Source organism: Aulostomus chinensis, chromosome 16 (genome assembly GCF_037954235.1).
Source record: "Aulostomus chinensis isolate RoL2024-O1b breed Wild chromosome 16, RoL_Achi_v1.0, whole genome shotgun sequence".
NCBI lineage: Eukaryota > Metazoa > Chordata > Actinopteri > Syngnathiformes > Aulostomidae > Aulostomus > Aulostomus chinensis.
In genome coordinates, this window is record NC_141335.1 from 14,087,457 (window position 1) to 14,148,404 (window position 60,948).

General features: G+C 40.6%; 2 protein-coding genes across 7 annotated transcripts in view; both read left to right on the forward strand.

Annotated features, from left to right (window-relative positions):
• Positions 1–22,291, forward strand: part of LOC147247624 (cytosolic phospholipase A2 beta-like) — a 27,616-nt gene extending 5,325 nt beyond the window's left edge. For 4 of the 6 annotated variants that reach the window (XM_086180613.1, XM_086180617.1, XM_086180614.1 and 1 more), the window contains 24 exons: positions 461–533; positions 965–1,101; positions 2,856–2,987; positions 4,084–4,118; positions 4,216–4,255; positions 6,031–6,103; positions 6,201–6,337; positions 6,555–6,686; positions 6,868–6,908; positions 7,003–7,045; positions 7,839–7,893; positions 8,487–8,611; positions 8,826–8,924; positions 9,440–9,474; positions 9,891–10,029; positions 11,271–11,407; positions 12,319–12,541; positions 12,673–12,790; positions 13,562–13,699; positions 13,794–13,901; positions 14,996–15,175; positions 17,885–18,054; positions 18,144–18,330; positions 20,805–22,291. In XM_086180613.1, the coding sequence (XP_086036739.1) occupies positions 461–533; positions 965–1,101; positions 2,856–2,987; positions 4,084–4,118; positions 4,216–4,255; positions 6,031–6,103; positions 6,201–6,337; positions 6,555–6,686; positions 6,868–6,908; positions 7,003–7,045; positions 7,839–7,893; positions 8,487–8,611; positions 8,826–8,924; positions 9,440–9,474; positions 9,891–10,029; positions 11,271–11,407; positions 12,319–12,541; positions 12,673–12,790; positions 13,562–13,699; positions 13,794–13,901; positions 14,996–15,175; positions 17,885–18,054; positions 18,144–18,330; positions 20,805–21,019 (2,772 nt within the window). In that variant the 3' untranslated portion in view covers positions 21,020–22,291. The remainder of the gene's footprint in view (positions 1–460; positions 534–964; positions 1,102–2,855; positions 2,988–4,083; positions 4,119–4,215; positions 4,256–6,030; positions 6,104–6,200; positions 6,338–6,554; positions 6,687–6,867; positions 6,909–7,002; positions 7,046–7,838; positions 7,894–8,486; positions 8,612–8,825; positions 8,925–9,439; positions 9,475–9,890; positions 10,030–11,270; positions 11,408–12,318; positions 12,542–12,672; positions 12,791–13,561; positions 13,700–13,793; positions 13,902–14,995; positions 15,176–17,884; positions 18,055–18,143; positions 18,331–20,804) is intronic. The other 2 variants (XM_086180615.1, XM_086180619.1) reach the window with 2 other exon arrangements.
• A 9,895-nt stretch (positions 22,292–32,186) lies between these two features.
• Positions 32,187–59,763, forward strand: kcnk18 (potassium channel, subfamily K, member 18). The gene is made up of 3 exons (XM_086180340.1): positions 32,187–32,566; positions 36,091–36,237; positions 56,873–59,763. Exons 1-3 carry the CDS (start codon positions 32,338–32,340, stop codon positions 57,709–57,711), a joined length of 1,215 nt encoding a protein of 404 aa, XP_086036466.1. The 5' UTR covers positions 32,187–32,337; the 3' UTR covers positions 57,712–59,763.
• Positions 59,764–60,948: the final 1,185 nt, after the last annotated feature.

The following is a 60,948-nucleotide window of genomic DNA, read 5'->3' on the forward strand; positions in this document are numbered from 1 at the left end:
GGGTTGGGTGGGGTCGGGTCGGTTGGGCCCTGTTTCCACTGGCCCCAACACAGTACTAACCATTACCGTTTTGGTCCCTGCTCCGCCGGGGTTCCAAGTAAGCCGAGCGGGAACTAAAATGTGACGTAAACACACAGCGGGCCGCTTGAAGCCTTGCCTGTCTGTCTTCCCTCACTTTTAGTTTAAGCAAAAACCACAGACCGAGCAACAGGCATAACGCTGCCTCCGTGTCGTCCAATGTTGTTGTGTTGCACACAAATTATGCCCGGGAACTCTCAGCCGTTGACTCCACCCACGCTGATGTGGTACCCAGTGCTAGTGGAAATGAACCTGCACTGAGCCTTTCAACCTGAGCTGTAGTGAGCTAGCGGATATTTGCCCTAAGCATCTTACCACCTTACTTGTTTTGTGTTGTGAAATGATTCCTTGACTCACAATATCTTGTTTTATGTGACAACAGAGGGTACCTGTCTCATCTTGGACTCTGAATGTCACCATACTGAGGGCAGAAAACATCCTCTCACCAGATTATTGTATGTAAAGTTGTTATTTTCATCTTAATTGATATAGCAAATATTTTTTCCTGCGATATTCTTGCTTTTAATGTTGTTAATAATAATACTTTAACTTCAGAGTTTCATTCAGAATATCTCTCATTTGAAGTTGATGTCTGAAACGATCTCCTTGTTCGGTATTAAAAAGTCAGCATCGACCCAGACGCACGAGAGGCCAGGGGGACCTACATGTAATGCTAAATTATCTCAGCAATGAAATATCACAACAGCTATTGGCTTGAACTGAATGGAATTGTTTAGCACTGTCTTTAGGTTGGCATTTTTGGTTCAGAGCTAATTAAATGCTATACTTAATGATGACTTAAGTTTCTGAAAATCAGGGGAGCTCGCCAGCTTTGTTTTATAAATCCTGTCTTAATTTTTTTTTTTTTTCCATTTGTGATCTGCAGGGACTGAAGCTGATTGCTATGTCACTGTGTGTCTGCCGTCCACATCTGGAAGAATTTTCAGGACAAATGTTGTCGCAAACAACAAAAACCCGGAGTGGAACCAATTGTTTACTTTCAAGGTCAATGGCAAACTTAAGGTGACCACTTTATTCTTAAATCGCTCAGTAACGTATTACTTCATGGCAAGGACATCAAAGGTACAGGGGAATGTGTTGTGGAATTGACACTACAGGGTAATACATCACCAGGAAATGACCTTTTATATCACACATTTGAAATGTTGTATTTAACTATGCATTTTTCATATGATCATAATCGACGAAATCTGGTCATTGAAAGACGCCAGGCTAAAACTTTTCAAAGATGTAGCTACTGTAGCAACTTCAGATGTGCTGTGCTAAAGGCCCCATGTTGCGCTGGGTGCCTCATGTTATGTACAAATGCACAAACAAAATGCGGCACATTTATACGCATATGCTTGGATGCTACTTTGTTTCCTTTCAGGTTTCTGCTACTTTTTTTGAACATACATCTGTTTTTGAAATTGTTTGTGAATTGATTGCTTATAAGCAGTCAATTTACATACTACTACTATTACTCATTATTTATATATATATAATAATTTACATTTGTATTTTTTGATTTATTTATGTATTCTTTTGGGGTTGATGTTACTTTTGGTGAAAGACACAAAAGTCTGTTAGCTAGGTTTTTTTTTAGATTACCTTTTACAGGAAAACACATTTTGTTGATAAATTTGATTAACTATATCCTTTTTGACTGAAGTTTACCTGTTTGATATTCCTTCAATATTCACCTGTTTGCCATTAGTTTGGTGACAGAAACAAACCAGGTATTCTGAAGAGAACAGGTTCCCAATGGATTGAGGGGGGGGGGAACCTTAGCATTTTCCAGAAAGAAAATCTCACCACCTGAGAAAACTATATCTCTTAAAATGTCCATGTCCTCAGAGTTGCTGAAAGGGTAATTTGGAAATTAATTGGAGATTATGCTGAGTTCCAACCTGAAAACAATGCAATATAGGGTGATGCATAGAGCTCTGAAGTCAGTCTTCTCCACTGGTTCATCTCCTGTTCCACTCGCCTTTCTCTCACCAGCAGCTCTGTCCCTCCATTGCGGGGCAGTGGGCCCCTCCCGCATCACTTTTTTTTGTCACCTGACTGCAGCTGGATCTCTTTCCTCTCTGTGTCATCCTCTCTGACGGAGAACTGTTTCTGCCAAAGATTATGTCTTGTGTCAGGTTTTTATACAAGCTAATGGACGTTAGCATTAGAGCTACATCACGTTACAAGGTTGGCAAATGTTGGTGCTATTTCTTACCTTGTTTGACTTTGACTTTGGGCCTACTAGTGACTGCTTCACCGTCATCACCTTTTTAAAATTATTTTTCAGAAAGTCTCTTAATCCTCTTTTTTCTTCTTCCCTTCTTCACAACATCAAATTTTGATCAGTGGCCTGGTCCAAACCATTTTGTGTTGGGGGTAGGGGGATTCTTAACCTCTAGTTCAAGGACAATTAGGAAGAAAACAAATAAAAAGCTTTCACGAAAGTCAAATATTACTTACTGTTCCACAAATAGTCTTATTTTTAAAAAAATATTTCACAACCTAATGAGGGCCCAGTTCTCACCCCCCTGGGCCTGGGAAAAAATACCCGTTTGCGCCCCCCCCCCCCCCCCCATTGGCAGGCATGAATGACTGATATCACGTTGTGTCTATTTTGAAATATTTTTTGGTGAAAGAACCTATCTGCAGTTTACATCCGGTCAGTTTCATTGATGGTGTTATTCATCATACATTGTAAGGACATAAATAGCAAACTGTTCCTGGTAAAGCAGCAACCCACTATAAACATTGTTCTATATTTCCAGAAAACTCTCCAGATACATCTGTATGATGAGGACCCCCTGAAGTACGACAACCTGATTTATACACTAATGTTTGATATCAGCACTCTGACTGTCGGAAAAAAGGAAATCAAGGAATTCGTCATAGACCCTCAGGTAAAATTAGCTGGGGACTGCTAATCAGTCATTGTGCTGCACCTCCACATTTGCATGGTATGTTTATAGTACAGTATAATAAAGTATATGTGGTCCGGTAGACGGGCTGCACGGTGGTGCAGAAGGTTCCAGGTTCGAGTCCCAGCTTGGGCGTCGGATCTTTCTGTGTGGAGTTTGCATGTTCTCCCCGTGCCTGCGTGGGTTCTCTCCTGGTACTCTGGCTTCCTCCCACCGTCCAAAGACATGCAATTTGGGGACTAGGCTGATTGGATTCTCTAAATTGACAGTAGGTGTGACTGTGAGTGTGAATGGTTGTTCGTCTCTGTATGTTGGCCCTGCGATGGACTGGCGACCTGTCCAGGGTGAACCCTGCCTCTCGCCTGTAGATGCTGGGATAGGCTCCAGCCCCCCGCGACCCTTACTAGTAAGGAATAAGCGGAAGACGACGATGGGTCTGGTAGACGGCATTAAAGCAACTTGAATTATAAATACTGCATTGCGATTGTATGCCTCCACAATGTGTCTGTCACAGTGATCTTGACTTGTAAGCATTTTTGTCAGGTCGTCTTTGAGTCCCTGTGGATATTTTTACTCTATTTGGGGAAATGTCCTCAAGACATTCCTAACATATAGATTCATGTGAGGTGACAGTGGCCTTTAGACCACCAAAATCTTTTCAGTTCATTCTCAAGACCCAGGGGAAGCATGAGCTACACCTAGCTGAGATACAGCTTTTTCAAGAATGGCATCAATTTCACACATGACCGTGCCCTCTTACTACCAACATTTTTACAGTTGATCCTTGAGACTCAGTAGACTGTGGCAAATTTGGAAAAAAAAAAAATCCTTTATGGTGTTACTGAGAATTCATGTTAACAAATAAATGAGACTGACAAGCTGAAAGCATAGTGCTTCAGGTGCAGAGGCTCAAACACCTGACTGTACTTGGTGGGCTTATCTGAAATGAGTGTCTTGTATCTGCGAATTGATCATGAAAGGGAATTATGGAGCTAGAAAGCATTTACTTGCTGCTGTGCATCAATATTTCATTGACATGCTCACATGTATTTTCCTGCCTTCATTTCTTTTTTCAAAGGGTAAACTCCAGATTGCTTTTGAGCTGCATGAAAGGTAACAGGTTTCTTTGCTTTTATTTAATGTAGTATTCCAACTTAAAATGTATATGCCTCTAAAAAGTCGAATGTCTCTATTTCATTTGTGTGTTTAGTGTGCAGAAAATCCGTCACCTCAAAGATGCCAAGTTATCGGTAAAGTGTACACATACATAAACACGCGCACAGACACATTGTTCCAGTTGTGAGTAGATGAGGATGTTTTCTTTTCCAGTGCATCACTAATATAGTCGCTGGCATGGAAAAAAATTAACAGTTTTGCCAAAACAGCAGCGAGTGTAGTATCTTGAGCTTCCGTAGCCTTTCGTAAAAATAGCACAGATGACAGTGACGGTATTTTTGTTGTATGAGAATGTCTGTGATGAGGTTTTAGGAAGGGAGTGCCATTTAATTGAGATCCTGAATTGATGTTGCAACATGCTCTTACCGTGCATATACACACCTGTGCCCTTGGGCTTTTCCCCTATACAGTCATTTATATAGTTTGTGTTTCATCTGTTCAGTTCTGCTGAAGTGCTTCAACTCACATGTATGTAATGCATAGAATGCACAAAGCAGGTTCTGTTAGACTTTGTGGTTGGCCATTTGCCAGCTCCTGCCTCACCTTTCTCATTCTCAACCAATCACAAGCATAGTTAACTCTTAGATCTGACTGCTTCTCTGTTGCTCACTGCTTGCTGCGTGTGTTCATGCTGTTCTGCTGTTGCAGCTGCTGCCCAACGAACACGATTGCTACTCACCCTAGTTTCACATCATCCATCCATCTTCATCTTCCGCTTATTCCTACACATTAAGGGTCGCGGGGGGGCTGGAGCCTATCCCAGCATCAACGGGCGAGAGGCGGGGTTCACCCTGGACAGATCGCCAGTCCATCGCAGGGCCAACATAGAGAGACTAACAACCATTCACACTCACATTCATACCTACGGTCAATTTAGAGTATCAATCAGCCTAGTCCCCAATTGCATGTTTTTGGACTGTGGGAGGAAGCCGGAGTACCCGGAGAGAACCCACGCAGACACGGGGAGAACATGCAAACTCCACACAGAAAGATCCCGTGCCCGAGCCGGGACTTGAACCCGGAACCTTCTTGCTGTGAGGCCACAGTGCTAACCACTGCACCACCGTGCTGCCCCAGTTTCACATCAGCGCTTTGTAAATAAGTACATCCAGTAAAGTTATTTTTCTAAATTCTTTACCTTAATCCATCCATCCATCCATTTTCTTCCGCTTGTTCCTATTAAGAGTTGCGCGGGGGGGGGGGGGGGGGGGCTGGAGCCTATCCCAGCGGCTACGGACAAGAGGCAGGGTTCACCCTGGACAGGTCACCAGTCCATCTCAGGACCAACACATAGAGACAGACAACCATTCACACTCACAGTCACACCTACAGTCAATTTAGAGAATCAATCAGTCTCGTCCTCTCTTGATGTCTTTGGACTGTGGGAGGAAGCCGGAGCGCCCAGAGAGAACCCACACAGGAACAGGGAGAACATGGAGACTCCACACAGAAAGATCCTGTCCCCTAGCCAGGGCTCGAACCTGGAACCTTCTTGCTGTGAGGCCACAGTGCTAACCACTGCACTACCGTGCTGCCGCTTTACCTTAATGGATATTTTATAATTTGCATTTAATTTCAAATTAATTTGATTTGTAAATTAGCTGATAGCTGCCAAATTGGCACTTTTTGAAGAAAGACAGGGCTGCACACATAGTAAACACACGTTGGCATTTGATGGTAAAACATTTAATTAAAGGAACATGCTAACTTTTCTGGACATATTCTTATTGTTGTCAATATTTCTATATGGGGAATATTACTTCAAAACATTGTGAGCCAAAATAGTGGACCATGTATTGTGTGTGGCCTTTGTCATTTGTATTTGCTTCTTCTTTGACTCATCCAACAGAAGGAAGCCGTGTCTTACCAGATGTTGAATGTCACCGTTGTAGGAGCCAAAATCTCTCACTCCAGAGACTCATGTAAGTACCTCTTTTATTTAATTTAAGTGAAATGTTTGTGTTTTGCAGATTTTGGAGGGACATCTGATCACGAAACCATTTTCTGTCCCTGTGTTAGTCTCAGAATCCGACTTCTATGTCATTCTCTCTCTTCCTACGGCGACGGCAAGAATGTACCGCACATCAACTGTGTCCAATGATAATAGTCCACAGTGGAATGAAACTTTCAAATTCAGGGTCCCTGTGCATGTGAAAGTAAGTCCACCGAATTCTAACTGCTTTGATGAAAAGTCTGACTGCCACCAGCTGTAAGGAGGCATACTGGCACCTATCGTGGTGCACATGGACTCCTCCCTGTTCATACGTACCAGGATAAAAAGTCCAATTAAATGATTTAATCAAACGGTAACCATAGCTTGACTTCATAATGCATGTAAAGGTTCTGAATGAGAACATCTTGCTTTCTTTTTAGAATATTCTAGAGGTCAAGATGTATGATGAGGACCCCCTGGCACCTGATGACCTGATTTCAACTATTCTGTTTGACCTCAGCAACCTCACAGTAGGGAAGAAAGAGTCCAAGATCTTCACTTTGAACTCTAAGGTAAAAATCAACTTCGTTTTGTCACATTTTGTAACAGGAATGAGCGATGACCACTTTAAATTGGTAAGAAAGCTTGTTTCCAAGAGTGTTTTCTGGGTTATTTCTGTAGTGTAAGCAAGCACTGTTGATGTACTGTACATGTAAATTACATTTTAATCCTTTTGTTTTTAATATTTCGAAGAAAAAGGATGAACTCACAATAGAGTTTGAGCTGCTCCAAAGGTAATATACTGTCCTGTTTTCACTTTGGATCATTACAATATTGACAGTTGCTCTTTAAAATTGCCATGTCTTGATTTTGTCTTCTTTTCTGTAGTGAAGATCCCCCCTCTGACTATCTAACAAATGGTATTCTCTTGGTAAGTTTGTTGTGACATCAGGTTTGCAGTAGAAATGCACTCAAAAGAGCCAGTGGGACGGAAGGTCTGATAGTACTGGCAGCCCAAATTTGAGGACATGAGACTCGCGTCAAACAAAAGACTTGAATTTATTTGTACTGTATTCCTCATGGGGACCGTCTATAGCTTAATATGGTGCTATGCTTCTTTGACATAAAACATTTTAGTTTTCTAGTTTTCCAGTTTTAACTGGTTTAAGATGTTGGTCCTTCAAATTAAGAGAAAAATAATTCATCTTGTGCAGCTTTGAATATTATGTCATTGTAATACTTTATGGTCATCAGCCCAGACTTTTGGACATTGGCCCAATCTCTAACTGACGTACGTCTTTGACCCTCAGTACCATTTTTGGGTGTCACCTCAATTACGTGGTCTTCAAGTTAAAGTCACTTTGCCATTTATTTAGTCGTTAAAGTCCACATCTACTTAATGTAGGATTCAAATCAGAGTCACAGAGAGGAAGTCCAGTATTAGTGTATTGTGGGATCCCTGTCTAGCAACATCTCTGTCAAGAAAAGATCATTAAGATGTTGGAAACGACACAAGGAATCAAGAGGAAACCATGCATGTAAGGCCACACAGTAAATGTCACTCTAAATACTAAGCAGTCAAGGAAAGGAAAGCTGCCATACAAGCCAAAGAGGGTCTGTTACTTGTGTCAACCATAATAATTTATTGTGAATGTCGTTTTAGTTTCTGATAACGATTCTGGATAATTGTTATTAATATTGCTATCTCCCCCCCCCCCCCCCAGGCCGCCCCATTCTCAGCTATGGATGTCAACATTGAAAAGCTACTAAGCAACTCAAGTATGTCATTTTTTGTTGTCTCCATTCAGTAAATGGGGTGAAATGTATTTTAACTCCTGTTGTCAGCTCCACTGTCTTTCCCCAAACAATATAAGAGTTATCCGAGAAACATAGCCTAGGTAGAATAGATTAGCTACAGGATCAAACTGTCACGGGGGTAAGTGGGGAAACAGGACCCAAACGCAGACGGCAGGCAATGGAGTGAAAAAAACGAGTGAAAAAAACAAGACTGAAAACAAAACTTAGAAGAAACATTGACGAGCTGGGAATGTGACGTGGTAGCCTGGCAAGGAGGGAAACATGGAGCATCAAGGATAAAGACAAAACCAGTGACTAACTCAAGTACCAACAATGATCCGACAAAGGACATTGGGAAACCCAGAGGTTGAATACACAGGGGGAACGAGACACAGGTACTGCAATAATCATTAGTGAGACACAAAGTAACCACAGCAGGGAACACAGGAAGACGGGACACTAACTACAAAATAAAACAGGAACATGAGACAAGGATCATGACACAAAACTAGAGGGCACTTGCCAATATAATAGTATTCAAAGATTTTGATACGACATTCTTCTCTCTGATGAAGGTCTCTTTGGGAAGGTGCTGAAACTAAGGGGAGCCTTTCAGGAGAACCATATTCTGCATGCAAAGGAAGACTCCAGACTGCGTTTCCATATCAACAGAGACCTAGAAACAGAGATGGGGGTGGCAGTGAGTGTTAACTGCTGCGGATTAGATTATATGTTTGACAGACCATTCAGCTACGGATAATAATAATAACAAACTAATAAATAGGTGCTCTACTGTTTTGCTATTATTATGTATAGTGTGGGATCCTCTCCCTTCATATTGAACGAGGCAAAGAAAAAAGGAAGGAAGGATTGTACTTTTCTCATGGTTTGATCTACTGTCATTTTTATGACAGACCTCTGATAATGACACCTCTTCTCCAATGACGAATTCTGCAAAGCTGCAGGCACTACCACCCAAACATGCAGGCAAAGTCTCCCTTGTTATTGACCAGGTAAGAACTCAGTTTTTGTGAATATAGACTCTCTCTCTGTTTGTTTTCAGTTTAACATAGGAACAAGAGTCAGGACCAGTGGGGCATCAATGTAGGAATATAAGTAGTAGGGACTGATACATGACCTGTTAAGGGTAACGGGGTGGGGGGCTGGAGCCTATCCCAGCAGCCTTTGGGTGAGAGGCGGGGTTCACCCTGGACAGGTCACCAGTCCATAGCAGGGCCAACATACAGAGACGAACAACCATTCACACTCACAGTCACACCTACGGTCAATTTAGAGTATCAATCAGCCTCGTCCCCTCTTGATGTCTTTGGACTGTGGGAGAAAGCTGGAGTACCAGAGAGAACCCACACAGGAACAGGAGAACATGGAGACTCCACACAGAAAGACCCTGGACTCGAACCAGGGCTCAAACTCAGAAATTTCTTGTTGCGAGGTGACAGTGCTAACAACTGCACCACTGTGCCGCCCAGGTCATTTTCAGTCGATAAATGATTGTTTTCCGTTCCAGGACACGGTGGATTTAGATGTAGAGATACATGAAGGGTAAGATTCTTTTTACTTGCCTCCTCTATACAGTTTATACGATTCCAAATATTACTCTATAGAAGGCATGCCTGGAAGTTACTTTCCCTCCAATAGCCAGTCCACATTACAGAATATTTTGATTGAGTTGGAAAACAAACGAGACTAAATCCAACAATCAGCGCAGTTTTTACACGACAGTTACTCTGCAACTGGGTGTTAACACTGTGGAAGTAAGTCATATACAAAGCAAAGAATGTTACCTTACAAGGTTTCTGCACAGATGGCTCATGCTAAAAACATGTGTACTATTGCCACCTGACTAAAATGAACAAGGATGCTGCTGTTTGTGCTCAGTGATTCAATAAACCAGGAAATTCCAACCAAAAGACGTTTTTAACCTAAATTGCACTTGCTTTTCCAATTAAAAACTGCAGTGATGAGGAACTTCTTGCAGTTCGCCTGGACTTTGACATTCCACAAGAGGAGAAAGCATATCTGGAGAAGAGGAAACCTATAGTTGGACAGACTTTGCAAAAACTTTTGGGCCTAAAATCTCCACTAACACCTGAACAGGTACAGAGCAACTATGTCATGCTGAGCTCAGTTATATGAAGTATATTTATGAGTGTTAAGGTGTAACGTTATGCTAATATGCTGAAATGTGCTTGATGGCATAACCATGTAATAGATCCCTGAATATATTCGGTAGGGCGGACCACCCTTGAAATTCTGGGCACCTTTTTTTTTTCTTTTCAAAATTTAAATATGAGTCATTACTGTGCCAAATTTACTCCCGATAGTTTCAAGAGGTTAAAAGGATATTTGTTTTCAGTGAACATAATGCAGAACAGCCTAAGTGTGTGTGATTTGGTTAAAGATTGCACTGTTAAGGAAGAAAATGGGTTAAGGAAATTGTCAATTTTCCGAGAGTCGGAAACTAGTCAATTTATCCGGACGGACTAATTTTCTTGATTACTGAGTGTAATCACTGCTGGGGTTGAGGAGTTACAAGAGTATGATATAAAATTAATATTACACTTTTTAGGGATAAAATAACATGTTTCTAATGAAATTTTGACATTATTATTACAGTCACTACATCCAGTAATTAGTGACCGCCTGAAATTAACCCCTTATGTTCTCCGTTTTGGCTTTATATTGTCATTAAATTGCTGTTTGTTTGTTTTTTGTGGGTTTAAATCACTTCTGCTCATTCATTGTTGGTTACTGATTAATATGTTTTCACTAGCAGAAATTCTTTTGATCCATTAAATGTTACCATAGCATGTACATACAAATACAAAATATGCAAATATATAGAAAGTATATACAGTACATTGTAAAAGGAAAGATAATTCATACAAGTGATGTGAATATGGAAATAATGATTTAAAACCTGTTTGTTGACCTATTAAAGTCAGTTGTGTTTACCATCATCGTCTAGCATGATCATATCCTCTGCAGTTATTTTGAGGAAAGTAACACAAAAGTAGTGTAATCAGTAACTTAATACTCTCCACATCTCTACATCCAACACCCAGATGAATGCAGATAGGCGCCATGCTTTCACACAGTGTATGTAGTGACACGAGCCATTCCCCTGACTTCCATGCATGTTTCTCAGGCTTGTTATTATATAGGTAATGTATCTAGAGACAGACCATATGTTACTGGCGGATGGAAAGGAGGCTAAATGTCATCATGATGTTCCGTTTTTTTAGGCATTCCAATGTTTAACAAATGGTGCTGCCTCAGCAGTATCAGTTCTTCATATCAAGTGGGCTCTCCTTTACTCCTCTGTACTCTTCATCCAGGTGCCAACTGTAGCTGTGGTGGCTTCGGGGGGAGGGTCCAGAGCAATGACAGGCATGCTTGGAAGCATGAAGGCTCTGAAGGATATTGGGGTCACGGACTCTCTTAGTTACATCACTGGAGTTTCTGGATCCACATGGTAAATTGAACAGTTCAGCCGTCAATGTCCTGAGAACAACCTTTTCATCCAGCTGACTAAAGCTGAACTTCTGAAATACATGTAAACATGTTAGTTGGACTGAAATTGTACTAAAACAAGATTACTGCACAGGGAAGTCTAGAGCTGATCACAGGAGAAGGACTCACATGTATGGCGCACATGAAACATGACTTGCTGTCCTCACCCGCGACTTTATCTGCCTGTAATTTATCATCATAAACTGACTTGAGTGGGAAAATACCTTCTGAATTTGAATACACAAAATTGCTGTGACAAGATCCTGGGGCCAGTTGTTGTGCCACTCATCCTTTGCCATCATCTCATGTTGCAGCATTGATAGTACCTGGCCCATCGTTGCAACACAATTCTCAGGAGCTGAAAAGATCTCGGTTGTTGTTGTTCAGCCTGTATGCTCACCAGCTGTGTCACCATTGCAGGTAATCTAGATTCCCTGCAATGGTGTAACAGCTAACAGCTAACAGACCTTGCAGGACTAGCATATGTGGTGCAACTGGTTTTTCAGTTTTTTAGATTGCAGTGAGAAGTGTAGTGTAACAAGTCTTCAGTGTAGCAGATAAAGCACATAAGCCATTTTTATGGACTAAAAAAAAAAAAAGGATAAGTTCGGCGAGTAATAGACACCTCCTTATCCAGGAAATCACAACCTGTCAAAATAAAAGCATTTCTGTCACTTTATGTGAAAGGACCATAGTTAAGTGCCTAATAAAGGTGTGTTATCAAGATGATTCACATTGTAACAGTCCAACACCGGCCTGTGCAATAATCCTGCCTTTTAAGCAGCAAGACATTTCTCCCACACAAGAACTATGAGTTGTTTTTAGATCACTGTCACCCGTTTTAAACCTTTCTTTTGTTTACATTGTTAACAGGGCCATGTCACTTCTGTATCAAAACCCTAACTGGTCACAGCAGGACTTTGACCCAATCATGTCTGAGGCAAAGGAAAAAATGACTAAGAGTGTCCTTGGTGTCTTCTCCTCTGAGAACCTGCAATATTACAGAGAAGAAATGGCAAAGAAAAGGGATGATGGTTTCATTGTCTCACTTATTGATATGCTGGGCCTTGTGATTGAGCAAATTATCTTTGGCAAGGTGAGTAGCTCAGCACTTTAAACCCTTTTTTAAAGCTTTCACACTCATATTTTATTTATTATGACAACAGTGACCTTGTCTTCAAACAAAGTCGTTTTAAAATAATTGTTATTACGTGTTTGGAATTATAGAAAATGACCAGTACCTTGTCAGAGCAGCAGAGCACAGTGAATGAGGGCCAAAACCCTTTACCCATCTACACTGCTGTGAATATGAAGGAAGGAATACAGGGTTGTGAAAGTGAAGCTGGTAAATATCCCAGAAGATGTTTCTATCTACATTGTACAGGCCCCTCATGCCTACATGTGCTGTAGTCACCACCTCTAACACAACCTTAACTGTCACACACATCTTCTATACTGTATCACGCCTCTGTCTTCAAAATTTGAATAACAGGTGGTGTTGACTGATGATAATACAAAAGCAGATTCACTGTCATCCCTTCTTTGGTTACAGACCCCCAGGCTGTTTGGTAATAATTATGACAAAGGGCAATAAGCGTTAAGATGAAGATTAGTCCTTCTGCCCGAACATGCCATCGTTCCTCCCTACTTTTTAAACTGTATGAAGAAAAACATACCGCCTAATCCTTTGCTCCTCAACAACTGCTGGACAATAAGCCTTGATATGTATTCCACATACCTTTCAGGGTGTGTTTTCTCTCCTGCTCCCCTTTGTGAGATTTACAGGGGTTTCCAATTTATGATCCCTCCCCCTCTTGACGCTGATATCTCATCACTGATATTTTCATGACCTTGTTGATATTTGCCATAGCATGCAAGATTCCTGACTCTCTTCCACAACACTTTGTGAAACTGTAATTCACTAAGCACTGCAAGTTCCCAGTACTCCATTCCTTAGTACATTTATGTTGAAATCAGCCTGGTAGTTTTGGTTTCCCTGTTAGCAGGCTCATACAAAACTATCTTAAATAACCCACTGGTGCAGTTAACTTGAAACTGAATCTTGAAATTGCGAGTAAATGAGTGATTTTGTCTCATGATTAATTTGAACTTTCAGAGTGGTGTGAGTTTACACCCTACGAAGTAGGCATCCAAAAGTATGGGGCATACGTGCAAGCTGAGGACTTTGGGAGTCAGTTCTTCCTCGGGCATCTCATCAAGAAACTCCCAGAAGTCCGCATCTCTTATTTACTAGGTAAGAATGTGACCACTTATTCTGCTGCAATGCAAATAAGGACAATACCAATTTAAATGATAAAATATCTAATGTAATTTTCCAACCACATTAGGTATATGGAGCAGTATCTTTTCCATAAACCTGACGCAGATGTGGCAGCTTGTTACAGGGAACCTCCCCTCATGGACTCCCTGGCTAGGACCAGATGTCAGCAACATAGGTTGAACCGCTTTATTTTGCTCTGCAGCGCACTATAACATACAAATAGACTTGATAAAGGAACATGAACACCATCTTTAAATCATGAGAGGAGGGAATTTTGCAGAAAGTAGTCTTGACTATAATTACTGACACTCATATTTATCTTGAATTGACAAACCAGCCACAGAGATAATTTTGATATCAACCTAATTTCATACATGCTTTTCAATAAACACACCATGCTTATTCATAACACTACGTAAATGATATTAAATAAATGTGTTTAGGTGGGGCTGCACGGTGGTGCAGTGGTTAGCACTGTGACCTCACGGCAAGAAGGTTCCGGGTTCGAGTCCCAGCTCGGGCGCGGGATCCTTCTGTGTGGAGTTTACCTGTGTGGGTTGTCTCTGGTACTCCAGCTTCCTCCCACCGTCCAAAGACATGCAATGTGGGGACTAGGCTGATTGGACACTCTAAATTGGCCGTAGGTATGAATGTGAGTGTGAATGGTTGTTCGTCTCTGTATGTTGGCCCTGTGATGAACTAGCAACCTGTCCAGGGTGTACCCCGCCTCTCGCCCATAGATGCTGGGATAGGCTCCAGCCCCCCGCGACCCTTACTAGTAAGGAATAAGCGGAAGATGACGATGGATGGATGGACGATGGATGGTATTTAGGTGGATCGCTGTCAATCCCTGTTTCAATTTCCTCTCATTGACAGAATAAAACTTTCTAAATTCTTAGCATTTTAATACTATATATATGTGTGTGTGTGTGTGTGTGTGTGTGTGTGTGTGTGTGTGTGTGTGTGTGTGTGTGTGTGTGTGTGTGTTATTGGAATAGTCCTCTTGAATACACGCAAATACAATTCTGTAATAAGTACTTCTCAGGCAGCAGCAGATGTTTATAACTCAAATAAGCTACATCAGACTGGATGAAGCCATCTATTTTTGTGTAGGTTGCTATAAGATTGTTAACACTGAGAAAACAAAGAAGACTTGTTTCCAGTCTGTTCATATGAAATGCTTCATCATTAGGGCCTGAGCCTGAAGGTACTTCACTTAAGAACATGCATCCTAAATGACTTGTATGTATTGTTGTTTTCTTTTGACAGAGGTTGACACTGAGCCATCAACTCTGGACACATACCTTATAAATCCAATCTCAGGTGTCACCAGCATCTTGAGCAATTTCTTCAAGGGCCGTCCAGTGATAGCTAAGATCTACAACTTCATGCATGGGCTCTATCTACACTGGAACTACAACAAAAATAGCAACTTTAAAGCCTGGAAAGGTAGACACTCCGATGTGTGTGCTTTATGTGACTGCAGATTTATCGGTCGTTCCTTTTCCAACTGGTCAGGTCTTGTAGAGGGCTGTTCGTCTTAAACCTCTGCAGCTCCCCCCAAATGATGGCAGCTTGGTTGGTTCAAAACACATCGGTGAGGTGTTTAGACAGATGCTCAGTTAGTCACAAAATGGCACAAGATTACTCAGTACTACCGCCCCCTTCCAAAAAACAAAACACTTTTATTGCTTCCATTTTATGTGACAATACATGTATCTGTTACATTAACCCTAACTATGGACCCACTTGACACAAACCTATCAACCTTTGAGACCTTGTACCTCATCCACTTCAATCATTGTCTTTTGTATTGTCTGTCCTAGTTTTTTAGTTGCTGTATTATTCTCTCAAGTAACTTGATTATAAAAATCTGCAATGCAAATTCTCTGGCCTGGGCCTTCATCACAAACCACATGATTGCTCAGTGGTGATTGTGTTACATTTGGATGGCTGAAGGGAGTGTGCTCTGCTGAGATTGCACCATGGAGAAAGACAGAAGAGACAGTAAAGCTGAGAGATGCATTTTAGTGTCACACAAATAGAGGACTCATTTAAAAAAACTATGTGTGTGTGTGTGTGTGTGTGTGTGTGTGTATGTGTATTGTTACATTTCTCAGTATTATGATGGTAGTGTCACTGCTTTTGAACAGAATTTTTTTTTAGTATTAAAGCAAACCAAACGTGCTGTAATCTACATTTCCATACATACGTATATATTTTCATTATACTGTGTATGTGTGTATTTGTGTGTGTGTATATATATAAATGTGTGTGTATGTATGTATGCACGTGCGCGTGCACACACACACACACACACAGACGCACACACACACACACACACACACACACACACACAAACACTTTCCTATAAATCTGCATCCTATCATGGCATAATTCCAAAACCTCAACATCACCAGAAGAGGGAGCCAATGGAAAACAAATGAAAACAATCTCTTACAGTTTGATGATGAATGCAGAAAGTAAAAGAAAATATGAAACCAGTTCATAAAAAAAATCAATAAAGTAACATGTACCATGTGGAAAGACAAAGCAGACTTTTAAATTAGTGTAAAGGGGAACAGAAAAAGAAATTTGGTCAGTATAAATGATTTAAAATGTGCCAAGAAAAATCAAGATAATAAAGAGGATTAACCTTTTAGTGAAGGATCCTCCCATCCTGGCCGTAGAACTTAACATTGCTTTGAAAAAAACTGTTGTCAAGATGTAGGTGTTTATCTCAAATGAAGGTGTATTTTACCATTTTGACTATTTTTAAATTTGAAGAAATTGCAGAATCAGAAGTGGCCACAATAATTGCATCAGATAATTCCAAAGCGAAGCAGGACTATGGATTTGACTTGACACTAATTTTACTTTACTGAATTTTCATAAAGGCTGCATTATAAATTCCATATATTTTCTTCTTGTGAAGAAAATACTCTGTTGTGTCGAGTAATGAAGTTTTTTCATTTGCTCACAAAAAAACTAACAGACCTTACAGTACTAACATACCACATGTGGTGCAACTGGTTTTTCAGTTCATTAGATTACAGTGAGAAATGTACCGTATTTTCCGCACTATAAGGCGCATCAGATTATAAGGTGCACCTTCAATGAATGGCCCTTTTTAAAACTGTTTTCATATATAGGGCGCATCGCATTATAAGGCGCATAGAATAGATATTACTGTAGTTGCTGGGGTTGCGTTATGCATCCACTAGATGGAGCTGCGCTAAAAGGAATGTCAACAAAACAGTCAGATAAGTCAGTCGGTCAAACTTTATTAATAGAATACAAACCAACGCTCTGACAACTCCGTTCACTCCCAAAACAAGTTAGTGCATCCACAAAACCGTACGTACCGGTAGCTTCGTGACTGATAGCCTTGAGCTTGAACTCTGCGTCGTAAGCGTGTCTCTTGAAAGGTGCCATTTTGGGGTCTTTATACACACACAAGTGGTGTGGGACTGGAATTCCCCTTTACCGTTTCTACCGCTGTTACTTCGGCGATGCCCCCTGACTACGGTTGCCATAATTAACCAATATTGATCCATATGTAAGGATATGTAAGGATTATAAGGCGCACTGTCGGTTTTTGAGAGAATTAAAGGCTTTTAGGTGCGCCTTATAGTGCGGAAAATGTAGTCCTCGGGGTAGCAGATAAAGCATATACTGTAAGCCAGTTTTATGGACTAAAAAAAGGATATGTTCGGTGAGTAATAGTCACCTCCTTATTCAGGAAATCAGCGCTGTATAGACAGCTCTTTGCAGGCAGCTTGTTATTTCAGGTAAAGGAATAGCACTTAAATAGGTTTCACTTTGACCTAATATTAATTTAAGCAATGTGGGGTTTTTTTTCCCCCAAAAAGCAAACATCTTATCATTGTGGTCACCAAACTTTTTCCAACTCAAAACCGCCTATGATAGACTAGAACTAACCAATTCATAGAGGAACATTAAATAAGACACAACAATGTTTGTAATTCTCTCTAGCCAGCGCAGCAAAATCTGGTTGGGCCTGGCCTGCACACATCTACACCCTCTTTTGTGTCTGTCTCAAAGCCAAATTTTATTTTTAATGCCAAAATGTACCTTTTAGTTTTGTTTGTTTTGCATCTGATTTGTGTTATGATCCCCATGTGTTTTCCCCCCCAGGCACACACCCTGATGCCTTCCCAAACACGATGACACCCAGGGACTCAACTTTGTACCTTGTGGATTCTGGTCATCACATCAACATTGGCTGTGTGCCAATCCTGCGGCCAGAGAGAGACGTGGACCTGATCATATCCCTGAGTTATTCGTGGGATCCCAACGTCCTCAGTGTAAACAGGAGGAAGAGGAGGATGAGCTCATCTGATAGGAGAACAAACAGAATCACTATTAACATTACCCTGTGTTATCCTCTATGTAGGTCCTCGAGAAGACGGCTGCTTACTGTGAGGACCATGAGATCCCGTTCCCCAGGGTCGACTTTACAAGTCTGGCCAAGGAGCCTCAGAAGGAGTTCTACATATTTCAGGATAAAGAGAATCCCAAGGCCCCGATAGTGGTTCATCTCCCACTCCTCAATGATACATACAAACACTTCAAACAGCCCGGTAAGAGTTGAAGGAATTTGAGGATTTCACAGCAATAGTTTTTCATTTTAATTATAATTATTGTTCTGTCTTTTCATTGACATTGCACATGCATTAAGTTTTGGAATGTAGCTTCATGGAACATTGGTAGGGATCATTTACTCAACCTTTCCCCTGTTGTTATTTGAAGATGTTTGAAATAACAAATGACAGCAGTAATGGTATAAAGTCAGAATGAGTAGCAGAATCATTGCAGAGCTTTTTCAAAAAATCTCAGTCGTGAATTATTGAGCTGAAAACTTGCTATGTAAATCAAGTTTAAAAAAAAACAACAACAACTTCCCCGCTGCTTCAAACAAGCATTCTGTAATGCACCATGTTTGGGACATTTGAAAAGTACAGAGGAGTAGTTTCCCTTGAAACATGTCATAGTCTGCTCTTCCCCTAAACTGCTGCCCTGATGCTTTTTCCAATGCATTACACACATTTTTTGGGGGGGAAAAGGGCTCCAGTTTACTGACACTAGTTGTCTTCTAGGGAGAACGAGCAGTATTTGACTCCTCCATTGACTTCCGCGCTAAGGCCCATTTAAGCAGTAGAAATTAGGGTGCTCCTTGTGATGCTTCTGCACCAGCCTAGTGGGCTACGTTGAAGATGAGTTTGTTTCCTATGTCGCTCCATTTTTCCCTTGATGGTGTCATTGTTCTTGCGCCCAACATCGACCTCTGCAGTTGGGTCGCACCAGTTTATCCCCTGAAGGAACAGAACAACATCACAAAGTTCTGTACTGTGGTCGTCCTGGTCAGTCCATCTATCAGTGCCCAGCAAAAGGGCAGGCTCACCAGTATGTGAGGAGTTACTGGTGAGCCTCACTTCTTTTGTATCCTCCTCAGTTTTTGACCACCACTTGTTTGTTGCCAAACTTCTGTCATCTGTCAACAATCAGGTCATCATTGGGGGGTTGGTCAGCTGCCTTTGTCTTGCCCAGTTCCTGTTCAGCCTCTTGACAGTCATCTGCTTGGGACGGTGTCTCATCAAACTGAGTTGTATTAATAGCCGCTAACATTAATTGAACCATTCAGGTTCATTATCTGTCATCACCTTGTGTTGCCCTAACTGTGTTACCTGTGGCTGCATCACCACAATCCTCTCATCCATTGGTCAGCTCGGGTTATCCGTGGTCCTAACACTAAACATTTGTTTTGCATCAGAGAAGGGTATGAGTGGAAAATGGCTTTTAAAAACCCTGCTGGACATTACGAGTACTTGGTCATGCCCTTTGGTTCAACTAATGCCCCTGCAGTATTCTAGGCCCTGGTTAATGACGTTCTGCTTGACATGCTCAACCACTTTGTGTTATTTACCTTGATGATGTCCTGATCTGGTCTTAATATAAATGCTAGCATGTTCACTGTGTCTGGTCATTCCTGCAATGACTACTAGGGATTTCCCTGTGTGTTAAAGTGGAGAAAATTCCATTTCATCCCCCCTTCATTTCCTTCCTGGGGTATATTGTGGCTCAAGGGAAATTTTGGATCTTGCCAAGGTTTCTGGTGTCATGTGAAACCCATCCCCGGAAATCCTAAGCAGCTACAGTGCTTCCTAGGATTTGCCAATTTTTACCACATCTTTCTTCTGGGTTATAGCAACCTGGAAGCACCACTCACAGCTCTAACCTTGTCTAAGGTTCCATTCTCCTCGGCTCCTGCAGCCAATTAAGTGTTTGTATCCCTCAAGATATGTTTTACCTCTGCCCCTATCCTGTACGTCCCTGACCTAGAAAGACAGTTTATGGTCGAGGTAGACACCTCCATTGTAAGGGTAGGGGCTTTTCTGTCTAAAGGTTCAGCTTTCTATCAAAAAGTAAACCCCTATGCCGTATGTTCTTGGTGTCTTTCCCCTGCCAAGAAAAAATATGACATGGCGAACCATGAGTTGTTGGCAGGAAACCTAAACCTTGGAGAATGGCGACATGAGCTCGAGGGCACTAAGACTTGATTCGTTGTCTGAACAGGCCGTGAGAACCTTGAATATATTCACACAGCTGAAAGACTCAACTCCTGTCATTCCTGCTGGTCCCTCTTTTTCATTGGCTTCAACTTTACCCTATCATATCCATTAATGACCTTCACTTCCTGTCAAACCCCCAGTAAAGCCACTGCATTCTATTCCTTGTGCATAAGCTCTGTCATTCTTGCTTTTGTCTACTCAGAGGGAAGATGTCATTTTGCTCTGCTGTTTAATGGTGCCATACAATAAAAGTCATTACCAAGTCTTCATCTGTTGACATTGTGTTGCATTTTGGTTGCATCCTTTTCAGTAAAATGATCTTATTCTGAGACTAAAATAGCACTGTGCAACTTGTGCATTTAGTTATTGAACTATTTCAGTAATTAAATGCACAAGTTGAATATTTTCAAAGTACCATGGTTATTATTATACATTAGGAAAATAATGGTTTAAACAATCCAATAACATTAATCACGATTTTACAGGTGTGAAACGTGAGACTGAGGAAGAAGTCAAGGCTGGGATGGTGGATGTGAGCAGCAGGCAGTCTCCATACACCACAAGCAACATAACCTACTCACCAGACAACTTTGATAATCTTGTGCATCTCACATCGTACAATGTCCTCAACAACAAGGATAACATCTTTGACGCCTTGGGCCGGGCCCTGGTGAAGAAGGCATCCAAGATTAAGAAATAAAAGAAGCCGTTGGATAAAAAAAAACGGATAATCACAAAGCCTGTTTCTTTGTGCCACATTGAAAATCACAAAAAAAGGTAAATGGTAGATCTTGAGGCTGCATCATATGCGCATTTATGGGCACGTCACCAAACGTGTATGTGTGTATTACCATTTGGATGAAACCTTTTAATACACTAATGATGAGGCAAGTTAAATTCCTTCAGCTTGGTGAAAAATCTGGTATTTTTTCATGCTGCATTATATATTTTGCAGAAAGTTGCTGTGTCGTTTATTCCCAACATTGTGCAACCCACGCAAATATCTTGATGATCAGCTGTGAGTCCCTGCAGCGCAGCACATATTAATTCTGTGCTTTCGTGGTAGCCCAAACATATTGGTGGTTTATTGATTATGCTCTCATTTACCATTGTATATCTTTACTTTTACATGCATACATTGTGTTTTTATTCTTTAAAACATAGCTACCAGATTCTGCTGCAGGATGTAGGTGAAATCACCGTATTCACAATTCTTCTTTACTTTTTCCTGTAGCTATTTGCAGTATTTTTATAGGTGTTATTTGGGGATTCTGGGATATTCTTAGGGTAGTAGTAGCTCACTCTGATGATTGGTATAGGGTTTATGGTACTTTGAGCTTAAAGTTGTAATTTTTTTTAGAGTAAAGTTATAGTATTATGCATGTTACAGGGTTTCTTGTTGTTGTAGTTGTTATTACTTGGTTTGCTCAACAAAGTTTAATGTCCTGATGTGTTGATTCACACAAAAACTGTTGGTGTGACTCACGTCACAAAGAGATAAAGTGAGTAGCTGTCATAATACTCCTGTAGTTCTCTACTGAGGTTGTAGTCTACCTAGGTAGTATATAACGTTTAAATTTGGATGAATTGGAATTAATTGCCTTGAGCACATTGTATTTAGGTAATCGCCTTTGCTATTGATTGATATTGGGTATTTTTGACATAATATAAATATTAGTCAGATCATATATCTTATCATTCAAAAATAATTTTATTTTAGATGTTTTTGTTATTGTTAAATGATACTGCATATACTGTATGTAGTGAAACTCATGTCCAGGTATCAGTGGTTCTGGTGATGCTCGTGTTATCGCACATATAAAGTATTTACACTGTTTGCTTTATCCACAGCATGCAATAATAATAACTGCAATAGATTTATGTAATTTACGGTTGTTAGCTCTTCAAAGGGTGTGGTGTAATTTCTATCCTAAATATATCAATAAAATCATTGGAAAAAATGTCTGTAAACTGCATTTTCATATGTATTAACCCCAAAACACAGTACTTTTATTTCTGCCCATGCTAATGAAATACAACATAGTTTATTGTACATGTTTAACATTCACTTTTGTCACATCTATTGATAGTGTTTCTTTCCACTTGTGGATCAAAAATGGTGGAAATACACTGATTTGAGTTCTGTACATTTTTTTATGTACTTAGGTCAGTAATAACTGCATGCAATGTCATTTTATAGAAGCCAGTTTCCTCATTGGATTTACATTATTGTGAGCTCTGGGGTTGCAGGAAGCTCTGCTCCTGCTCCACACTGAAGTGATTTCAAAAATGGCTACTTCCATCACTCATTTAAAAAAAATCATAAAAAGTTAGGAAAATTGGGTAAAAGTAAAAGTACTACAGTGCCTGCTTTTAAAACAAAACAAAACATATCACTGTAAATTAACAGTAATTTACTGGTAGCAGCTTTGCCAGCAAACTACCATATTTTTTACAGTATCGGACTGTATTTTAGATTTACAGTATACAAGGGGAAATAAATCTAATGTTCATTGCTGTAAATTTACATCATGATACTGATATTTTTTCAGTAAATTACTGTGCATTTACTGTATTTGAACAGTATTTGGATCTACAGTATGTATACTGTATTTAATGATCATTAAGGAATGTTACTGTACTGTAACACTACTAGAACTACTACAAAAAAATAATACCATAATAATGATAATGATACTTCTACTACTACTACTACTAGTAATAATAATAATAAAGAAATGTCAGCAGGACAATCTTCATTATGTAGTTCCTTTGCAAATATTTATTAAAATATCAGTACACAAGTAAAACTAGACATGAATAAACCTTTACTCCCTGTCTATTTTCTCTGTTTTGTTTTTTTGAAAGATTAGCAATTTTTATTTTAAATTTCAGTGCATGGTATTTGGTAACTCACCGTAACAATTTTTTTTTGTGAGAAAGGAACATTAAACTGTTTTAATTAACCTCCTGCATAACAGCAGAAGTATAGTTTGCATAAGTGTAGCATAGGGAAGTAAACAGTTCCAGAACAGTTATGCAAAAGTTTTTTCTGAGGAATTCCATCAGTTTGAATAAGTCTGAACGCAGTGTTTAATGAGTGGATGGGTGTGATAGGGGGTTTTGTGTGTGAGAGAGTGTGTGTGAGTGTGTGTGTGTGTGTGTGTGTGTGTGTGTGTGTGTGTGTGTGTGTGTGCGTGCGTGCGCGCACGTGCCATGAATTGATGTTAACTTACTCAGTGGAGGATGTCAGGCAGCTGCGGACATCTGTGACAGAAGGCTGAGAAAGTTGTCCAGTGACTGTACCCTAGCGGTGACAGAAACTGGCTGGCAAACGTGCACCAAAATTGAAATCAACAAAAATAAAATGCAAGCTGCAAAAACAAACTTTTGCCAGATAATAAGGTCTTCCTATGTTAGTTAATTTTCAAACTTTACATTCCCATTCCCATGATGTTTACAGTAAAGTTTATAAACTAATCCTGTTTAAAACAAAAGAGCTGCAATTTACTACAATCACATTTTTCTCCCAGACTGCATTGCGGTTTACAGTATGATGCTGTATAACAATAATACAGGAAAATCCTGTTCAGATTTCACTATCAAGGCAAGGCAAGGCAGTTTTATTTGTATCGTCCATTTTCACAAACAGTTTGTCTCAAAGGGCTTCACATGGCATCATAACAACATCCTCTGCCCTTAGACCCTCACATCGACTGAGGAAAAACTCCATAGAAAACCCTTTTAACAGGGAAAAATCTGAGAAACCTCAGGGTGAGCAACAGAGGAGGGATCCCTCACCCAGGACGGACAGACATGCAGTAGATGTTGTTACAGACAAGAAAACAGTTTATAACACAGAATGTGGGAAACATGGAAATGTTAATAACAGTTGAAGAAGGAAGCTTCTGGTAGGGGAGGCAGGGAGAGCAAGCCAGCTTGATGGGGGACTGGATGGCAGACTGGTTCATGGAAGGGGAGCGGTGTAATAGTAGGGGATAAAAGGGGGGGTAGGGGGAGTGCGATGCAGGCGGCAGTTGGAGCTCTGGTGGATCTGTGGAAACACAATCAAAGTTTAAGTAGGCAAAAGTAATTTTGCTTTCTGAATCCATTGCTAATGTTGATATTGCGATAATTTAATGCAACGTAATGTTTTGTTTTGCCTTAGCTCTGACTGTAACTAATGACTTTCTTAGAATGGCTGTTCATGATGCCCATAGGCCCTGGGCCAGACATAGGCTTTGAGTGGTGAAGGAGGTAGAACATTGTGACTGGAAAATATTTGTCTTACTGAAGAGCAAGCACTGCTTTCAGACATGGAATTAGATTGTGTTAATGGCCTTGAAAGTTTGATATAAAATTTCATTGTAATTTAATTTGTCTTTCTGAATTGTGCTTCTGGAGACTTACATCATTCACCAACTCATCATGGTGGTCAACAAGTTTTTTTGGGAAGCTGATGATGAAATAAACATGCAACATATACATTCTCGCCAGTTTAACAGCAGCATTTTTTGAAAGTAAGCGTGAAGATTTTTCTGCAGTTAAAAAAAAAAACCTCCACAAAGAGCAGAAAAAAAACAGAAAAAAAAACATGTTTTTATTCTCAAATATATTACGGAGGCTAAAAGTTGACCAGAGTTTTTCTGGAGACTTTAAAACTAGTTTTTAGTTCTGCTGTTCAAGTAGAATTGGCTGCTGCAAATGTGACATTATACATGCATGAAACCATTAATAAGGACTTGGACAGCCTGTCTGATCTTTATCTGACATCACCACATAAACAGCAGACATAAACGGAACACACGGTAAATGAATCAGCTGCTAAGGAGGACAGCTTCATTCTGGAGTGTCAGAGGTTTAAAGCGTCAATGAAGTCTCACCCATAAATGTTCAAATGTGCATTGAGGAGATGCTCTGATTGATTTTGCTAGAAGGGATCGCTGCTGGTATGTAATGAAAATATGAATCATATATTTGTTTATCTCTTCTAAACTGCTAAACTGCTACTATATTTTAGCTTTCAGCATGTTCAAGTCAGGCGGCTTGAACAGGAGCACTGTTGCCTCACAGCAAGAAGGTTCTGGGTTCAAGTCCTGGCTCCATCACAGGATCTTTCTGTGTGGAGTCTCTATGTTCTCCCTGTTCCTGTGTGGGTTCTCTCTGGTACTCCAGCTTCCTCCCTCAGTCCAAAGACATCAAGAGGGGACGAGGCTGATTGATAATCTAAATTGACCGTAGGTGTGAATGTGAGTGTGAATGGTTGTCTGTCTCTATGTGTTGGCCCTGTGATGGACTGGCGACCTGTCCAGGGTAAACCCCGCCTCTCACTTGTAGACGCTGGGATAGGCTCCACCCCCCCACGACCCTTAACAAGAATAAGCGGAAGACAATGGATGGATGGATGGATGATTCTTGGGTGAACTGTGATCGTTACACTGCTGCTGTAAAATGATAAAAGACATGTTACCCCGGCAACAAGATGATGTTGAAAATTAAAATGCTTATATGATGTTACAGTAAGACTAAGTAATTAAGACTAACACACCTGTCAATCAATAATATATCAATCATTTCTGACAATGAGAGGGATTTTTGGAATAAATATGATGGATAGGAGGATGAGTGTGTGCAAACATTCACAATTTGACCATCAGTTTGTTTTACCTTTGTGATCAACAGCTTTTATGGCCACTCTTCATCCTTAGCCATGCTGTTGCCACTATAATCATTAGCAAATCATCAAATCAAGAGCAACTCTATCCTCTAGCCTCTGTGGTGCTGCTAAGCACTGAAGCTGCAGCGCACGGATTTGCGTGTTGATGGCGTCTTAGATGAACTCTGATTAGCTCTTTATCATTCATAAAACTGTTAGATGATGTGGTGATCTAATGAGATACTAATGAGATAACAAGTTGCAGGTTGGAGAACACAGGGGAGGGAAGGAGCTGACTGGATAAGAGACAGAAGGAACAGGGCTGCGACTGACAAGGACAAACTGTCAAAAAAGGTTGTTACAGGAAGTGTAAAGTCAACAAAGATACAGGAGGGAAGTAATTACAAAATAAAACAGGAAATGACCAGAGCAAATTTAAACAGGAGAAGAAACACATGAACACTATTAAAATGAAATCTACAAAACTCGAGTCCACCACAGACTAGATGTCTGAAAATAAATCTCAATAAAAAAGACTCTGAAATGATCCCCACAATGTTATTATAATTTTACCGTGACATATTCATCTATTTAACATTTTTTAAAATCATATATTTATTGTCAGACTTATAGTTTTTTTGGTGGTTTTACAACAAAGAACCTTTTATGCTCATTGCTGTGGGAGGTTGAGTATTTATTGGAACATTCAGGTGAAACATATTTCTTCAAGCCTACACATTCTAAAACGTGCATCTGTTAGGGGTCAGTAGGAGTCCCTGCACTCTTATTAGGTCAGGATCACATGACCTCAGTATGACCTCGTGTAATGCTGAAGCTGCCTTTTGGCATGTTTTTAAGAAATAGTATAAACACATTGAAGCAGAACTAAATAAGGTATGCTTCAAGCTCATTCCCCAATAAATCATATTAACACAACCAAAGCTGCCTCTCATCTGGTGCATACTTTGTTTTGTTTTTTTTTTTTTTTGTCAGGCAAGTTGCTTGAGTACAGTGTTGCAATCAAATAATGTAATGAGTGGAACCCAGACCACAGTGACTTTCCAATGGATGTTTATGTTAACCAGAATCCAGGCCAAAATGTTTATCAAACTAACACTGAGCAGACAGAACAGCATCCTTTTAGGAAGTGAAGCAAGCAGTCCAAGGACCTCCCTTGTGTTGTAGTTTTCCTATTCTATGCCAAATATGGTCATTACCTTGGAAAGTCAAGAGGTGCCCTGCTGGAGTGCATGGAACCATTAATCATTAACCTAAAATATCTCAACAGCCATTTGAAAAATGGATACATAATAGTAAACAATGGCATTCACTGAATCAGATGTTAATAAATTGTAAGACAACATTGGAGTTTGAAGTATTAGGTTGTGAACATATTATTTACTAAAAGCGACACACTCAAGTAGCATTATAGCACACAATATTTACTCCCAATGATGAGTCAATAGGTTTATTCATTGAACTTGTTTATTCACTTACTATTTTTGTCCAGAAATGTTTACTGAAGCATTAATCAGCTTTTTTTGGCCAGTAAAGCTTTCTAATTATTCATGCTCACATCAACATATTTTGCATGTACTCAAACCCCTTTGTCATCCTTTCAGAGTTCTCAGGTCAAGACAATTCTCTGCCTATGATACATAATTCCCCAGCCCCACGTGGGATATAATGTGAGATGAAAGTTGCAAACATCAAAGTATATATATATATTTTTAAAGCTATTTATGACTCTAATCCCTTTCAACTTGCACAGGTCACAGAGATGGATCCAGTCCTTGCTGACACTAAGGCGTGGGTATCCCAGGAACACAGGATTGACACATGGAGATCAAGCAGTTTAAACACACTATGTGCCATTTTTTTGGTCCAATGGAGGAAGTGACCCCAAAAGAAACACAAACAATGAGATGGAAAGAGACTTTTTATTTTTTAACCATAATTATTCTGAACATACTGCAGGACTCATATTTAACCAACTTGTAATTCCAAGTATTCCAAGCTTTCAATCTTATGAAGACTGGGTTTGTTGGTTCTTTGTAAAAGGTCGTGTTTACATTTCTTCTTCTTATTTATTTATTCATTGATTGATTTTTACAAAGTATGAAGATGACATTTTCTTTTGATTTAAATGTTTTTATTATTAAGTACTCCACTTGGCCTGGTTGTACTTCAGCCATTGTACTTTCTCCACTGTCAACACTGACCGAGTTTGGTCAATGTCATGATGATGACGATGACAGAATGCAGCAACAAAAAGAGGTCAACAAAACAACTCTCTTCAAAGGGAGATTTGCAAAATAACCTCTCATATTTGTAGAAAGTCTACTGTGAACTCTTCGTTTGGATAAGTAACAGGAGAAGAAACCTATGTGTGCTGTTGTCTAATTTAAGTGCTGTGTTGTTACATTTATCTTTATTAAGATATATCTTACCTGATACCTACTGTAACACCGAACCTGTCTTGCCTAACAAACCAATATTATAGATATGATTTTTACCCCTTTTTTCCCTTTTAGTTCTCAGATCACGATCAAAAAATGTTCAGTTTATCGACAGCAGAGAATTCATGGCAGCTGAAGTACTGCTAGGCTAAGTTGAGTCCTTCATAAGTAAACTTGAACACTTAAATGAAAAGGTAACAGAAAAGACCTACATGCAGACAAATAGACCAAAGAGGCCTGAGGCAACGCTCTTTAAGAGGAACCATACAACTGTGTGACTGGTAACTGTGCACACATCTTGAATAGTCTCACTGAAATGACTTGTGAACTTTCCATCACCATACAATGAACCTGAGAAGACAGATATTAGACCACTGTACATCAATGGCTGTTACTTCATGTTAATTTTCCATCTTCCCTGGGTAACCTGTGTCCACCCAGCAGCAGTGATGGAGATTCTGGTAACTCATCTGAAACTTACAGCTACTGATACAATTCTTGGGTTTGCAGCTAGGATGTTGATGGTGGAGGTTAATAGGAAGGCATTGTAGCAACAGGTTGAGAGCAAACAGATTTTTGCCATTCAGTTTCATGGTATTCAGGTTACAACAAGGCTTTTCAGATCAAACGTTTTGAAAAATGAAATGGGTGTCCTGGTACTAAATGACTGAAGGAGTTGGTCTGTAGAAAGAACATTTTCAAATCAATTTCAGACCAACTCCTTTTTTAAGCATACGCTTGTTCTTTTTCTCCTTCATACTCAATCACTATCATCATGTTTTATTATTTTTCATAGTATATGAGATATATTCTAGGATAATATACTACAACTACTAATGCAACACTTGATTGTGTTTCGATTATGAAGTACGCCAAGTTAATTTGATGGAAAAAAGATGACCTGAATATTAGCTGAATAAACATTACCAAAGGATTGGCAAAACACAAGACTTTTACTAAGCTAATTAGACAAAAAAAAAATCCTCAAAATTCTATTGGTTGATATTTCCCTGGATGAGATCAGTGATGGTGAATGAGATTTCTTGTGTTTAAATGTTTGTACAAGACACACGTGTAAGGCCCATCGCACTTGCACTCTCATAAAATAGGACCATCAGATGAAGTCTTGATTACAAATGAACTAAAACTAATACTCATGTGATTCACCAGATGGGTGCAACTCCATGTTTGCAGTCAGACGTTAAAATTAGCAGTGTTCCAAATATAATGCTTAATTGTCCGGAGGTATTTACAGAAAATAGTCCCAGTGGTTCTCTGACTGATCCCCCCCTAATAATAGATCTCCAGCATTGCCTGTTGCCCCTGGAGATCCACAGAGGGCACAAACATGTGTTTTTAGAGATTAAAGAGCGACATGCCACATTTGGACTCAGCAAAGTGGATAAAACTGATTGAAGTCCATCCCACATCATAGTATCGGATTTCTCCTCTTAGAAAATGTAATTTATAACTTTATCATATTCATAAGTTTTCTATTATCTCAGACTCAACGTGTAAATGTCATAGCAATCACAGCTAAGGTTTCACACAGAAGTCGTTCCTCTGCAGGTGTTTTTGGAGTTAAGTCAATTGACATCGTGGGACAGAAGAAAGTTGTATGCATTTGATAGCTTGATGAAGTCGTTCAGTGGTGACATCACTCCTTAAATCAAAGAAGTACTGTGCACTTCACGCTGAAAACTAAACTGACATGGTTGTACTGTGTTAAAAACACAATGCAGCTGTTAATATTAACATTAATTTCCCATTTCATGGAATTTATTATTTGATAGGACGATAATGTCCAACATGCTATCTCCACCGAGTCTTTGAATGCTAACAATTGTTTTAGACTTCTCTATTACATAATAACCACAGACAAAAGGAAATGAATGTAGGTTTATTGGCTCTAATAAGCAATCCAGCTGCCACGCCGTCTACAGTGCGCTCATTTTCAGATTTATTCTGATTGAGACACAGCATCCTTGAATAATGTGCCTCATTAAGAGTTTTCTGTAACTAAACAGACAAATGTAATGCTATTGTGCTGGGGAAAAAAACTTAATCTAATGAGACAGCTACCAGTTGGCATTTTCTTGATTTTTCCTTGACCGTCAACACCCTGGATATTATCTTTGATCAGGATCTGTCCTTCAACTCCCACATAAAACAGATCTCCAGGACTGCCTTCTTTCATCAATGTAACATCATTAAAATCTGGCACATCCTGTCTCAAAAGGATGCAGAAAACTAATTCAAGCATTTGTCACTTTCACACTAGATTCTCCCAAGACTCTCGATCTGGTCCAACACACGGCTGCCCGCATACGGACAAAAGCTAGTAGAAGACACCATATTTCTGAGACGTTTTCAATCCAGTCTGGAACGGATGTCTCCCTCTCAGAAGCTGTTGGAACTTCAGGGACTTTGCAGGTTCTTTGCACAATAAATCCATAAAGATACTGAATATCTTTTGTGAGTTGTAATCAAGTTTAATTCCATACAGCTCTTCTCATTGTTAACACCGCCATACTGTATCATGAGCTCAATCAGAGCAGTAACAGAAAGCAGCCTAGTGCACAGAGGGTCATAGAAGATGGAGTTTTGTTACTAATTTGTATGTTGTCACAATCAGAAATACTGTATTGATCCCTTGAATTTTACAACAACATTTCTTTTTTTTTTTTTTTCTTTTTTTTAAACCTGTCCTGTTCAGCAGCTGGGGCAAGCAGCATCGATGTTCCTGGTGCCTTGTTGTACTGAAGCAGTTTTACTCCGCAAAGGAGGAATCTGATAAACTCCTCCTATCGCCATTTGTGCTTAATTTTTCCCGCCGTGCACCATAGTAAGACTGCTTCCCTGAATGCTATAAGCACTGACATGAGGTGGTTCTGAGCATGACATTCACTACTGTAGCAAGTTCTTTATGGGTCTACTCATTGCATGGACGTTGGAGCAGGGAACACCAGACACAAAGACCTTTTTCAATGCCTACTAATACTTCTGTGGTTATCATGGTGGAAGTAATAGTAATAGTATAATCACAAAAGTATGACTCTACACAGACAGCAAGTTCACTTATTACTATCACTGAAAATAAATGATTTTGTTTGAAGCACTCCCCCATCTTTCGCTGCTCATCTTTCTCCTTCCAGGCTGTTCATGTCCTCATCTGTCATTCTCTCCCCCTTTCTTTATCTCCGTCCCTCTCTTTCCTTCTCTATATCAGTCTTTTCCCATTTGCTGTCTTTGTCTCTACCCTGATTTCTCTTTTGGAGAACATGCAAGTTCTAAGCAGATCCTACCAGGACCTACGGTAGCCGGAACTCAAACTCAGGATCATCCTGCTGTGAGGGAATAGGGCTAACCATGAAGTTGCTGCGCTGCCTCAAAAGTCCTCCACTTTATAACCAGGATTCTGTGTCCCTTAATATATTTCTCTGCCCCAGTGGAGTCACTGATTCCCTGAACACTCAGTATCTTGACCAATTCTAAGCATTGTCCAAAATTATGCAGTGGATGGATTTCAGTTTAAACCCTGGGATTCATTTTCACTATTTTAGAATTGAATTGATATTGAATCGGTTTTATTCAAACTGTATTAATTCAGTAATTAAGCCAAGCAAGATAAAAGCAAGCAAGATTAATGATGGGTTATAGTGTGGTAATTGGCTTCCGGTGTGGTGAACGTTCTCTCTCTCTCTCTCCTGCTCTCGCATGACACCGGGCTGTAGAGCGGAGTAATACTTAAGTCAATAACGGATGTCCCTGGAGGCAGTGTTTGTAATGCGTATATGGATGTAGTGTGTTTACCCCCTCCGCGCACATTCCTGGAGCATCAACCGCAGCTGCCAGACGCACAGTCGGGAGCTGCACATCAGGAGAAGGAGGAGGTGGAAGAAGATGTCAGTGTCAGTGAAGAGAGGAATTAGCGTAAAAAATGAGTCCAGAAAATGCAGAGCGCGGTTTTGGAAGCTCGTTCCTCACCTCATCCTGTGTCTGTCTCTGGTTGCCTACGCAGCGCTTGGTGCGCTCATGTTCCAACAAATCGAAGGAAGGAGTCCGTCCATCAGCCGGGTGGAGTACCATAAGTTCTTGGGACAGATTGTTGCCACCGTCCAGAATTGTACCGGTACGTTCATCAAAACATCAATAAATAAATAAATAAATAAATAAAACAACGTTTTAGTAATGCAGATTCGTCTTACTACTACTGCCATCGATGGATTGATTATTGACTATTTTTGTCGTGCATGTGAGTACTTCATCTCGGTCCAAAACAGACTCATATGGTATAAAAAAAAAACATTTTGATGTTTTCTGTCTTTTTCTTAATTTCCCCTACATGTTTGGTGATAACATTATTTAATCATTATTAAACATTTCCGTGTGCAGTTTTTTTTTCTTCCAAAAATTACATTAGTAGGTTTAATCGACTATATCATACACACTATTAATCCTTCTCCTCCGGAAAAGAAGAAAAGAGCAGTTTTACCTTCATAAATACCAACAGCGTTTCTTCCTGTCACCCGGCACGACCGAAATAACTATATTGCTGCCTTGTAAGCATGGACGTTCCGGCGGAGCGGAATAACAAATGCCGCTTGTCTGTGTCGATCATCACCCAGAGGCTCGGTAGGTTTCAGAGCCTCCTCCAGGAACAGGAACAGGTCTGAATGACCCCAGCTGGCACCTGACGTCAGTTTAAAGCTGGGGCCAGTTTAGGATCAGACCTTTGGGGGTTGAGAATGTTACTAATGCACAGTGCCTAACTAGAGGTCAACTCCTAAATTCCTTCATTCATACCAGATAATAATGTCTGTGTAGGTTCTCATTCATCCAGGTCATCGTAGATCGAAGCGAAGTAAAATCTGGTCAACTGGACGTAAGTTTATCTTGAAGACGTTTCACCTCTCATCCGAGAGGCTTCTTCAGTTCTAGTGAAGAGTGTGGAAGCTCCAGCTTATAAACCTATGTGGGAGTGGTCAGTGCTAATGTGGTGGAAACGACCCTCCCGAGACTCACCTGGCCTCACCAAACGACAGTCGTTGTGCGGTGTCAGGGAGTTTCAGGGGTGGTTGTTAGGGAGTTTCACCGACCACTCAGATGCTAATGGGCTGTGCTGGCATCAGCCGTTCCACATGGGTCTTTCAGCTGAACTCTTTGGGGAAGCTTTGAAAAGACTCGGTTGTAGATAGGTGAAAGGAAATGTTGCAGTCCACCTCCTCTGTTCAAAGATGGTTTCTCTATCCTGACGTGGATGGCTTCTTTAACTCCTCTTTCAAACCATCTGTCCTCTCTGTCGAGGATTTGGACATGGTTGTCCTGGAAAGAGTGGCTTTCCTCCTTGAGGTGGAGGAAAACCGCTGAGTCCTGTCCTCCAGAGTTGGCTCTTCTATGTTGGGCCATGCGCTTGTTGAGGGGCTGTTTGGTTTCCCCTATGTAGAGATCCATGCAGGCCTCACTGCATCTGACAGCGTATACCAGATTGCTTTTCTGGCTGTGAGGGGTGGGATCTTTGGGGTGAACCAGTCTTTGTCTCAGAGTGTTGTCTGGTTTAAAAGACACAGGGATGCGGTGCTTATTATAGATTCTCCTTAATTTCTCAGAAACCCCTGCCACATAGGGGATCACTATGTTTTTTCTCCTGCCTTCTTCATCTTCCCTCCTCCTGGAGCTCTCCTCCTTTCTGGACCTGGAAGAGGATTTTACAAAGGTCCAGTCAGGGAAGCCACAAGTTTTAAGTGCTCTTTTCAGATGCTGCTGTTCTTTTTTCCGGCCTTGGACGCTGGTGGGGATGGTCTCCGCTCGGTGTTGCAGCGTCCTGATGACACCTAACTTGTGCTCCAGAGGATGGTGAGAGTCAAAAAGCAAGTATTGGTCAGTGTGGGTGGGTTTCCTGTACACATCCACCCTCAGGCTCCTGTCCTCTTGAATGTAGACGTCGCAGTCCAAAAAGGCTGTGCCATGGGTTCTCCCGTATCTCCTATCGTGGCCAACCTATACATGGAAGAGGTGGAACAGAGGGCCCTGACTTCCTTCAGTGGACCCTCCCCCACCCACTGGTTCCGATACGTTGATGACACCTGGGTGAAGATTAAGGTTCAGGAGGTACAACCGTTTACAGCACACATCAACTCGGTAGACGTCAAAAAAGACAACCATCTGCCCTTTTTGGACTGCGACGTCTACATTCAAGAGGCCCAACATAGAAGAGCCAACTCTGGAGGACAGGACTCAGCGGTTTTCCTCCACCTCAAGGAAGAAAGCCACTCTTTCCAGGACGACCATGTCCAAATCCTCGACAGAGAGGACAGATGGTTTGAAAGAGGAGTTAAAGAAGCCATCCACGTCAGGATAGAGAAACCATCTTTGAACAGAGGAGGTGGACTGCGACATTTCCTTTCACCTATCTACAACCGAGTCCTTTCAAAGCTTCCCCAAAGAGTTCAGCTGAAAGACCCATGTGGAACGGCTGATGCCAGCATAGCCCATTAGCATCTGAGTGGTCGGTGAAACTCCCTAACGACCACCCCTGAAACTCCCTGACACCGCACAACGACTGTCGTTTGGTGAGGCCAGGTGAGTCTCGGGAGGGTCGTTTCCACCACATTAGCACTGACCACTCCCACATAGGTTTATAAGCTGGAGCTTCCACACTCTTCACTAGAACTGAAGAAGCCTCTCGGATGAGAGGTGAAACGTCTTCAAGATAAACTTAAGTCCAGTTGACCAGATTTTACTTCGCTTCGAACCAGATAATAATGTTTTCTTTCCATAATTTCTTGAATTGGTCTTCTCTCTCTCTCCTTCCAGTTATTTAACTTGCTTGATTCATCATCATGAAGCTTTTGATTTATTTTGTGACATGATGGAGATGAACCAGGATGTGACATTAAAAGTGAGAATAGCTTCATTAAGTGAGTCATGAACAGGCTGCACGGTGGTGCAGTGGTCAGCACTGTCGCCTCACAGCAAGGAAGTTCCGGGTTTTAGCCCCGGCTCAGTCACGGAATCTTTCTGTGAGGAGTTTGCATGTTCTCTACCGTGCCGCCCATATGTGAAATATTTGATAGAAGTATATACGGCCATAGTTTAGTTATGTGAGAATCAAGTGTGCGAGTCCACTGGAACAAATACGAGCAGTTATGCATTATCTGTCCACTTTGCACCTGCCTCAGAATTAATCAAAGATCTACATTAGCTGATGAATTTCTGTGTGTGGAAGTTAGAGGGAGAAGTGCTGTGGTTGTTTCGTGGTCAGAACTGGAAGTGGCTTCACAGAAAGCTGCTGGGAGATGACTGAGGGAGCTGCAGCAAGGAGAGGAGCTCCATGAAGTTATTCCTACTAACCTTGTCTTCTCTCCTGCTTCTACAGCACCATTTTGTTTGTTATTATACCAGTATAACAACTGTGTTTGACCTGGTGCTAGCTTTCCCCCCGTCACAGCATCTAAATCTAAAAGGATGATGAGATTCCATGACTGCTCTCCATAAAAGGGTCAGGGGCATTGTGAATAATTCTGTAATTTTTGGAGGATACTTCCAACTAATGCTGTAATTATGTGCAGACTTGGCAGTTAACAAGTCCATATTTGATGACCCCAAGTCCTTGTTTATCTGTTCAACAAATATCTATTTCCTCTTTGCTTTTAGATAATTCATCCTATACATATCAAGACATAGTGCTGAAAGTGGAGAAAAAGATGCAAATGGAGTTCAAGTCCATTTGGCTCCAGAGACCTGAAAGATGGACCTTTTTTGGCTCCATGTTCTTCTGCTGCACTGTGTTCACAACAGTTGGTAAGTGAATGGTGTTTATCATCCAGGCATAATTATCCCAGACCATAGCAACAAAGATGAACCATCAGAACATGACTATAATTTCCTCTTCTAATTATGTTTGAATTAATGTAGGCTAACAAAGTAATTACCTTTGCTGCATCAGTGATGTTTTCATGATTCGGAATAAGTGGTTGCTAGTGCCGACTTATCTAGAATGAGCTTTTAAGCCACCGTGGATTTTCCTGGGGTTGCTGTGAGGTGAAAGGGTGCAACCTTCAATTTCTCTAAATTATCCTACACATCTGTTAACCCACTCTGTTTTTCTCCCCCCCACCACATTTAGGTTCTTACAATGCTTTTTGTTTTGCAAAAAATGAACATACGTTGTTTCTCCGTTGTCACCATTAGGTACAACTGGAATTTCTTTTCTTTGGCTTTTACCAAGAAGGAGGATTTGTCTTTTACAGAAATTTAACCCATTATTCAAGTGTTAATGGATAACATGTAGCATTATCTGTATATCATAAGTATAACACAAGAGTACTTTTAGTAGTATGCTGTTTGAGTTGACACCAATGATCACTTTGATTATACCAATAAATAAAAAGGAAAAGAGTGGAATGTTAAACTTAATGGTTTATTGAGGTTTTCCACATATGTCCTCCCAGTAGAGGATGCACTTTCCTGTTGGAATTAAATATTGAACAGTCAACATTTAGTCGTGAAAAAATGATGATCGACACAGGTTCATTATTTCAAAAGCAACAATTTTTTAAGCCGTGTTCACGTTGAGCACAAAATGTATTTTTGCCTCGCGGAGGAGTTTGGATGCTCAATCATTTATTTACGGTCTATTCACTCCTCATGCAAAGTAATCTGTCATTAAAGGGAGCCTGCAAGTACGCTCTTGTGGAAAGGGGATGGAAATATTGCTGCTTCTGTTGTCCTTCCTCTTCTGTTTATGTACATTTGAAAAATCTTTTAGGTTAGAAAGGAGATGTGAAGAGAATCGGCAGTCATTTTTATTTAAGTGACACAATTTGCCTTCCTTATGTGAAACGACTGATGACAGACAACTTGCTCTGAGTGATCAGGAGCTAACGTCTCCAACAGCACTTCATGTCTAACCGCTACTGAGAAATTGGAGCCAGCAACAAATCTCAACATGATTTGACCACGTAAAGTCGAAACCGGATTTTTTTTTTTTTTGCCAGCGCAACATCATCATACTATCTGGCCGAACCCTGCCTGGTAAGCGCTCCTGATGATCAGGTGGTCAGCACTCATAATCCCAGTCAAAAACAGCCTCAGGCAGGGCCTCCAAGCTTGTACCCGTGTCGCCCAATCTGCTGTTAGCTTTGATGTCACTGTAGCGGTTAAACATATCAGCTGTAGAGCACAAACACCAGTGCAAGGAACGATAAGCTCGTCCTCCATTGTCTGACTGCTCCGTCTGTCTGCTTTGTGGCCAACTTGCTCAGGCACACTGCAATGTTTATAATATTGCAATACAGGACAATGCAACATTAATGGCCCAGTGTGTGGGGACATAACACAGCTCTCTACACTTTCTAAGCTGGTTTCCATCAAAAGGATGATGTCAATTCAAAGCCTTTCAAGGAGTTTATTTTAGTGTGGCATCAGTATTCTTTTAAACTAAGAGAGAAGGCTTTCAATTGTAATAGTAAATTTAATAGTTTTTTTTTTCTAAAAGTTAACGAATGTTCTTATTTGTATTCGGCTTAAATAAATATATTTAAACGAACATCTATCTATGTAAAAATAACCTCCCCGATAAAGCTGAAGGATAACACTGCATTTTCACTAACTGCATCTTTTATTGCCAGGATGTTCTTTATCCTCTGTCCCTACACTCTTCATCTATTTTGCAATATTTGGAGAAGCTTCTCTGAGAAGTGGTGTAATTGAGCCAGGAACTTTGATTGCAACGGCTTTGTGCTTATCCTCAAGAACTCATCATTCACCTTGAGAAAAAAAATAGGACAAAATAAGCCATTTATTTGTTGTTTGCCATTACTCGCATTAAAAGTTGCAGGGCGATAACAAATATGAGTTACAAATTTACATCAATAATCACCACGGATAAATAAAAACAATCGACAACAAGGGTAGAGGTAAGTAATTAATCAGTTCACATTTCTGTAATTTAGTCATTGTGTAGGTTACTTCTACTCTAGAGAGTTGTGGTAAGAGTGCAGATAAATATAATTTAATTGCAGTAATTTGAGTAGTAATTTGTTTCACCCCTGCGTACACACCTACATGTGTATTGACTCCACTTTTCTGGAAGAGCGTAGGCCATCTGTCTTTACGTTTCCTGTCATTGGCCTCTGCTCCACAATCTCCAAGCATGTGTGGGAGAAGGTCTTCTCCATATTTGCTTTTATCACCACTTCATTGTCACGCTTCTTCACTTCTGACAAAGTGATTCTCTCATTTTTGCAGTTTCACCTTTTGGGTGCAGAGAAATGTAGTTAAATTCAGCCTTTCTTGATTTTTTACGTTGGCTGCAGCTTTGCCCCGGCCTTCTCATTTGTGCTTCAAGGAGTTTACACGGATTTCAGTGGTCCAAGTTTTGCATTTTACACTTAAGTGACTGCTTTCAACCCCAAAAGCCTGTCTTGGTTCCCAGCTGTCCCAAACAAGGATGGTCTCTTGTCAAAGCTTCTGCAGCCTCTTCACATTGATAGCCTTTCGGGTATTTCGTGTACTTCATCATTTCTTGAGCTAGGTCATCAAGGATGACTCCTTTGGGTGTAAATGTAGGGTTGATGTGCACAGGGTGTCATCACTGCAGGATGAGACGATGGATGAATTTGATGTTTGGGGCGTTGAGTTTTCAGAGCTTGAGGTTTGATCTGAGTCTACTGGGTATAAGGCTCCTTAGGTGCCAAGACTGGGGTAGATATTACCTTCACTGTGCTTTTGTTTTGAATTTGACACCTGAAGTTGGGTACATGAATGCATTGAAGTCAGCATCCATATATTGTAGCCTAAATCAAAGAATAACAACAAGGAAATAGATTTAAAAATGAAGAGGTTGTACAATTTAACGACCCCCTCTGATCCTCTAATCCATTAATATTCTTTAAAACTTGAAACTTGTTGTTGACCTGTTTACACAAGATTTGACACACTAAAAACACAAGTCTTTCCTGTTTCCCAAGTTCCGTGACTCCACCCTCCTAACTGGAGGATTGTGATCACTCAAAACCAGCAAGAGGACACGCACAGAACAGTCAATATTCCGTAGTGCACCCTGCACATTTGCGTCTCTCTGTATGTGTGAATGATGTATGTATGCGGGTCCCTCTCTCTCCTCTCTCTATGGTTGAGTGTGTGCATTTCTCTCTTGCTCTCAAAATCAGAAAACAGGGGATTTTCATGTAATTTCAGTGAGAAACGAGGGCTAATGCTAATAATGTTGAGTCTTGCCATTTTTTTAAAAATAGAATTTGAAATTTGTAAGATCATGACAAACAGGCCTCAGAAGGTTCCGTTTTAACAATGGAACTAACCTCTGACAATGATGAATCAAACCCCCTACCATATACTCAAAAAGGGGATATGGGTCTTCCAAGTTACTAAGCTTGATGAGGCCAACCGCTGTAGTGGATGAGGATGAAAGTTAAAATGCACCAAAATCCTCCCGATATCAGGCATGTTCGTCTTTCACAGGAAACCACAACTGCTCCTCAAGAATGCACATTTGAATGATCTTGTGGAATTCATGAAGTCCATCAGCAGATCCATGTACAATATGCATCCACTCACTGTGCTGCAAGACGCAATCTTTGTCAAATGAAAGTCAATCATATCTGGGTGTCTGCTTCAGTTCTGGCACTGCTCCTTCATTAAGGACATCAACAGGCACAAGTGAGATACCTGTGACCTCTAAGGAGGACTTCTTGAGAATGGAGGAATGTGTGTGATATGCGAGCATGAACTGACGTGTAATAGCGAACGAGCGAGGTATATTCTTAAAGCAGTTTGAATGACGTGCAACCTGTTTGAATAAAGCTGTGTTTGGCCTCAAATCTCATTGTCCACAGTGAAACGAGAGGACCAAAGTAACGGATTGTTTGAGGATAGTGTCTATGTAGGGATATTACAGAAGGAGTTTGATATGTGGAAAGAGTTCAAGGTCGCGCTGTCCATGAACATAGATTTTAGCCTCCAGATATGCAATGGTCTCATCTGTGTGAACAGGGTCCACAACTAGCTCAACTATGTCCTTCAGGTCTCGTATTACCTGCCATGCTGGCTCATTTTCCGGGACAATTTGGCCACTAATTAAGGGAAGCAATAGATAGGTTCCAATTTTCATGTGCATTGCCCCCTATAGTTCACTGTTAAAATCGATACTTTGTATCAAATTAAAAAAACTTTGTCAACTTGTCACATCTAATTTTTTTTTTAGTTTTTCTCAAATTACAAAAAATAGTTTCGAACAAAGTAAATAATGTCGTAATGTTAATTCAGAAAATATAATTAAACCCAAGTAAAGCTTTCAAATACAATGAAATCATAATTTCAACTTGCAATTTTTTTCATGCTTGAGCCACAATCTTGCATTACAAAGTAATATGTCGTATGAATACAATACATTTATTCACTTTCAGAAAAACTAATGAAATTGCGTCAACTTGTCACAACGAATTACTTTCCGTCAAGATAAAATTATGAAAAGACACACTCAACTTCTCACATTTCTTTTATTACATCTTTATCATGGCAGTAACCTTTTCAAAATGTTTTGAGGCGAGCTGGGCTATTCTTTATAATAAAACTGTATAAAAATCAAATAAAAAAATTACTAAATTAAATACATTTTCAATAAATCCTGTTGTTCAGTTGTTCAAAAGCACAACAAACAGCTCAGCTGAGGCTGGCTAATCTTTATATAACATTAAAAAAAAACATACAAAAATAAATACTATTTATACGTGAAAATACAATCAAATTAAATATTCTTTCAAAAGCCCAAAAAATAAAGTGCACCGCCCTCCACTAATCAACAAAGCATCAGATTTTGTGTGAATGGCCACCAACAATGTTGCATGAAATAACTGTAACAGCAATTAACAAGGCACAAGTTTAGTGTCCTTAATAAAACAAGTGCCATTTCAGTTTAAAGAAACACGTGGTCCATTTTAAAAGTAATAAACATGACCATCTGACCCTGGCAAACCTGAATAATAAAGTTTTCAATCATCAAGCAATCATCTGTGATGAAATCCAAGGCTCAATGTGACAATGTGTTTCAATTCAGCCTCGCACTGATGTTCTGAATCTTTCTTGACATTTGCCTACTTTCAATATCCATGATGATTTTTTTGGAAAACTCTCAAAGGTATATTTCAGTTCCACTGGGTAACTAAGATTGAGTGCATAAGTCAAGCCAAATAGCATGGCACAAGCTGATGCAGTGGAGGACAAGGTGTTAAGTACCTCAACATCACCAATGACAAGGCCAATGTCCTTTGGAGGGGAGAGAGCATCACTATCGCGGAGGACAAAGATGGTCATGGCGGCATTTTCAAGTTCTGCCTCGGCCTCTTCCTTTTGGACAACCTGAAATTGGACATTTAAGTTAGTTTAAATAATTGTCCCCAGGGAGGGAAGAGGGGAGATCATACATTCAATAATGATTACAATTATTGACACTCAGACAATTAATCATGCAAGTAGTACGTAATACATGCACTCCTCTGGTCACATTCTTATTTTAACCCTCCTATCGCCCCGGGTTGAGTCCAAGCAGACCGGCCGGGCAGGGCCCTGTCTTCTCTTCTCCCCTCCTCCTCCTCCCTGGTACCCCTCCCCTCTTCTCTCCTCTCATCCTTTCCCTCCTCCTCCCTGGTACCCCCTATTCCTCCTCTCATCCTTTCCCTCCTGCTCCCTGGTACCCACCCTCCTCCCCTCTTCCTCTCCCTTCCTCTATTCCCTTTCTTCCTCTCCCTTGCTCTCCTCAGGGACCCTTGGGGGGGAGGTTAAATATCAAAGGGAGGTGTGGAGGGAGAGAGAGAGAGAGAGAGAGAGAAATAGGGACAGTCGCATGACAATCCTAAAAAGTAATTAAATTGAGAGAAAGACAGCAAGGAGTTGGAAAAACCCTATGTGCTAACCGATGTCGATGCTGTACCAAACAGTCACGTCGTGTGATAAATGACAGCGTACAGTTACTGTGTGTAAGAGCAGTGTATAAATGTATATACATATTCAACGGTCATGCAAATTTCTTACCGCTTTCTTTCTCTTCTATTCCGTGGAGTCCTTATGTGGGTCACTGGAATGGAAAATTGTAGTTTGATTCTAAGTCTTTCAATAACATTGAACCTGTGAGGCCTTGATTTACATTTAATGACAGTGATATAATACATTAAACCAAATAAAAGACAGAAACATGGCGATAATGGGTCAGTTCAAATGGAAATCCCTCCTTACATCAATGGTTGCCCATGTTCACTTTTTTTCAGTGTTCTGTTTGATGTGAAAGACTGGGGCAATAAGTTTTGTCCCTCCATTTGTATGGAAATGTCTGGATCCATAAGTTGAGGTGCTTGAGAGTAAAATATTTTTGGGAGATCAAAAAATGAATACAGTACGCAAGTTCGACGGGCACAACTCCTTCAAAGAGGTTGTGTAAAATGTCTGAAGGATGCCCAGTGCTAACGTGAAAGTGTGAGGGGTGCTTAATTAAAATCCACTGTCCTTTGACACCACAGCAGAAAGTGTCATTCTCCTGAGCAGAGTGGACATGAACGTCTTGATATCTCTGGTTCTAGGTTGGAAAGCACTGGACTCTGTGCCTTTAGTTTGAAATTCCGACTTATCTCCTGTACAAAACCTGCATACTGACTCACTAGAAAAACACAACATATCCACCTATCTCATGGATTGCAAGATTGGCAGCTATTACAGACTGGACAGAACCCTTAACAAACTGACCAAGCTGAGAAATGAAGTCACTGTGCTGCTCTAATATCGTCTTGCAAGAGAGGCTCAAACACTTTTGCATAGGCATAGACCCGATAGACGCTGCACAGTTTGTGCTTCCTCTGAGATGTGCTGAGAGCATTGCAAACTCAAAATCATCAATGTAAAGATTTCTGCTATTCTCGGCCCTTCAAAAGACAGAAAATGATTTGCAGCTGACACTTGCAGCTCTGTATTCTTGAAGACAAGCTAAGAGCTGGTCTTTTTTTCTGAATTTCAAAATGTTCAAGCCCATCTTTATGAAAGAGCAACTGTTGTAAAGATTGTAAAAGAGGAATTATTGAAATGTCTGATTTCTCTGAGCATCCAATATGTACTCGACTGGCTGTATGACACCAAAATGGGTCTCAATATGTTGGGTAGGCTAACATGCAGCAGGATTCTTTATGTTTCGATCAATATTTAAATGCTAATGTCACAGGAATAAGTTAAAAGGACATGGACAGAATAAACTGAGGAAATCAATTGGTATTGATTACTTGTCCATCTCTAACTCAATGTGCTGTTATCACCCTCATCCCATTTACAACAGGGAGCCCTTGCCCACATTGTTTACTTTTTTTTTAAAATAAATGATCTCAGCGAAGAAATTAAGCTATCAGCTATTGTTTTTGGTTTTGCAATTTGTACTTTTCCACCCAGTCTTAGTTATTGCTCACTTTAGACAAAGATCTTGCCTTTGAATAAAACTCCTCTAATACTCAGTGGGTGGGGCACAAGAGGCTGTCTGCAACAAGGTCAAGTTTTGTAGGATCTTGGTTATAAAACTTAAACACAACTATTTGGTGTTTGATCAATCTTAGATAATAACGCAGAGCCAGGGTTTCTATTAACAAAATCATTGTGATGTAGCCATATGACGGGCAGCATAAGGGTGACATGTTGTGACTTTGGAACTTATTGATCACCATGTCTGAGAATAGACAATCCATCCATCCATCCATTTTCTATACAATCTATCTGTTAAAGGTCAGGAGGGGGGCGGGGCTGGAGCCAAGAGGCAGGGTACACCCTGGACGGGTCACCGGTTGCTGCAGGGCCATCATGAGCAATTGCAGGGGTGGGCAATCATGGGCCATGGAGGGCCGTGTGTTTGCAGGTTTTCCTTCCAACCAAACACTTTAACAGGTGATTCCAGTGATTAACACTCTTCTGTGGCTGAAGGTGCATTAATCAGAATCAGAATCAGAGTCAGAATACTTTATTAATCTCTTAGGAAGAAGTCAAGTTTGTAGCATGCATGTAGGTATGAATAAATGAGTACAGAAGGAGACAGAAGCTCTGTGCATCATGGGAGATCCTGATGCAGTTAGGTGTGCTTCCACTTGGAAGAGCTGTAGAATGGCAGATGACAGTGAGCCTCCATGAACTAAACCCACTAAAATCCACTTTATTTGTATTCTGGATTAACTATTTTAATAGCATCTAATTAGCGGAACAAAAGGGTCCCAAAGGTGTGAAGGTGTAGATGTGGAATAGAATTTGTATTTCTCACCATATTTGTCATCCACCTTGGGTCCCTGATTTCCTTGTCTGTCACCTGAGGCATTTGACGAGCCTGTTGACGAGCCTGGTGATGGATGCTATGGCACTCCTAGCACTGAAGCATCTGCTGTTCCGCATTCATAAAGATGATTACAAAGTTAGACAGCAAAGTCAGACTGAGTTAACCACAAACTATTAACACTTAAAGACAATGATTAATGTTGATAATTTTAGTGAAATAAAAAGGTATTTACTTCATCTGCAAATTGTTAACACATACCTGCCAACCTCACAAACAAAATGGTGTGTCAAGCACGAATTTTCTTGTCTGCATGATGATCTGGGAAAAAAGATGACTAACAAAAGGAGGGTTAGACAGGAACAATTATACTTGGTCCAAGATACTTGAAGATGTTTTAGACTGAAGTTCCTCAGTTATTCCTGACTAGAAGGGAATCCAAGGACTGACCCCACTGAATACAGGGGACTCCTCCACAGCAGCTTCACCATTAGGCTGATGAGTCAGTCTCTTATCGCTTCAAAAAGGTTTAGAAGAACCCTGTCATTGAACGTTGTCTCACTGAACCTGAGAGCTAAAGCGAAAGAAGTTATGAGGACATTGCAATATAGTAATAACACCAATATTTAACAATGTGTAAGCTTATATTAACCTACTTTTAAGTTGGTTCATTTTACACAGAAGTTTGGTATTAATGAGTAGTATATTGGGAAATAGTTTATTTAATTAAGTAAGAAGTGTACTTCTAAGTTTCTGGTAAAACTGATGCAAAGGCTGTGGAGCTCTAGTTCAGACAGACGACTCAGTGTCAGTGTCAAACCATGATCATTTCTGTCACATGCACTTTTCATCTGATTGGGGTGGGCTGTTCAACCTCCCTGCTTACTTGATAACCCCTTGCTCTCTCTTGCATTCTTGTTGCTCTGCTGTGTTGTCTGCCACTGCTGCTGACACTGCTCGTTGTGCTGTTGCTCCTTGCTGCAATCTTATGAAATTGTTTTTTGCAATCCCACCACCTTCCCAGCATCCACCTGTAGGCTCTGTCTCTATGATTCCCTTGGGGGTGTTGCTGTTTAATTCCCTGTAATATCTATTTGGCAGGTCAGTTATTTATTATAAATATATTAATGGTTACTAAATTGAGACAGAGCATTGATGCCAAACTTATGCTTTCAGATATCTACGCTAACTGTTATATTTATGCCCAATAGATACATTGAATTCAATCCAAACTGCTTTTGTTTGGGGTAAGATGAATGTGAATATGAATATAAATAATGCATACGTGTGTGTGTGTGTTTATCCTATTCTATTTACACTTGGTTAGTTTGCTAGTTTGCTCAATTAGTAAAACACCCCAGAGTCAGTTAACCTAAGTATTCCAGAAACCCTGCTCTTGCATAGCCTATCAAGAAGCCTGTTTGACATTGAATCTGTTTTACATGTCAGGAGGTCTGTGTTTGGAACTCCCGACAGCTGTTTGAACTAATCTTGTCTTCTTGCAACAAGTTGGTGTGAGGGATGTGCAGCAACCTGTGTCCCTGGCCATCTCTTAGAATTTTTCTTCAGTATCAACAGTTTATAAACTGTCAAATCAGTAGCGGCTCTTCTGCTGCATTATTCTTCACTAGTAATGAAGCAAATGGAACAGCTACAACCTCTACATGTCTCATACTGATGTGACCTCACTGTCCAATAACCAAATAAGGCCATTTATTTAAACCGTAGGAATTTCCCACCCTTTCTTTCTGCCTTTCAGTGCCTCTGCTTGCCTGTACCATGGCTTATTGTTCATTCCCACCACCATCACAGCATCCCCCTGCAGGCTAAGATGGGGCATTGATGTCAACACATGCAGAAAGTGATGAGGGCAGTCTTAAAACATCAAACTATACCTGTCTTCTACTGTTGTACGAAAAATATTTCAAATGTGAGTTGTCCGACTGAAATGCCAGCTGTAATAGTCACACTGTGTGAGTTAAGGCATATTTTACAATGTCAAGCTGGTTCATAACAGAATATTGCTGTGGTGTAAAACTGTATTGTGTTTGTCAGTATTGAAAATGTGATTTGTGTATTAATTACTCATCTGCCATTTGTTGTTGTGGCCTCAGTCTTATATGGGGTTCTATTCTATCAGTGCTGGGATCGTTGCTGTGCTACGTCTATACTGGCCCCATTGTATTGCAAAAGCACACCGTCACTGTGAAAAGCAGCTACATCTACCGTATTTTGCAGAATTAATTCCATCTGCGGGAACCTGCAAGAAAAATCTTGTATAATTTCTAAGTAGGACTTCAAATTGTCACAACAAAGCTTAACTTATATGCATTCCTGCAACATGATGCAACATCAGCAGCCACCAGTCCATCATAGGCACTCACACTGACTCTAACCCTGCTTTGCTGTCCTTTCCAACACAAGGCTGGCACCAGGACCTGCCCTTCATCCACAGGGGGAGAGATTTGCCTTGCTGCTGGTCTTTGTTGTATGCTGCTGAGTGCAAATTAAGTTTTAAAAGAGCAGCAGCAACCAGTAGTTTCCAAAACATGACCGCACACCAACAGCACAGCTGGATCGTTCAACTACTCAGTAACACACCTGTTTATAGTGTTCAGCCAAAAAAATACTCTGGTAAACTCATGGTACTTCAGGATTACATGACTGAAATGAAGAATTGTGATATTTAAAATTAGAAGAGGCTTATTTAAATGCACCAATGCCACCGAAATATTTCATTTATCATTATTTAGTTTAATTTATTCAGTGAGGCATAAATATTTGAAGTTTCTGAGCAGCAGATGTTCATTTAGTTGACAATCATCTGAAGAAAAAGATGTACAGCTATAACCAAGACCAGTGTTTATATTAAATAATATATCTGATGGATCTGAACAATTAAACTAAAACTTTTTGAATCAGGTATGTTTAGCTATCTCCTTAAATAAGAAATGGAAATCTAACTTATATGAAAAATCTCCATGCAAACTCACAATTTGTATCTCTAGAGGAAAGAACTTTAGCGTTCATGACATGGAAACCTTGAATATTGACATTATACAGTCTACATGGAGGCACAAGGGAACTGGACTCTAAATGGGTAACAAGCTGAGATCCTGGGAGGATCTCTGTCAGTGTGGCTCATTAAGATCTGACAGCTGTTGGAGGGTTGAAATATCTGGGCTGTGACCAACATTTGGTCCACACAGTCATCCAAAGGGCTAACATTAGTTCAGAGATAATGTTTTGTTTGTACAGTTTAATGTGTTCGTGGTCATTTATTAAACCCAATTTTAATTCAGCTTTAGCTGATGTATTGCTTTTGTGAGAATAGAATGTCCTTGTTTATAAAAAAATCCCACTAGTCATCATCGGTGAAATGTTTCAGTGGAATAATAATAATAATAATAATAATAATAATAATAATAATAATAATAATAATAATAATAATAATCTGGCAGCATGGTGGTGCAATGGTCAGCACTGTCGCCTCACAGCAAGAAGGTTCTGGGTTTGAGCCCCGGCTTGGGCACGGCATGTTTCTGTGTGGAGTCTGCATGTTCTCCCTGTTCCTGTGTGGGTTCTCTCTGGTACTCCAGCTTCCTCCCACAGTCCAAAGACATCAAGAGGAGACGAGACTAATTGCTACTCTAAATTGACTGTAGGTATGACTGTGAGTGTGAATGGTTGTCTGTCTATATGTGTTGGCCCTGTGATGGACTGGTGACCTGTCTAGGGTGAACCCCGCCTCTTGCCCGAAGGCTGCTGAGATAGGCTCCAGCCCCCCCACGACCCTTAACAGGATAAGTGGTAGAAAATGGATGGATGATGATGATGATTATTATTGCTATTATTAGTAGTATTAGTATTATTTAATATTAGTAATATTAATAATTCTAACATATTAACATTATGCTTTCTGAATTAAATACATTGCTCTTCTTTGATATTGCACTTTCTATTTTATCCTGGCATGATGTGCAATGTGCAATAAAGATGCAATGATGAATTATTCGCTTACTTTGAGATGCAAGATAAGTGGTTAAGGGGGCCAGCTAATGGCTAATGGCTTAGCTAAAACAGGAAGCCCACAATTCACTGAAGAGAAGACACTCTCAGCGGAGAATGCGTTTTACATCACCACAAAGAGCTTATGAGAGCTTGATGGAGTTTGGAAGCTCACTGTCGTCTCCTGTTAGTAGGGAACTTAATTCAGCCTTTCACAAGCAGCATAATCTGGTGATGGATAAAGCTAAATGGCCATTCTGCACTCTCTTCATTTTGGACTGTGGAAGCAATGTGTGCGTTTTTTTTCTGTTTGCAGGGCATAATCCTGTTTAGCATGACAACACAGATTTAACAGGAACAAGATCATACATTTGAGCACTTGGAGCATGTTCAGATATCAAGTAGTCAACAGTGTACATCAAGAGAACCATGATCCAGGCATAAATTAAACATTTCTGCCACAGTTCCCCCCTTGTGATCATGAGATCATCACTAACTAATTCTTGAAGCAGTTTTGATAATGACATCGTTGAAATGCAAAAGATTATTACATATCAAACCATTTCATATGGCAAAACATTATCATGCCAGTCATAAAGATGATATAATGGAAATAACTAACAAGGTTACATGTTTAATCAGTCAGTCAGTCTGGACCTTTGGATGGTACGTAGTCATGAATCAATAAATCCATACACAAATACAGATCTAACAGTTTTAACAAAAGGCATGCACATAAAAGTAACAGCAATAGAAGAATGCAACACCATCAGGCAAAAAGTCAATCAGCTCATCAAGTTGTTAAAGAGAAACAAAGATACAAAAGTGGTGATGGAATAACCTATCATGTCCATGATGAGTCTTTAATTGATCTTGCTCAAACCATCGTGCAGAGAGATAGAGTTTCTAAGACCGTTAAATGCAGTGTTATGATATCTGACATCATTATGCTGCCAAGCCGGTGGCAAGTGTCAACTGTAAACGTTAGGTTTTTGGAGTGTCCTGATTTGTTGCCCTAATCTCCACCAGGTGCAGCATCATATTTCGGCTGTAAATGTTCATGTCTGTGCTTGGCGTAGCTGCAATTTCCAGGTTGCATTTGTCCGCCCAGCTTTGTTCATTTGCTCAGATTCTGATTTGGTTGGTGTGTCTCAGTAATGTGTTTCTATCATGTATACTTGCAATATAATTTTATTTTAAAAATTGACTGGATTCACTCTGACATTTATGTGGGGACTTTCTGTCTGGCTCAATCCATGTGGATTGATGTGCCAAATATTCCTTGTGGAATTGAGAGCCAAGATGCCACTGGAAAACTCCTAAAATGTGCTGAAGGTCCTCAGGTGGAAATTGAAGCTTTGTTTAGAACATCCAGGCTCAGGCGAATTTGTTTTCAAAACGACTATCAAAACGACTACATTATTATGTATAATAACATGTCAGACTGTATTTTGCAACGTTATCCATTTACTCATCTATTCATTCACTATCCTCTGGATGGTTTCCTGAGGGGTTGCATCACTTGGAAATAGAGGTTATGGCTGCGCTCTCAGCACCCCTACTTCAATCTAGACAACTCCAGCAACAACCAATTGGAAAAGTTAGCTGAAATATACATCCATCCATTGTCTTCCGCTTATTCCTTTTAAGGGTCGCGGGGGGGGGGGGGGGGGGGTCTGGAGCCTATCCCAGCGGCTACAGGCGAGAGGCAGGGTTACAATCACGCCTACGGTCAATTTAGAGTGTCCAATCAGCCTCGTCCCCAATTGCATGTCTTTGGATGGTGGGAAGAAGCTGGAGTGCCCAGAGAGAACCCATGCAGGCACGGGGAGAACATGGAGACTCCACACAGAAAGATCCTGTGCCCAAGCCGGGACTCAAACCCGGAACCTTCTTGCAGTGAGGCCACAGTGCTAACAACTGCACCACCGTGCAGCCATAGAAATAAACTTATAACCTAAAACCTAATAAAGCAAATTTAATATTTGTGATTTGTAATCTGTTTGCTGTTGTGGCTAGCATTACAACATGAAATGGTCATGTTTGTACGGAAAACAAAGACTCTTTGCCCAGAGATTAGAGTACGAAATTACTCTTGAAATAATAAATCGTCTGATTGGGCTGGTTTGGGAGTCACCCTGACAGCAGCAAATTAGTTCTTTTAGTTATGCTGTGGCTGTTATACCACTCAGTGCTATGGCCTCTAACAAAACATTGTTTAACTTGTGTTCTCTGGAATCAACTTTACCTCAAAGTTGTGGTGAATTTTTATAAAAATCCACAAAGATAAGTTGATAAAAATTTGATTTTCCAAAAGATTAACTTAATGTGGCTTGTATCCTTGTGCCTCTCTACACAAACATGGTCAATGCCCAAACACACACACACACAAAAAAAGATATTTCACTAGGGAATAAATGCCTATCCCAGCATCTTTTGGGCGAGAGGCAGGGTTCACCCTGGACAGGTCACCAGTCCATCACAGGACCAACACATAGAGACAGACAACCATTCACATTCACAGTCACGCCTACGGTCAATTTAGAGTGAGAAATTCCATACCAATAATAATTCTTCCTCCTTTCATGATCTAGGTGGGGCCTGCCATCTTTCTAAAACATGGGTCTCTCCAGCCAAACAAAACTGCAGCTTATCCAGAGAAGCTTGGTGATCACAGTCAGCATTCGCTGGAACAATTTAGACTCAGAATAAAACGTCTCCTTTAATGGAGGAGCTATCAGGAAGTTATGAGCACTATGAAGGTGCTCCCTCTGGCAGCTGCATACGTGCTAGATCACAATGGCTCTTGCTGAGGTCTTGGGCTATTATCCTCTAATGTTCCCATCTGAATGTCCATCAAAATCAAATGGCTGTGCTGTGCATGTAGTTTTTAAGGCACAGCTGGAGAAGCAAGTCTAGCTTAATGGTCTGAATTGTTTCCTCAACAGAAAATTACTCATTTGTCCAACTTGCTGAATCTGTCTATCTGTTAAGTTGCAAGTGCATCTAACTTTAAAATAGATGTGGAAAGCAGGACTGTTTGTGGGTTTTTTAGATTAACTCAGATCTGTATGCAGATTATAGCATGATTAAATCTGATGCTTTGATGAATACTTTGTGAGCCATTCAATCAAGGTGTGCCAGTTGCATTTGGTGTATTAGATGGATATTGGATTTTTGACAAGACAAACTTGAAGCTACAGAAACATTTTTATTTGGTAGTCATATTTTGTACATTTGCTTGGGAACAGTGCACAGCGAGCACGACTGAAATCCTGCTAGCTGCTGCAAAAGTCTGCTGACACACACAAAGAGCCCTTTGGACATTCTTACAATTTTTGATGTACTTAATTCCATTGTTTAACACCCTGATGCACAGGAATCCAGTGGTGGTAATGTAGGCAGTTATATTTAGTTTGTGCACTACCATTTAAATACTGTGGGAGAGAATTTAATGGAATTTCCTTTCATCCACATTTAGTGCTCTTAGTTTAACAAGGCTGTTGTTTTCAATGGTTTGGTAGACCACAGATTTCCAATGATGCAGCCTTTGAGAGAAAGAATTGGTGGGTTGAAGGAGTGTGGTGCTAGACCTACTCTACTTGTGAAGTGTCATGAGTGTGTCATTTGTTGTAATTTGGCGTTATACAGATTAAATTGACTTGACTTTGAATCAGCAATCAAGCTAGTTTCATTTAACAAATTCCCTCAGTTTCTGTGGTGCCTTGCGTTGTCTCAGGTTTGTAGTTTTCAACCCAGTTTGTTAGTAGCTGCACTGCCCTGAAAGCCTCAGGTCCATCGCTGGTGTGCAACATTGCCAGCCATATTCTCATTTATCATCAATTATCACAGTGTTTTCATTTCATAGATTATCTTTAAAATTATTTTAATAAGAAAAGAGACACTCAATTTTGTCATTTCAAAACTGTCCAATGGTGTGTTTCCACTACTAACCCTTGGAATCAATTGACTTAGCCAGATGCAGTAGCTAATCTTTGCTGTAGTCAGAAAGCACTTGCGGATTTGGAGAAGGCTTATGACAGTGTTCCCGGGGCATCACGTGGGGGGTACTCCAGGAATATGTGGTGGATGGCCCTTTCCAAAGGGCCATTCAGTCTCTCTACCGAATGAGTGAGAGTCTGGTTTGCATAGCTGGCGGTAAGTTGAACTTTTTCGCAGGGAGGGTTGGACTGCTCCAAGGTTGCCCTTTGTCAACAGTTCTGTTCCTAACTTTTGTGGACAGAATTTCTAGGTGCAGCTGGATGGTGGAGGGGGTCGAGTTTGGTGGCGGGAGGATGTCGTCTTTGCTTTTTGCGGATGACGTGGTCCTCTTAGCTCCATCAAACAACGACTTCCTGCTCCTGCTGGGGCAGTTTGCAGCCGAGTGTGAAGTGGCTGGGATGAGAATCAGCACCTCCAAGTCTAAGGCCATGGTCGTCAGGTGGAAAAGGGTGCCCTGCCCACTCTGGGTTGGGGGGGGGGTGGTCCTGCCTCAGGTGGAGGAGTTTAAGTATCTCGGGATGTTGTTCATGAGTGAGGGTAGGATAGAGTGGAAGATCGACAGACAGATTGGAGCAATGTCCGCAGTGATACGGGTGCTACACCAGTCCGTTGTGGTGAAGAGGGAGTTTAGCCAAATGGCGAGGCTCTTGATTTACCAGTCGACTTACATTCCAACCCTCATCTATGGTCATGGGTGATGACCGAAAGAACGAGATCGCAAATACAAGGGGACGAAATGAGTTTCCTCCGCAGGGTGGCTGGGCTGTCCCTTAGAGATAGGGTGAGAAGCTTGGACATCTGGGAGTAGAGCCGCTGCTCCTCCATGTAGAGAGGAGTCAGTTGAGGTGGTTCAGGCATCTGGTGAGGATGCCTCCTGGACGCCTCATTCTGGAGGTGTTTAGGGCATGTCCAATTGGGAGGAGGCCTCAAGGCCGACCCAGGACACGCTGGAGGGATTATATCTCTCAGTTGGCCAGGGAACGCCTCGGGATTATATCTCTCAGTTGGCCAGGGAACGCCTCGGGATTATATCTCTCGGCTGGCCTGGGAACACCTCGGGATTCCCCTGGAAGGGTTGGTGGAAGTGGTTGGGGAGAGGACAGTCTGGGCTTCCTTGCTGATGCTGCTGCCCCCGCGACTCCAACCAACCAGATAAGTGCAGGCGGAAGAACATGAAGAAAGCATTTGAACAAAATGCAACAAAAAGCATTTTCATGTGTAATCAGAACTCATATATTTCTATTCATACACACACACACACATATACATCCATCCATTGTCTTCCGCTTATTCCTCCATTAAGGGTCGCGGGGGGGCTGGAGCCCATCCAAGCGTCAACGGGCCAGAGGCGAGGTACACCCTGGACACGTCGCCAGTCCATCGCAGGGCCAACACACAAAGACAAACAACCATTCACACCTACAGTCAATTTAGAGCATCAATCAGCCTCGTCCCCAATTGCATGTCTTTGGACTGTGGGAGGAAGCTGGAGTACCAGAGAGAACCCACACATGTACAGGGAGAACATGCAGACTCCACACAGAAAGATCCCGTACCCAAGCCAGGACTCGAACCCGGAACCTTCTTGCTGTGAGGCCACAGTGCTAACAACTGCACCACCGTGCAGCCCATACATATACATATATACATATTTATACACTCATTTATATATATATATATATATATATATATATATATATATGTGTGTGTGCAAGTATGTATTTATGTAAAAAAAGAAAGAAAAGAGAAATAAGAGATATTGATAAAGATAATGAGAATATTGATATAGAGAAAAAAGAAAGTTCTGATTACACATGAAGATGCTTTTATTGCGTGACTGCCAAAACTCATTTGCATTTGTCGTGGTCCCATCAGGACAGTGTCTGTTCATTAATGGACTGCGGGTGATGGACTCTTTAATTTGTATTCCTTCTGTTTTGTTTGGTAGCTCGTGTGTTTCTGTTTTTCTAGTTTTGTTTTTTAATTTCCATTTCTACATGCCTGAGTTCACTCTGTTCAGTTCCTGTTTTATTTTGTCAACTCTTCCCTACTGTGTATTTTGCGTGTTTGGCACTTCCTGTCTTTGTATGTTTCCTGCCTTTTTTTGTCTGTCCAATTATGTAATCAGTACTCATGAGTCAATGCCCTGCTACTAGTGTTTCTAGCCCTATCAGCTCCTTCCCTGCCTTTGTTTCCTCCCACCTGTTTCTTGTTTCCTTATTTTTTGCATGTATTTTAGTTTGGTTGAGTCAGTTTTTGTCACATCTTCGCATCATGTCCCCTGACGTGATTATGAGGGAGTTGGCACATTAAGTGGGCTGTTGACTCCTTCAAGTACTACCTGCTTGCCAGGGAGTTCAACCTAGAATCAGATCATAGAGGGCTGAATGGCTGGAGTAGATGAAGGATACCAACAGCCAGATCACCCGTTGGTTCCTTTCCCTTCAACCATACTGGTGCTCCAACCACCACTGGCCAGGGAAGCAGAATACTGCTGACTTCCTGTCTCGCAGTGTTGTTGGTGAGACTGCTGGAGGGGGTGAGAAGTGTTTAGGGGCTGACAATCATCCCCCTCACTAATATTGACTTCCTGGTGGGCATGTTCTCATGGGTGTATAGATGAGCATGCAGCCACAGAACTCACATTGATGGGATCCAGCTGTGTCAATTACCTACCTGGTGGGGCTGTACCATCTAGACCAGGAGCAGAGAGGGGAGGAGGCAGAGGGTTTTGTTGGATCTGGTTTTGATTGATAATTATGCTTTTATGTATTTTGTTTAACCTGTGTTATGCAATATTCATTGGTAGATTGTTTTTGTAAATTATATTTGTAGGATTAATTTGTGAATATATTTTCTAAATTTATTTTGGTGGGTGGTATAATGGTAGCGGCCGTCAGCAAATTGGCCAGGTGTGAGAGCAGAGTGGGGCTCAGAGAGGGAGGGCTGGGTTGGAGGTTGGCTGCCAGGATCTGGAGCATCTGAAAGACTGTGCTTTGTTTGACCTGCTCCATGTCTGTAAGAAATGGGACTTCTTGCAACTTAACCAAGAAAAGTAAAGAAAAACCAAGCTCTGGAAAAGTCCTGCTTGTCTCATGCTTTGTTATTGCTTGCTCTACACCTGAATCCCGCAAGGTTTTATCCTGCAGGTAAGGGTTACCATCTCCAAAAGCTTACAGTGATGTCATGTCTGGTCACATCACAACTCCTCACCTTATCTAGCCTGTTTGTTTCCCAGTGCCTGTTTGAGGTCTTGTTTGTTTCTCAGTCTAGCTTTTGTTTTGTTTTGCTAATAAAACTTCAGTTTAACCAAGTCCTGCCTTGCCTGCTCTCCATTCTCTGCATTCAGGTCCCCACCATCACCACTCCCACATGACACACTAATCAGGAAATGCCTGCAGTTATAGGGAAGTTCTATTTCAAATTACTATGCTGATATTAATATGCTAATTATTAATAAAATGCCAGTGAAATGAAGGATTAAAGCCCAATTTTTCATCCCTGACTGATAAAAATTTGTGGTAGAGCCACAGTGATATCAGTTAGTTGGAGACAAACCATCAGATTATGTGTCGGTAAAACCTCTTGGTAGTACAGTGTTGCAGTTAGCACTGTTCCTTAACAGCAAGGTAGTTCTTGGGCCTTGTGTGTTACATGTTCTCCTCCATAGGTTCCCCTACAGGTGCTCGGTGTTTCTCCCACAGACCAAGCACATACAAGATTATTTTGGGACTAAATTGGTGTTAATGGTTGTGTCAGCCCTGTGACCGACTGATGACCATTATCAGTGTGGTTTGGTTCCCTGTGACCCTGTGTAGGATTAGAAATATAGATAATTTTAGAATAATAGAGTAAATATTACATTTTAAATTAGTCCAGTTTGCATTTTTATTACTTTAACGTGATAATTCATGTACATTTGGCTGACAGTACTACACACTTTTAATTCATACGCAGAATATATCTGGTGTCTCTTTATCTTTATAAACTTTGATGTGATTGCCTTGGGTACAGTTAGATAACTTTTGTTGTTAATAAAGTTTTACTTGACTTGCTGATTTGGGTCAAATCATAATAGACCTTTTTTTTCTCACTACTGATTGTTTTTTGCTTTTGCAGGCTATGGAGAGATCTATCCAGTCACCTTGTATGGCAAGGTGGTTTGTATCTTGTATGCCATGGTGGGCATTCCTCTCATGCTTCTGGTCATCCTTGACGTTGGAGACTTCCTTGCTATGATGATGTCCAAAGCCTATATTTACATTCACAACCTCTGCAAAGTCTTCCGCTCTCACACCTGGTCACCTAGTAAGGCTCATAGGAGGCCAGGGGATTTGAGCCAACGGGCCCTGGAAGATGGTACCATTGTTTTCAGCCATGATGTTGTGGTTCGTGAACCACTCGACATCCGTCAGGTGCTGCACAGTCAAGCGGATGTGAAGCACAAGTCCACTGAGCTCCAATATAACAAAGAGATCTTTGAGAAAATTCTTGCCAGGGAAAATTTACTTAGAAGAGGCCCACTACTGAGGACCCTCTCCTGTCCAGAGCTGGAGCGCATGCCCTCATTGCCCCGAGGATATGCCATATGGGACTTCACCGGGTTAGGGGATGGTATGGAAATGCTGGATGTACCATTTGTGCTGATTCTTTTTATTGTATTTGCTTACATTTTCTTTGGAGGTTTGATTTTGCCATTGTGGGAAGATGAATTCAAGGGTTTTGATCCTTATTACTTTTGTTTCATCACACTCACTACCATTGGTTTTGGTGACATTGTACCCAATCACCCCAATTATTTCATGATTACATCACTCTTCATCATTGTCGGCATGGCCATTATGTCCATGGCATTTAAGCTGAGCCAAACACGAATTGTAAGTTTGTACCAGCGGTTCATCAAGTTCATCAGCAGGGGAAACATTGACACTTTCAAAAATGCAGCAAGTGACCAATAAGTCAGTCAGTGTGTCTGCCTCAGAATGAAGAGGCTTCTAAAATAGGCCTTAAATGTTCAGGTTAACTAACAAAGTGCATCTTCGCTACAAAGCATGGGCAAGATAAAAAGTGTGCATGTGCCAAATGCTTTTGCCCAGTTAAGCAGGGCGATACTGAGCAACATCAAAATCTGTGTAGCTAGATACAGTATCAAAGGGAATTACTAGTAACTGCAGTACTATGTGTCATCTATACGAACATAAATCACTAGAGGTTGCGAGTGTTGCATGTGGTCAGTCAGACCTCATCAGCAGGACCCTGATATTTTGTGAACATGACGTCAAAAGTTTGCTGCCTATAATCAGCATGAGCTAATATTAGGTTGTGATGTATCCTCAGATTGGTGCCAGGTTTTTAACTGTGTATTTCTGAAATTTCAACAAACGAGTAGTTTGTTAAAGCAGGTCGATGAAAGATTATGGGTACTTGTGGGCAACCATCTTTTCTGTCTTAGTGTCTCAAATGCATGTCCTCCTTCAAAATCAGAATAACAGATGATTATGAGCCTTTACAGTGTGCCTACAGTGAATACTAGTTCATGAGCTCATTAACCAAACATGAACACCTAGATGGTGGTGACCTGTCTGATACTAGAACATAAATGGTGTGTTGAGGAGGTTGAAGGTTTGTGCTAAAGCTTGTATCACTTAACAATTTGCCATTGTCTGTGTTTAAAGCTTTGTTTTTGATCTACAGTGGCATTGTTTCAGTGCTCATGTTATTTTACAGTCATACAGAATGCTATGTTGAGATGGAGCCAGCTGTCCATCAAACACTGACTTTGATAATTTGATTTCTCCAAATGAAGTTTAAACATGGTAACTTTTTATTATGGACTTAAAACTGTCTCATTTTCAGCCTTGCCACTTTTAGCATCAGTTAAACAATTATACATGTTCTATGTCCTCAAAATTGTTAAAAGCTTGTTCTGTTTAGCCAGGTTAAAGCCTGGGGAAGAAATAATCTCAATAATTCAGAAAACAAGACACACACAAAATTTGGTGGGAAGTTCACTTATTGTCCATTATTTCAGAGCCAAACATGCAGATAGAGCTCCTTCTGTTTCTATGTGCACTAAAAACTGATGAAATTAAAAGATATTATTTAAATGGATCGATAACTACATGAGAACCCAGAACTACATGGCCTGCCTCAGCCCTCTGTCCTCTTACTCTCTCAGCCTCCAAAGCCTGCAGTCTCTACTCTGTGTATATTCAGGTACAAATAGATCAGGATCAGGATCTTGTTTTGTCCAGAAGTAATCCTCTTTGTCCTCTCTTTGAACGCCAGCTATGATAAGAAGCAGCACCCATTCTTTTAGTCGTGAACAAACATTTTGTTTTGTTGAAACCAATATGACAACGGAGCCTTTGAGGTGCCACATGAGATCACTGTGCCTGGTCTGGGAAGTAGTTCCAGTTGTGATACGACTCAAAAATAACAACTCAGGTCAAGACAGTTTAGGCTACGGTGGGTCTGACTGGTTTCTCAAATCAATTCAAAGTCAAATGAGATCTCTCTCTCTCTCTCTCCACACTGTTATTTACAAGTAATGAAATCAGATTTTTTTGTGGCCAGACATCAGAAATCTGTCAATAAGACCAAAAAGAAACAAGAGGCAGGTCATTTCCAAGGAGCAACAGGCTGTATTAAAGATTTGTCCATGTCACTGGATAATATTCATTATTAGCTGTTAAAAAGCTACATGGGGTGGGATGCACTGGTTATCAATATCAATGGTTATCAAGTTTGTCACAGTCAGTGTTGGGCAGTTATATAACATTTAGTAACAGAGTAAATAAATGCAGTGTAATTAAACTAATTGAATCATGGTTAATCCAAGTAATGTTACCTTATCGCCGCATGACATTGTTGCCATCAGAATGCAGTGTTTTTGTCAACTAGACTGTTAGAAGAGAAGAATTTTTCTCATCCTCCGTTTTAATATGTTAAAATTACAATGATTCAGAGTTTTGTATTTTTGTTCCTTTGAAGTGATGAATGAAATAGAATGCACGTGTTTCTATAATTAAACTGGGTTACATTTGTAATCTTGTAATCTTTCTTTCCCTGTCAAACAAACACACACGCACACACACACACACACACACACACACACACACACACGTGCATGCACACACGCACATTTAAAAACATCTAAGTTATGTCTGCAAATAAAATGTTTGCCTTCAGATTGGCCCTAAAGCTTGTTTTTCTTAAGAGAATATATTTGATTTACTCAAGTAAAGTCTTAATTTAACTTTCTCAATCACAATGCTTGGTGGCAGTTGAGATGAAGGTCATCAGAATTTTTGGAATCTGTTGCTTCCCACAAAAACGACTTTGGTTATTAAAGGGTTTGACTATAAACTGAGACTGAAAAATCCCCTGAATGTATTAAAGCATGTTGGATTTTTAAACACCAGACTGAAATTAAGCCAAACTTCTAAGTTCATTAGTGTTTTTGTTGGTCATCCACCAGACAATTATTAGGCATCATCCAATTATTAGCTTGCTGACAGTTTTGACATGTCATCAGAAACAGTGTATCACATACTTTTATCCCGAAGGCAAAGAAACTGTATGCCCAAGATGTGGCTAAAAGAGCTATTGTCCTTCATCCCTCAAAGCTTTCACTAACTCAATCCTGACCGCATTATCTAAATACCTGTACTGCCCTTTAACCAGCATTTGATGTTTATTATTGACTTGTTTCAAGTTACTGACCTATTGATTGCATCAATTTATTCCCCACCTGCCACCCTATTGCTTTGTCTCAAAATGTTTTTCATTTTCATATGTTATCATGTTTTTAGATGTATTATGACTTTTGACACTGATGCTACAGTATAAAGGCAAATGGAATTCCCAGAACGTGTTTTATCCTCCATTCATTTGTTCATTCTGACATACAACTCCTTATAAAGAGTGGGGAGAAGTGAATCAGGGGCTGATTTAGGATCCAGCCTTTGTTCTGTAACCTGAACTAGAGCGAATACCTCACCCAAAGTGTCTTCACACCGCAGTGATCTCTGTAGGAGCAAAGAAGTAATACAGACAGGACATACGTTCATAGCCTCTCCCAACAAAACTACAAATGGTTTTGATCAACATTTACAGTTAGTGAACCCATTTCCAACATTGCAAGCATGTGCAACACCTAATATGCAGCATGTTAGTAAGGAATATACAGTACA

Bases quoted from the DNA above. Each gene is read 5' to 3' on its own strand.
- kcnk18 (XM_086180340.1), top strand. From the start codon at position 32,338: ATGTCAGTGTCAGTGAAGAGAGGAATTAGCGTAAAAAATGAGTCCAGA. The intron at 32,567-36,090 runs GTACGTTCATCA...CTTTGCTTTTAG, and splicing joins CACCGTCCAGAATTGTACCG to ATAATTCATCCTATACATAT. The intron at 36,238-56,872 runs GTAAGTGAATGG...TTGCTTTTGCAG, and splicing joins CACTGTGTTCACAACAGTTG to GCTATGGAGAGATCTATCCA.